Genomic DNA, 70,949 nt, shown 5'->3' with positions numbered 1-70,949 from the left:
CATCTAGACACTCTTAAAGGAACAGGTCATGTCATGAGCCAGTAGCTTATAGCATGACCTTTCTCTTTATCAAATTCAGATAGATGTGTGACTACCAACAGTCATATATACATTTTACCATGTTGAATTTATTTTAGTTACTCCACCACTTAAGAATGTCAGAAAGAAAAGGTTCCGCAAAACAACAAAAAAGGTTAGTTGCATGCTACTTCTGTGTCTACTGGGTGCATTGGAAGAGGATTATGAGTGGGGAGGAAAGGGACACAGTCAGTTGGGGATTAATTTGTTCATTCCTTTATAGGTTCAATAAAGTTTTATTGTGAGCTAAATGCCAGGCACTGTGTGGTAGCAACTGGGATTCTATAGTGCACAAAAACCAGACCTGATCATTTAGGGATCTGGATGTGTCATGAATTTGAAACTCCTGCTAATGCTTTCAGTTTTCAGTTGCAGGATCTAGTTTTAAAGAACTGAGAATTGAGAACTGTCGTTATATTCCTAACCTTACCTCAGACTTGGAGAACCTTGGACAAGCTACAGGATTATTGTGGCTTGCCTTTTTCTTTTTTTCTTTTTTTTTAAGATTTTATTTATTTATTTGACAGAGATCACAAGTAGGCAGAGAGAGAGGAGGAAGCAGGCTCCTTGCTGAGCAGAGAGCCCAATGTGGGGCTCGATCCCAGGACCCTGGGATCATGACCCGAGCCGAAGGCAGAGCCTTTAACCCACTTGAGCCACCCAGGCACCCCAGCTTTTTCTTTTTTCAATTAACTTTTAATTTTGAAATAATTGTAGGTTCATATGCAGGTGAAAGAAATAAAAGAGAGATACCGTGTGCTCTTTATCCAGTTCTCATCATCGTAACTCTTTGCAAAACTACAGTACGTTATCACAAACAGGAAATTGATATTATATGATTCACCAATCTTATTCAGATTTCTCCAGTTTTACATGTACATGTGTGTGTGTGTGTGTGTGTTCTGTGCAGTTTTATCCCATGTGTATGTTCATATATCCGCCTATAAGTCAAAATACTATGCAGTTCCATTACCACAAGGATCCCTCATCTTGCCCCTTTAAAAAAAAATTTAAAGATTTATTTACTTATTTCAGAGAGAATGAATGAATGGGAGAAGAGGCAGAGGGAGAGAATCTTCAAGCAGACTCCCCACTGAGTGTGGAGCCGGACGCAGGGCTTGATCTCATGACCCTGAAATCACAACCCGAGCTGAAACCAAGAGTCACACTCTCAACCGACTGAGCCACCTAGGCGCCCCATTGCCCTTTTATCGTCACACTCATCTCCCTCCTGCCCTACTCCCTCAGTCTCTAACCCCTGGCAATCACTGTTATGTTCTCCATCTCTTTAATGTAGTCATTTTCAGAATGTCATATAGATGGACTTATACAATGAGTAATAGTTAATACCGGCTTTTCCCCACACTAAACATTACTCCATTAAGATCCATGTAAGTCGTTGCATGTATCAATAGTTTGTTCCTGTCATTGCTGAGTAGTATTCCATCGTATGGTTGTACCACAGCTTGTTAAACTATTCACTCATTGGCGGACATCTGCGTTGTTTTCAGTTTTTTACTATTCTAAATAAAGCCACAAGCAGGTTTTCGTGTGAACATAAGTATTGGTATCCTTGGGATAAATGCCCAGGAGTGCAGTTGCTGGGTCCTGTGGTACTTGAATGTTTTGTTTTGTTTTGTGGTACTTGAATGTTTTGTTTTGTTTTGTTTTCAGAAGGGGGAGGGGCAGAGGGAGAGGGAGAATCTTTTTTTTTTCAAGAGTTATTGATTAGAGAGAGAGAACACATGCAGGTGGAGAGGAGAGGAGCAGAGGGAGAGGGAGAGACTCAAGCATGCTCCTCACTGAGCGTGGAGCCTGATGCTGGACTCAATCCCCCAACCCATGAGATCGCAACCTGAGCCAAAACCAAGAGTCAGATGCTTAACTGACTGAGCCACCCAGACGCCCCTTGAATGTTTAGTTTTCTAAGAAACTACCATATGGTTTCCAAAGTGGCTTTAACATTGTACATCCCACCAGCAGTATACTTGTGATCCAGTTACTTTACAGTCTAACCAGAATTAGGTGTTTGTCACTATTTTTTATTTTAGCCATTCTGATAGATGTGTAGTGATCTCATTGTGGTATGAATTTGCATTTCTCTGATGGCTAATGGTGTCAGACACCTTCTCATATTTTTTTTTGCCACCCATATATTTCACTTCAGTGAAATGTCTGTTCATGTCTTTTACCCATTTTCTAAATGGATTTTTTATTATTGAGTTTTAAGAGTTCTTTTAATATTCCAAATACTAGCATTTTGTCAGATATGTAGAAATTTGAAAATATGTTCTCCTATTCTGTAGTTTGTCTCTTCATCTTACCCACAGGGTCTTTCAAAGAGTAAAAGTTTTTTGTTTGGTTGAGTCCAAAGTATTAACTTTTCCTTTTAAGGATCGTCCCTTTGTGTCAAGTTTAAGTACTCTTTGCCTAGCCCAGATCCTGAAGATGTTCTCCTATTTCCTCTTTTCTAAAGTTTTACATTTTACATTTAAGCCTGCAATCCATTTTTGACCTAATTTTTGAAGACTTTTTAATAATTTATTTGAGAGAGGTAGCAATTGAAAGAGGTTGACAGGACGATGGGGGTGGGACAGAGAGAGAGAGAAGCAGACTCCCCATTGAGCAGAAGCCCTAGATCATGACCTGAGCTGAAGGCAGGTGCTTACCCGGCTGAGCCACCCAGACACCCCTAGTTCAATATTCATTTTTTTCCTTGCATCTTGCATGTCCAGTTGCTCCTGCACCATTTGTTAAAAAGTCTATCCTTCTTCCACTGTATTGCTTTTATACCTTGTCAGAATCCCTTGAGCATATTTGTATGTGTCTGTTTCTGGGTTCCCTATTCTGTTCCATTGATCTGTATGTTGATCCTTCTACTCATACCACGGTGTAGCTATATAAGTCTTGAGGTCAAGAAGATTGTTCTTTGTTTTTCATTGTCAAGATTGTTTTAGCCATTCCAGAGCCTTTACTTTTCCACATAAATTTTAGAGTATGTTTGAAGTTTAGAAAACGTTTTCTGTGTCCACAGACAATTTTGTTGGAATTTTGGTAGGAATTGCATTAACCCTATGTATAGATCAATTTGGGGGAGAATTGACAACTTTACTGAGTTGAATATCTTAGTCTATGAACACAGTTGCCTTGGCTTTTCTATTGTCAGTCAACAGCATTTTTTGAGTGCCTATTAAATGAATGTAAAACTAAGTTAATGATTTTAGAATTCTTTAAGCTTTAGTGAAGTAGAACAATCGTAATATAACTTCATTGTTTATTGTGTTTTATTTTGTAGCTCACCGATTTCAAACAAATTGAAGAAATCAGCTTTCCTGAGGTAGAACAATCATAATATAACTTTATTGTTTACCCTTAGTGTGTTTTATTTCATTGCTTATTACTTTCAAGCAAATCAAAGAAATCATAAAGGTTACTTTTAAGCCAGACTTCTCATCTCTAACTTCTACTGCCATGCACAGAGACTGAATTTGATTCACTTAAAAATGGATTCATTGTTTAATGTGTGATAACTCCTAGAGGAAAAGATACAATTTGACTAGTGACTCTGTATTCTAATCTGTTTTTTGTTCTGGTACTTACTTCAAAACCCATTTCTTGGAAGCCAGGGTTCACTTTTACCAGCAGTTGTTTGCAATTACTTATTCCCTTTCAAAGTTCTAATTTCTATTTGTGGCATGACGAATTGGTTGCTGTGGAGATAATTGTCTAAAATTGGATTTAAGGGAGAACATGTAGCTAAGACCCAGTTTTTATAGGAAGATCTTTAATAATAAAGATGTGGAGATGTGAACTCTGGGAATCTGGATCTTTAGACCAAATCACTTCTAAATAACAAATAAGGAATTGTAGTTCTTTGCCAATATGTGTCAGAGCAAATAGTTAATAAATGAGACCTAAGGGTTGTGCTTCTGAGAGAGGTCTTTAACACAGAGTTGCAGATTGAAAAAATTAAATGTCTCAAGTAATTTGTTTCGAGGGGGTGGATAAGCTTACTGTACAAAAACCTAGATGCTGGTCAAAGATTCCTTTGTAAATAACATGATTTAATGTTGAAATTTGATTGCATGCATATTAAAGAAGCCTAATTATTTGAATTCATTTGTATGTAGGAAAAGAGCATTCCTGCAAAACACAGGGTGTTAAACGACCTTACTGGTATGCCCCCTTCTCCCACTTTGGTTCAGTACATTGAATCTCCTGATGTGGAAAAGGAAGTGAAAAGACTCTTGTGTTCAGATGCTGAAGCTGTCAGTGCTCGTATCCTTTTATACTAAATCTTTTCTGTGTAGTCTCTTCCACCCCATATGCACTTGCTTACAAGCCCTTATTTCTGGTATTTGTGTGCACATTTTCATGTGTAGAACTTAAGATTTTGGAAATGTTACTTCCTAGCTAGGAACAGTAAATTCACGTGATAGAAATGTATTTACTTGTGTAACTCAGTATAAGGTACTTCTTCATACTAGAATACAGATACAAATGGCCCAAAGTTGGATTAAATTAAATAGCATTTTCAGCCAGAGAGCCTCTTCCCTTTCAATTGTGCCTACTCCTTTCTTTCTGCTTGTTCCCTAACTGATCCAACTTTCAGGATGGGAAGTCATTGCTGAAGATGAAACCAAGGAAATAGAGAGTCAGGGCTCTATCCCAGGCTTTGCACTATCCCCAGGAATGAGTGACTATAAGCAGGATCATATCTCATCAGGTATGTTTATAAAGGCAAAATAAGAACTTCGGAGAGGGCAGGTGTTGACTGTGTGAAAGGACAGTTTCCATAGACTCACAGGCCAATCACAGAAAAAGGAGGCCTTTTCCCTTCTTCCTCTTATTGGTCCCTCAGCACTTCAGGGGTTTTAGATTGGTGTTCTTTTTTTTTTTTAAGATTTTATTTATTTATTTGACAGACAGAGATCACAAGTAGGCAGAGAGGCAGGTAGAGAGAGAGGGGGAAGCAGGCTCCCTGCTGAGCAGAGAACCCGATGTGGGGTTCCATCCCAGGACCCTGGGATCATGACCTGAGCCGAAGGCAGAGGCTTTAATCCACTGAGCCACCCAGGCACCCTTAGATCAGTGTTCTAATCTCCCATCCATCCCTGGTATTCTAAATGCCTTGATCATTGAATACATGAAAGAATGTTAGTGTTTTGCATTTCCCATCATTGTTCTAGGAAGGGAATAATCTTCCTTCGGTAAAATTATTAAAGTCTTTGGTTGTCTGGTGAATTTGAGGGGAGGGAGTATAATTACAGCTAGACTGGGAGTCATTTGAAGATCCATACACTTTCATCTTCCTCTTCCTTAAAACCAGTAGGATATGGTATGCTTCGGGAGGTGTTCAGTGATTCTAGCAGTAACAGTGATGATGATGATGATGACGATGATGATGACGATGACGAGGAGGAGGATGACGACAATAAGGAGGATGAGGAGGAGGATGAGGAGGATGAGGATGAAGAGGATGACTATGATGAGGAGTACAAAATTGAGGAAGAGGATGAAGATTATTATGAAGAGGATCTGGAAAGGGAGCTACAGGCCAAGTTCTTTGCATCTGGCCAGTATGAGGCAAAGGAAGAAGCCAGTTCAATAGGTAAGTTATAGAGGAAAAACCAAAGGGGTGGGACAGAGTGGGCAGCAGTGCTGAAGATGGACTGTAAATACATGTTAGATGCAAGGCTAGGTTTGAGAAGTTATTGCTGAGCTATGTAGTGGAGTTTTAGTTGATTTTGATCTCAGTCCACTAGTTTAGGCTATGTTTAGATAAAATTTCTGTCTATCTCTGTTAGTTATGGATATTCAGAAGCAGATTCATTACATGGAGAAAAAGCTCCAAGAGATTCGTTGCAAAGCACAAAGACAGAAGAATCTCATAATGAAAGTGGAAAACCTGGCGCTCAAGGTAAATTCCTGTTGGCTGGGATAAAGATATCTTGATATCTTACTTTCGAAAACCCATTGTTGTGTTTCTATTCATGTTGTCTCTATGCAGCATTCTTATACATTTGCACACCTAAACAACCTCCTCGAAACCCCTAAGAGAATATAACCGTATTCCTTTTACCTGAGTAATTTTGATCATCTTGCATAAGCAGTTTTGGGAGACCAGGAAACTTGAGATAGTAATTACCAATACTGAACAGCTGTCATGTGAAAGGCATAACTATTTTCCATGTATCATCTCATTTCATCCTCACATTCCTGAAACACAGGCACTGTCACTAGTCCTATTTTATAGATAAGAAATTGAAAATCCAAAGAGGTTAAGTAACTTGCCAGGGACCACAGTAAGAATAAGACATAGATTGAATCCCGTTGTTTGTACCAAAATGTATTCATTGCAGTGAAAGAAAATTAACTAAATTCATATTTAAATGTTATGATGCATGCCTGAACAAGAATAAATATCTTGCTTTATTTTTGTTAATACACATTTCAACCAAAGGAAAATGTATGTTTAGGCCTTGTTTGCATCTTTTTTTTAGTGAGGGAAATTCTGAAGCATCTGGAAAATTCCTTGCCAGATTTCATTTTTTGGAGAGCTGTAGTCATCAAAATGGAGCAGTGTGACATAGAACTATACCTATTTAGAGTGTTGTCCTTTAGAATAACCAAGTGAGATGATAGATGTGGACATGCTTTGGAAGATAGAGCTGTATGGTATTATTATGATGTTGTATGAAGTACTAGTTAGGAATAGTAATATTCTGTCCTAGTGCAGGGAAGTCAGTGACTCAGCATCAAATTCCAAGCCAGCTTTTTAAATAGTTCACCATAGTCAAAGGATTTGTGCTAAAACTAGAAAAAGTTAACCTGAAGGCATTCTAACCATTTATTTTAGGGCAAGAAAAAAAAAGTGCTGTGGGTAGGGTTATAAAAGCAAATCAGATGGCTTTGTAGTTGGGGGTGCAGTTTTTTTTACTCTAAATCCTTTAAAAAGAGTATTCTTTTGTTACAACTGACAGTTTTCTTATCAAATTATTTGCCAAACTCCTTGTGTCACTTGGTTCTCTTTTCCCTTGAGACTCAGCATTTATCATTTATGCAATTTGTTTTCCAGAATCATTTACAGTCTGTGCTGGAGCAGCTTATATTACAGGAAATGCAAAGAAAAGAGCAGGTGGGTGTGTTTTCCAATCAACGAGGAAACATTTGCTACAAAGACTCCCCCACCCTACCCCCAGTGTCATTTCTGGCTGCTCCTTTCACTGGAGTAGTAATGGCCAAATCTTCTAAATGAGAGGTAGCAGGCTGGAGTAAGGTTTTTGTGAAAATTCACTCATTCAATAGATATCAAATGCCTATTAAGTGAAAAGCATAAGATGTACAAACAGTGTTGAATAAGACAGTTCTTGTCCTCGTGGAGATGACTGTCTAACATGGAAGACTGGTAGTGAAAAAATTAGCATACAAATCTAAAAGTACAAATTGTGAAGAAATGCTGTGAAGGAGAAAAAAAAAAATCCATGGTGATATTTGAATAAAAAGAGTAGTGCTTTAAACGGAATTAAATTAAAATGATTGGCCTTTCTGAGGAAGCAATATTTCCGCTTTGACCTATGGGATAAGTCCAGGTGAAGAGGGACTGGAGAGCCTCTTGGGTGGGTCCCACATGGGAATATGCCAGGTCCCACATTGGGTAAGAACTTGGCCTCTTGGAGGACTTCTGGAGTATTTAAACCAAGGAAGAGAGTGACTTAACATAAGGTTGCAGAAGTAGGCAGAGGCCATAGCGTATGGTCCCTTGCAGGCCAGAGGAAGGAGGATGGGTTTTCGTATTAAGTGCAGTGGGAAACCCATGAAGAGTTTTAAGTGGGATAGTCACATTTACACTTGATCCTAGCCAAAAGGCCAAGAAGCAATAGGAGGGTCACATTTAATTCAAATTTTTTAAAAGATCACTCTGATTATTATTGGGAGAATGGATTATGGGGGTCAGGAGTTGAAGCAGGGAGGCCACTTAGGAGGCTGTGTGGCGGTTTCTTAAGAGGTGATGACAACTTTCATCACCCCAGAAAGAAACCTATACTCATTAGCAGTCACTCCCCATTTCTTCTGGATTCTTCCCACCTGCCAAACCTAGGCAACCATGAAAGTACTTTCTGCTTATTTTATCTAAAAGGAAATAATATGTGGTCTTTTGTATCTGCTTCTTTCACTTAGCATAAGGCTTTCAAAGTTAATCCATGCCATGGCATGTATCAGTAGTTTATTCCATTTTGTGGGTGGATAATATTCCAATATTCCATGGTGTGTGTGTGTGTGTGTCCATACCATACATACCATGTTTTGTTTATCCATTCATCCATCGATGGACATTTGGGTGGTTTCCCCTTTTTAGCTATCATGAATAATGCTGTTGCAAACATTCATATATGAGAGAATGTATTTTAAAAATAGAGTTGATGGGACTTGGGTCAATTAGTGGGTGTTGAAGGAAGTGTTAAGGATGCATGCCAGACTTCTAACTTGAACAACTGTATTATTTAAAACCACAAGAGAGGGGCACCTGGATGGCTCAGTCGTTAAGCATCTGCCTTTGGCTCAGGTCATGATCCCAGGGTCCTGGGATTGAGCCCTGCATTGGGCTCCCTGCTCAGCGGGAAGCCTGCTTCTCTCTCTCCCACTCCCCCTGCTTGTGTTCCCTCTCTCGGTGTATCTCTCTCTATCAAATAATAAATAAAATCTTTTAAATAAATAAATAAAGCCACAAGAGAGTCATCAGAGTGAAAAGAAAAGAGGGTAATGTGGGAGTGAGGGTCAAGTAGCTGTACAGGAAATGTATGTTGACTTAAGCCCTAAAAAATTGAGGATAACAGTTATAAAGGAACTGGAGGTCATATGCTGATGCGCTTAACATGGGGCTGTTAAGGTAGTGACATCCCTCATCCCCATTCCCCATACCAGCAAGGTGAGGGGAATTCTTCCGTATATTCCCTTCCCCTCAGCAGATCACTTAACCAAACACTGCTTATAAACAACCATGTGAAAAATTAGTGCCAAATTGCTTTAGCACTCACCAAACATCTTTGTTTTCATCCATGTAAATAGTATTGGAGAAGTGCTATTTTCAACACAGAAATGTAGCCATAAACTCGATTCACTCATAGTCCTTTATGTTAGCTCGTTTTGTCAGTGTAGACGGGTGCCTGCCTTAAGCTAGGCTCTGCAGGGAGCTACAAAATGCTTACAACCCAATCTCTGCCTCCAGCTGGGGAAAGATCCATGAAAGGGACAGGAATTTAAAGGAATGCGGGCTCACTTTTGTCCATAGAGATTAGGGAGACTCCATGGAGAAATGGTGTTTGGCTGGAGCCTTCAAAGGTGGGTAGGGTTTTAATAAGGATATAGGGAAAGGAGGGTGTTCTGTATAGAAAGCACAGTGGCTCAGAGGTGCTCTGGACAGGCTAGAGTTGAGACTTTCGGTGTAGGATGTAATAAGCCATCAAAGTTTTCTACCTGGGGAGTAACTCAGGAAGACTTCTCTGCCAGCAGCAAGTAGATGACATTAGAGTGGAGAAAGATTATAGGAAGCTCCAAGTGATAGAAGGAATCAGAGCTTAACAATTGATTGGATTTACAGGGCAAGAAGCAGAACACAGAGGAGTCCAAAGCCTGAGTACAGGGAAAATGGTATGCCTCTAAGAGAAGACATCAGGAAGGGAATTATGGGGGGCAGAGGGTGGAGAAGTTGATGAGCTAAACTGGAAGCATGGTGTGTTGGAAGCACTTTTGAAAATGGGAGAATAGAGGCTGGCTCATGCAGAGAAATGATCACTGAAGTTGTGGGGATAGATGAGTTAGCCAGGGTGACTGTTTAGCAAGAAGTCTGAACCTGGGGTGGTGAGAGAAAGAGCCTACAAAGGGGAAAGAACTGGAATAGTCAGTGGTTGTAATCATGTCAGCATCTGGGCGTAAAGAGCCTCTAAATTACCATAGGAAGCAATTCTAGCCATTCAGTAGACGATGTGCAGCATAGAATCATTTGGTAATGTTCCATTCCTTTCATTTCACAGAATGAAAATCTACACTGGTATGGAGTGACCTAAACTGAGTAATACTCAGAAACTATCTTTGTCCCAAAGATAGTACACCTTTCTTAATGTTACTGGTCACTTTGCCATTTCAAGGAAAAAAAAAATTAAATCCTATGCCACAGACTGCTCAGGACTTCTGACTTAGAAAGAATCAAAACAAGTCGATCATCAGGCTCCCTATTGGTCAGATATCTGGCTCGGTTTCTAAGTGTCTCATAACATGGCAAGAAGCAGCAGCTAAGACATGGTTTAAGAGCCAGCATGTTCAGTGGGACAAAAGGCCATCCCGGCTGCTTTAGTTTTGGACTCTTCAAATAAGGCTACAGTGATACCTCTGTACACTCTTTCCAGAAGCACAAAGTCTTAACAGCAAGCTTATTTCATTTTTAAGCATATTCAGCGTTAAAGCTTCCTTTTATAAGTTTGGCACCAAAAAAAAAAAAAAAAAAGAAGAAGAAACCCAGCATGCAGCATTGTACATGCATTTTCGACCGTGCACCATTCTTTGGGACATTGCAAGACTAAGATAACCATATAAACACTAAGTTACAGTAGTTCTTTTGGGTGCCTACAAGTAAATTCTTGATCAAGTAATGGAACTTAAGATTTCAGATGAATTTTTCATGTTTTACCACCTCTCCTTTCAGCTCATTTCCCTAAAGGAACAACTGAAATATTTTTTGAAGTGAGAGAGCCTTCAGACTGGCACATGAACCTTGGATTCACTCTCTAGACTGCTGAAGACTGGATGAATTGTATGTGTTTCTGTCCCTTTCATTGCCTTATGTTGAGTCATTTGTATTTGTTTATCTGAACCTTTGTCTGCTAGTCAAATTTGAAGTTTAGGGTTGTGGAGAAAGGGACAGAATATAAAAAAAGTAGTAGACCTAAAAACCCAACTCAATATGGAACTTGGCTTCTCTTTACCAATTTGAGAATTGCTTCTATTGCTTCTGTTCTGTTGATGCCATCAAATGATTTAGCCATGCTTGCCAAAGACAGATAGTCTAGCCTGAAGGCCATCCAGCTGGTTTGCATATGTTTCCAGTTCCCTTCCCCTGTTAATTTTAAATATTTCCTAAAACATAGAACGAATCATTTCTACCAAAGGCTAGGACCTGCCACAGTGAATTAAGTGTCTACCTCGCAGCAGTTAACACTAGGTTGTATCCTGTCTCTGTTAAGGTAATAGGAGCTGCTTTCCTGCTCAGGGATGATTTCTTGCTGCTGCTATCTTTGTTCTGTTGCATTTTTTAGAATTGCGTCTGGTTATTATTTGCCAGCTAAGAGAATAGTTAGAGCAGACATGAAATTCTGGGCTATTATCCTTATTCTGAGCCTCTTCATCCTAACCCCTGCCAGAAGATGTTAAGAAAACTCAGATGCCTGTGAAGCCTCTGAAGAGTCCCTTAAAAACCCTGGGTGGGTTGTTTTTGTTTTTTTTTGTCTGCTGTATTGTTAAAGTTTTCTGGTCTGTGTTCTTTAAGCAATAAATGAATTTCTCATTTTAAATGGATTGCTGTCACTTTATTAAACTGCTCCCATGATGAGTGCAGTCCTACCCAAAAGGAAACTATAGAGACAGGCAATAAAACTCTACCATTAGAAAATGACAGAAGATGGTGTCCATACTGGGGCATCCTTCGAAATAGCCCCTGGGATAACTCCTAATGAACTAAGCAAGTCATCTCCTATTGACCGCATAGCCCTGGGATTTCGAGAAAGCGTATAGAGAAGTGATAAAAAAAAAATGGCAGCTCCCATATTTGCATCAAATTTCCATTACGTTGTACTGATAAACATGCAAGGTTGGAATCCTGGCTCTGCCATTCACCTTGGGCAAGTCCCTATACCTCTTAGAGCCTCTGTTATTTTCTCATCTGGAAATCAAGGATGATAATGTTTATGACCAAGAGGCATCTGAGGGTTTTCTGGAGGTAGTCCAGCTAGACCAAGTTTGGTCCCAGTTGATGGAGTCTCTAGGAAATGTACTCCCAAGTTTTCTGTGCCATTTTTAGTGCTCCCATTCCAAGTTGAAGTTAATAAGACAGGGGCAGTGAAGAGCAGGTCAATATGTATGGGCAGGCCCCATAGAAGAGGATGGAAGATGGAAGGAATGCTGAGGGCAAATGCAGGGAAGAAGTGGAACCAAGGGGGCTACACATCTTAAGGGCAAATGAAATGAGGTTAAGATTAGTAGAGAAGTTAGAGGACAGCTTAAAAACAAGGATGATATAAAAATGATTTTTTTTTCAGGGGCACCTGGGTGGCTCAGCTGGTTGGGCATCTGACTCTTGGTTTCAGCTCAGGTCATGGTCTCAGGGTCATGGGCTTGAGCCCTGCATCAGGTTCTGTGCTGGGTGTGGAGCCTACTTGGGTTCTCCCTCTCCCCATTTTCCCTGTGCTCTCACGGTCTCTCTCAAAAAAAATTTTTTTTCAGAAACCCAGGCTTTAAAAGATGAGGAGGAGAGTGGGGGAAAGGAATTGAGTATCAGAGGCAGAAGGTGTTGGGGAAGAAGCAAAGTTTGAAAAGACAGGCCTTTCCAGCTGAAGGAAGGTAGGGGACTGGAGCAGAAACAGAAAGCATCCTGGGCACATGGCTGGAGAGACTGAGGCTAGTGAGGGCGGCATATATTGCCACAGGTGGCATCTAGAGGTGAGAGAGGTAGAAGAGCCCTAGTTTAGCCTCTGTCCAATCCTACAGCCCAAGAGCCGCCATGACTGTGCTGCCAAGAGGCAGGAAGGAAGGGAAGACGACAGCCAAGGGGCAAGGAGGGCAAATCCATTCACCGGCAGTGAACTTCCATTCCCTCCATTGCCCCATCTCACTGTATCCCAGGGTAACTACTTCATCACTGCCCTCCAGTTACCCAAGGCTTACTGCTGCCCTGACTCCCCACCTCACCCCAGCACACACACGTGCGCGCGAACACACACACACAATACCTCGTGAAGTTTTCTTTTTCTACAGTCCCGTGATTCTGAATTTTGCATGTTACAGACCTGCGCTGGCCAATATGGTATCCACCAGCCACATGTGGCCTTCGAGCCCTTGACATTTAGCTAGCTTGCACTGAGATGTGCAGCGGGTTTATGTAGGGGACCTGCTCTGGGCTGGGGCCCTGCCAACCTTGCACTAGTAACACAGGCCACATAGGCAAGGCTCTACTGCAGGCTGCCCCAGGCCTTGGCAGAATGCCCTGCAGTCCTCCCAGGTCACGGGAAGATAGGCCCTCTCATGAGAAGTCACTTCAAGACCATTTCTCTCACCTCCTTATCTTGAGGGAAGCTTCTGGGAGGTTCTCCTCTGCCTCCCTCATTCGAATGAGGCATAGAACTTTCGGCCTGCCACACCACCTGCAAAGGGTACAGGGTAAAGGCCATAAAACTGCTTAGCTGCAGTGTGGAATAGGCCACTCAGCAGTAGGATGCCCCACCATTCACACTGCATGTCCTCGGGCCCCTTTTGTTTAGGTGTCATCCTGTGGGATGAGGGAGGCAGGGAAGGGATACTATTGCTGATCTTGCTTTTGCTGTCTCTGTGAGTACTAAACTGTCTGGAGCTATGTGGGTTTCTTGTTTTGTTTTTTTATTTTGTTTTTTTCTTCCAGCTGAATCTTTTCAGCCTGCTTGACAATTTCTAAGACTTAGTAAAAAAAAAAAAAAAAAAGAATACAAAGTATCTCAGTAATTGTTTTATACTGATATCCCATTGAAATGATGTTTTGGATATACTGGGTTAAATGCTAAAATTAGTTTCACCTGTTTATATTTTAAATTTGGCTACGAGAAAATTTGAGTCAATGGCTCTCATTATATTTTTATTGGACAGGGCTGTTATAGATTGGTGAGAAAAAAATTGGTGGTGGGGAAGAGGGACTCACAGGGTTTTATTTTGCCAGAAAAGAGCTTTAAAAAACAACTATTTTCATAGTTTTATTGCCATAGTTACAAGGACATTTTAACACTCCAAAAAATATATATACCCATAATAAAAGACCTTTAAATTGAATAAATATAACTCTGTGGAAACTCACTGCATTGTCCTGATTTTTCTCATATTACTTCAGCCTGGGGAAAATCCCTCAGATTGATGAGAATGGTATTTAAGTACCATTGCTGTAGAGAGCTCATTCCAGGAGGGGATAACTGGCTAATTTGTGTAGGACCTTGAGAGGCAACCAATCCAGGTAACAATAGTGGATGGGGCTAGTGCAGGTGGGTTTCTTTCTTTTCTTTTCTTTTGCCCTCTTTTCTTTTCTTTTTTCTGTTCATTCCTCCCTCCCTTCCTTTCTCCTTCTCCTTCTTCTTTTTTGGTTCAGCAGGTGTTGAACTCATCTGGTAGCCTATGTTTTGTAGTATCCCTGTGGCTTCTTGGCCCACCCTCCCTTCCCACACCCAAATAAGGGAAGGATGTGGAATACCAGAGTCAGAGTATAACCAGAAGAACCAAAGTAAACAAATACAAATTTATTCTTTTCAAAGCAGAATTCCAGGGAGAAAGGAAAAGCACCACAGTGAGTGGCAATCAAAATTAACCAGTTTGTTCCCAGCTCCGTCCCTTTGTCCCAAACTTTTCTAGACTCGTGTGCCACCCTTGCCACCTCCCCCTCCCCTGGATCCTTTCCCCAGCTTCCATTCCAGAGACTAGTTCTTGCAGCCAGCAAGCAGCAGGGCAGGGCTCCTCTCTGGCCTCAATACTGCCCTGGGGACAGCAAGGACATTCAGCAGGTCCCCCCCAAATGCAGCAGCTGTGGGAGGAGATGGAGGCTGGGAGCTGAGCCCTGGCCTTGAACCTTTCCCTCTCCCACAGCCAGTGGTGTTAAAAGAGTAAGGATCTTAAGTATTCCTTTGTTCCCAGGGCCAGATTTTGGCAGAGAGGCCTAGAGATAGAGCTGCCCTGCTGAGCAGCTAAGTCTCCACAACCCTAGGGCAGGACCCCCAGTGTCTCCCCCAGGACCGTTTATCTTAAGGCAGCTTACTTTCCTGACAAGCTGTCACCCATGTCAAAGGAACTTTAATGAGATTCTTGGCTTGAAATGGTGTCAGAGGACACAAGTCAGCCATTGAGAATGCATGCTCAAGGAATGTTCTGGCATGAAGCTGGACGTGGAGCCCAGGTCCCAAACACACCCCTCGGGCAGCACAGGTATTCCTGAAAATGAACCTGGAGGGAAAAAGATCTCCCAGCACGGGTCTCTGCCTGACCTCAGCGTGTCTCATTACCATGGCCTGCCAGCCCAGTTCCTGGAGCCCAAGAAACTCAAAACAGGTTTCTCTACAGGGATGTATTTCCAAAGTTTGGGCCTTGAAGGAAATGGGCACTTGAGAATCTTGATCTCAGCCTTGCCATCCTGGAGGAAAAGGCATGTGTCTTGCCTGGTAGGGCCCTCCTCAGGGAACCATACAACAGACAGCTTGATGTTCTGCCAGTCAGCCTTTTCTGACAAGTTCCCAGTCAACATGACCCTACTCTGCTCTCACTCGGAGCAGAGCCCCCTCAGAATGGCATTTTGGCCTCTGTCAGATTCTGTCGAGAGTCAATCATCTCTCAAACCTAACTGTTCCCTGATACTACTTGGCAACCACCCCAAACACTCACATTCCTTCATACTGATGCTGATCTCACAAGTCAGAGGTTTTCTTTAGGCTGCCTCCCTGGAAACTCCCTCTACTCCTCCTCCTGCACAAGGCCCTAAATTAATGCAGCATCACAAAAAATACCTCCAGGAGACACACTACATGACAGATGCCTCACAACATGCAACACATCTCAGTAAATCTCACCCTCATTTGGATTCATGGAGCCCAAGGATCCCTTTACCTCACCATGGGCAAATGGCCCACACAATGCTGCAGTGACTGTCACTGGACCCTTGAGTGACATACTCACCTCTGGTACACACAGGACCACACACAAAGTGTCAGCGGCCCCATTAGTGAGAATTCAACTCTTACTCTGCTGCTTCAGTCCACCTACAGCACAAATCCTACATAGCAAGATCTACATCTTCCCTACCATGCCTAGCCCACTGCAGTTGCCACAGGCCCTCAGCAGCCCAAGATCTCTTGCGTGAGTGGGGGTTATGGAAAGGGTTTTCTAGAACTTCCCTGGTAAAAGATTGTTTCATAACATCTGCCCTCCTAAGGCTTAGGCAGGATATGCCTCAAAGACGCTGAGCTCTTTGGCCTATAGCAAACTTCTTCTATCCCTTTCTTGCCCACAAACTAGGCCCCTACAAATATAACCTCCCTCCACCCCCATCCTCCCCTACCCCTGCCTTGGACAGATGCCCATGCTCTGTGTCTGATGCCTGCCTACTACCTGTTCCCATACATACAGATACCCAGTCCTCCCATCCAGAGTCTTTATGAGCACTAAGGCAGACATCTGGTTAGGTCTGATACCCCAGACCTATGGCTTAGTGCTCCCTGGCCATTCTAGAAATGAAGCAATCCTAGGCTTCTGGACCCAAGCTGATGCCCCCCTTCCCCTGCAGCAGATAAATCTAACTTCCCAACAGTTCTAACCACTGGCCCACTACTTGATTATAACAGAGCACCCCAACTACCTCACACCCTCCTGACCTTGGTGGCAGCCACTGCTTTCTTTAAGACCCTGAGCCAGACTTAGGAACTAGAAGGGGCTGGAGGGTGTTCTCTGGGTTGTAGCCTCGCAAAGGCCAACAAGAGCCCATCTGTTCCTTCTTGTCTGCATGGGATGAGTAGATGCTCTATCTTGGCAACTGAACCATTGTTTAGGGGAAACCCAGGAAAAGTCATCCAAGGCCCAGGTTTCAAGGGAACAAGATTTGGAAGGAGTGAAGAGAACAGAGTGATTCTTCCTGTTAGATTCCACTGTGGCCACAGGCTTCTGTGGCTTTGGTCTTGAGGACAGCTCACCCCAAACATGACTGGAGAGACATCCTAGGGGAGCAGCCAGGATGCATCTCTCCGTCCAGCCAGAGGCTGGGGCTAACAAAGAGCAATGCAGAACATTAATCCTTTAAGAGCTTTAGAATTTAATGTGAGTGAGGCCAGGGGGTACTGATGTACAGTAGATCTGCAGGATAGATACGTATGTATATAAACCTAGGCAAATTAAGTAAATTGCAGGGCTCTAGGTTATAAAGCTCCTTTTGTAGAAAGCTGCCTAAGTGGGCACCGACTCTGTGCAAATTTCCCAAGCCCACTCCCCCACCCACCCCCATCCCCTGCTATCTACTCTGAATGAGTTTCTGGATAAAGGGATTATGGTATCTGTAGCCTAAGAAGAGTTAGTTTACTTGGAGGATCGGGTTCAGCTTCCAGAGTTAGAAAGAACAGCTTTATGCAAAGGAAGGCCTTGCTATTGTTTGGGTGGAAAGTGGCCAGCTTCCTGATTTGCGGCCAGCGGCTCCTAGGAAGGGACCCCTGTTTCAGGTCGCCACTTGCATCTGTTTTATGATTGGCCAGGGACAATCAGCCACCTCCGCTGATTCTACCTGAAAGAAAGAAGGGTCCCAGCCTGCAAGGGTGTGGGGCAGTCTCACTCCTCCAGGCTAGTGAGTGGCTTCCCTTTCCTCACCCAAGGAGAGCAAGACCCCCTTGCCCAGCAAGCTGCTGCCCCTACTCCAGGGCTCTAAGGACAGACCCAGAAGAGCTAAGGGTGGCTTCAGCTGGATTCCCAGAGCTACTCAGCTGGTGTCTCAGGAGGCTGAGGCCTTCAGGAAGGAGGAGGATTGGGGGAAACACTAAGCTCATAAGTATGTCTTTAATGTTCCCAAAGGTACAGTGTAAGTAAGAATCTGAATGAACTCTTCCCCCACCCCCAACCTTTGAGGAACGTCAGCCAGGGCCTGAGGCAGAAGGAACTGAAGATATTCGGAGGGGAAACAACATCTAGGTAGCATCAGGATGGCCAGAGAGATGGCGTCAAACTAAAGTTATATGTCACATGCTGCCCGAACATTTTCAGGGACATTTTTTTGGGGAGGTGTCTTGGGGATACCCTTCTGCCTCCCTGAGTTGGGAAGAGAGGAGGGCTAACCCCTGGAGATTCATAATGCTGGAACCCTGGGGTCATGAGGCTTCCTTACGTCCATAATGCTATGGAGAAGGGAAAGGGGCTAATGGGCACTGCTTAGCTCTGCAAGACAGCTTCTCTGCTCCCCATCTGAATGGCCTTCAAGTGCCACTTGCATGGATGCAACAGAAACATATGTAAGGGATTGGTCTCAAACTTGAGGATTAAAGGGCACATTTCTAGAGTTGGAGGAACCATGCCTCTCCCTCCCCCAGCCCTGAAGCATCCACCTCACATATGAGCAGATCCCTGCTCCTACCCAGAGCTCAGATAACTCTGGCTGAGGAATGTGGGCCGGAAGGGTTGGGTGAAGGCTGAAGGAAGACTTGGACCAGAACCGGAGAGAACTATGGATTATAGGATGGGGATCTGGCTCCCTCAAGAGGCCAACAAGGTATTGGCAGTCACGTCAGAACTTCGCACGCTGGGGAAGGCATGGCGGAGCTTCTCCATGATGTCCTCCAAGCACAGGCTGACATCTTGGCTCTTTGACCCCACGTCATCTAAGTTGGAAAAGAGAGATTTGTGGAGAGAACTAGAGAGTCCCTGCTGAGGCCAAGGGGCTGAGGTGGGAGGCTGCCCACTGTAGGACAACCCTACAGCATTTGAGTCTTCTCAGCACAACGCCTAGCACATAGGAGGTGCTCAGTATACACGCGTGGAATAAGCAAACAAATGCATTGGTCAGTAAGCCCATGATCCATGATGCTAAGCTCAGAGCCAGGAGGGGAAACCAGTCCCAGCCCTGGCAGGACCTTGGGCAGATCTGGGACAGGATGAAGCCATGGAGGAAGGGGATGGGCAGGGCCCAGGGAACTTACCTGCAGCCTCAGTATCTGGAGTGGTCTGTCCCTTCTCCTGGGGGTGACTGCTTTCTGACTGCTGCGGAGAGGAAGCTAGGGACGAACCTGCAGAGCCATTGCCATCTGATTCGGTGGGTGGCTAGCAAGAGGGAAGGCATGACTTGAGTGGCTTTGCTTTTCTGACCTTACTTTAACAGACTCCTGAGCTTAGAAGTGGTTTTAGAGACCTCGTGCCCATTCCTTTGCCCTGGGACTTGAAGAAGTTTCTGGTAGTGTCCCAAACAGTGGCTTCCCCTTTGAAGAAACTTCTTGGAATATTCGGTTACCAGTTACCTTCTTCCTTCAACAACATAGGTCAAAGGCTCCCAGTTCTTAAAAGGATGATGCTGTACCTAAAGGTCTCTTGCTGTCATCTCAGCTATAAGGAAACCAGTTAGAACTCGGCTCTCCCTGAAAATAGAGTTGCATACCTGATCCTCAGTTCATGATATAATATATGTTAAGACCTCTAGGAATTCATCTAGAGGCTATCCCTTGGAAGGTCCAGGGGAGAGGCATGGGGTGGTATTACTTGGCACATATAGTGATAATACAGTTGGCCCTTGAAAAATGTAGGGGTTAGGGGTACTGACCTCCCCCTCTGTGCAGTCAAAAATCCACATATAATTTTGACTCCCCCAAAACTTTACTAATAACATAAGTCTTCTGATAACATAAACACTAAACAAACATATAGTCTGTATGCATTATATGCTAGATTCTTACAATAAAGTCAGCTAGAGAAAAGAAAATGTTATTAAGAAAATCATAAGAGGGTGTCTGGGTGCTCAGATGGTTGAGTGTCTGACTCTTGGTTTCGGTTCAGGTCATGATCTCGGGGTTGTAAGATCGGGCACCAAGTTGGGCTCCCTCTTAAGACTCTCTCTCCCTCTCTGTCTGCCCCTCTCCCTCTCTTTCCCTCTATTAAAAAAAAAAGAAAATCATAAGGAAGGGAAAATGCATTTACAGTACTCTACAGTAAAAAATCCACATATAGGGGCACCTGGGTGGCTCAGTCAGTGAAGCATCTGCCTTTGGCTCAGGTCACGATCCTTGGGTCCTGGGATCCAGCCCCACATCCCCACATTGGGCTCCTGCTCCGTGGGGAGTCTGCTTCTCCCTCTGTCCCTGCCCCTCCCCCCTCACACACAGGCATGCATGTGTGTGTGTGTACATGCGCTCTCTCTCTCTCAAATAAATAAAATCTTTTAAAAATCTGCATATATCTGGACCCACGCAGTCCAAACCTGTGTTGTTCAAGGGTCATCTGTAATAGGTAACGTTTACAAAGTATTCACTACAATCCTAGCATCATGCTAAATTCTTTAAATACATTATCTCATTTTCATTTGCAATTCCATGAAGTTGGGAAGTTATTATCCCCGTTTTACAGATGAGGGAACTGGGGATAAGTGAGGCCAAGTAACTTTCCTAACAACTGGCAGTCACAAATTGGCTGAGCCACATTCATACCCAGGGCTGTCTGACTCTAGAGCTACACTAGGTCACATATATGAGCTCTCCAAGAGGAAAGCAACAAATAGGAACAAAGAGCTCCCTTCCTGGCTAACATCTTTCTCTCACCCAGCACATCCAAACCTTCTCCTCTCCAGCAAACATCACAGCAGCGAAATCAAGGTTTTCGATGATTATTTGGGCTTTGTTCCCTTGATACCAGATTCCAGTGGGTTGTGGGGAAGTGAGCGCTCAGACCCGGCAAAGTGCACACCAGCCTCTTCCTTCCCCCGCCTTCCCTAATCATCGGCAATCAGTCAGTCAGTAGTCAGCCCAGTTCTCTTCAGAAAGTCATCCAATAGCCATCGCCAAGGAGGAACCAACTGTTCCTCTGCTTGCGGCACCACCCCCAGCTCCCCACGTCTCTGGAATTGGTGGGGGGATGGGCATCTCTAGTCCCTACCCCCCACCCCACCCAGGCTCACCTGCAGGAGCAGTTCCCTTAAGCGCTGCAGCTGGGACTCCAGTTGCTTATTGTGATCCTCTAGGATCTGCATGCGTGTCTCCAGGCGGCTCTTGTGCTGCCGGAGGATCCGGGCCTCAGCCAGCAGCTCCTCATTGCGGGGGTCCTGTGCTACCTCTGCAGAGCCCTCAGCCAGGGTCGGGGCCTCAGCAGCCTCCTCGTGCTGCCACTTCAAGCGCTTCAGCTCTCCCTGGAGAATCCTGCCGAGGAGAGAGGAGCCATGACCTAGGGCCCTGACAAAGTACTGACTGTCCATCTCCAAGATGTCCCCTTATACTGAGCGCAGCTGAGCGGCCCCTTTGCTGACCCAGCCCCATCCCCACCCCAGCTGTGTTCAGTTGTGAATGACCACATCCATTCTTCTCCAGCATGCATGTCATTTCCTTTGCCATCCTTGGGCCTCAGAGCAGAGAGAACTGACATTTCATCTAACAAATGTCTCAGGGCTTTGATGTGCTGCTTTGGGGATTAATTCTGACCTTCAAATTGGGCAGAAACACAGTGTGCAAATAAGTGAGGCATTAGGGCCACTGACTCACCTACTCCATTTTTAGATTTTTAGATTCCAATGGAAGCCAAACAAGAGATCATCCATCTTGCCTCTTCTCTCCACTTACCCTCCTCTTTGGCCCCCTTTTGAACACCCCTGTTGAGTCATCAAGAAACAGATTCCAAAGAGATGGTCTACTTTGAGGAACATTGTGTTTGATTTGCAACAGAATCGCTCTCTCCCCAGTGCTTCCCTGGGTCGACCCACTGCTGATCCAACGCAGTGTTTCTCAAACTATCTGTAGGTGGGGGTTCAATCACTGTGGACCAATAAGAGGTCCAAATGTCTATGGCTATGGCTAGTACACAGCTCACATCATTCATAACTTGGCACACAAGTTCAACAGCACTCCAATGGATCTATACCTGATTCCATGAAAAGTCCATTAATTAGGTGCCTGGAAGACATGGCAATGTCGAGTTGCTATACAAGTTTCTAGAAGCTGACATTCTACATCTGTATTTATCTTGTCTTGAACCGGTAGCGAACACTTGGCAGACCAGCTCTGTTCTAAGGACTTGCCACTCCAGATAGTCTGGGGGCCAGCAGCATGGGCATCCCTTGGGAGCTGGCTAAAAATGGAGAACTCAGGCCCCATGCCAGACCTGTGAATCAAAATCTGCATTTTACCCAGCTACCTAAGTGACTTGTATGCATGTTAATGTTTGAGACGCACTGGTCTGAGCAATACTTTGGGTTCTAGCAAATGCCCCCAAAGTGGCTTGGACCCTTTGACACAGGCCCCTACTAACACCTGTACTTTGTGGAGATTAATGTCATTCTTGTAATCTTCACCTTCTCCCTTGCAGTCTTCAAATACTCCATGCAATGTCACCCTTCTCTTGTTTTATTACTTTCAGTGAGTGATAAGTACCTCTTTCCATTTTCAACACTGAAAGTTCCTCGAGGGCAGAGACATGCATTCTCTCTTCTGTATTCTCTGTGTTTGCACTCTCTACTTGCATCTACTGGGTACTTGAAAATATTTGGATTGGGTTGAAAGGATTCAAATAATGATTAGAATAGCTAGCATTTATTGAACCTTTACAATAAGCCAGGTACTGGCTAGCCCATTTATATGCCTGAGTTCATTTGAAATTCACAAATGATGCTAGGAGGTAGGATCCTAGGGACCCTATTACCATCATTCTTATTCTGTAGATGAGGAAATGGAGGATCACCAAATAGAAGTCGCTTGTTCAAGGCCACACAGGTGGGATATGGAAGTGTCAAGACTTGAAATTAAACTGTTTGACTCTCCAACCCACACAGATCTGTGCCATCACCACACCCACCGGTTCTCATCCTCCAAGTGTGCCAGGATCTTCTCTAGCTCCCCCTTGCTTTCTGTGGCCATGCTGCCTGGGGTCTGCTGTCCAAGGCCAGGCTCCCGGTCTGTAATGGGGCTGGAGTGCCGCAGCAGGTATTGGTCCTCATCTCTGTGTGGGTGTGGGGACAGAAAAGGAGGTGGCTAGGCAGTGAACCAAAAAACATCTCAGGGCATGACTTCTCAGCTCCCAGCTCAGGCCCCAGGAGACATAGGCTGGAAGATTCACTTCTAAGTCACAGAGAGAGGGAAAGTCTATATATTCAGGTTTAAGAGGGATGAAAGTGTTTAAAGGTGGCAGAGGTCATGGTTGAGGGTAGAGGAGTCAGTGTTTTCAGGATGCTGGGGCTTCTGGGTTCTACCTAAGCAATGAGCCAGTCACTTCCCAGTCTGTGCTGTTCCCTGACTGCTTCATCCTTAGCTTCCTCACCCCCTGAGGGTACTCACTGCCTAAGTTCCCATCAGGGCCGGCTTGAGCCATTAGGCAGTAGCTCCTAAGCCCTCTAAGCTTGCCAGAGACCTCTCTAGGGATAAGGGTCCCTTCTCTGAGCTATAGCACCAGGGAATCTCTCTGGTCATACTTCAGTCCAGTCCGCAGTGTCTCCCTGGGGTGTGGCACTGGACAGGGCTTTGAGCAGAAGATAATGGCTCATTTCTGCGACTTTAGATGAGGGCACATTCTTCTACCTTCAGAGTTAGGCATGGAAGGACAGGCTCTTGCAAGAGGAAGGGACATGGGCAGATGGCAGCTCAGTGGATAGAGGGCTTCTATTACTAAACACTGTGCCCAGAAAGCAGCCTTCCTTCCTTGGGGCCTCAAGGATCCTAACAACCACACGTCCTTCCCCTTGAGGATACATCCTTCCCAAACAGTAGAAGAGGGATCCAAAGGAGAACTATTCCTGGCAAATAAGCAGCTGTGAATACTTACATGCTGTCATCTGGGGACAGGCTGTCATTAAAGAAGGAACAATTCTGACTTTCCATCTCAGCAAGCCTGAGAAGAAGGGCAGGAACAGAAAGGAACGCAGGATGTGGGGCCTGCTTTCATCTCAAGGACTCAAATCCCACAGCAGGATCATCAGCTTCAGGGGCTGCCCCAACCACCCCTGAGTGTGGGGCCTCGCTGGCTGCCACATATCCCACCATGCACACCCCCCTGGTCTTGACTCCATTCTCTTTGCCCTCACTGAAGACCCCCTCCCCCTTAGACTCTTTAAAATCTCCCTCCCCCAAACCTGGCAGTACCTGCTGGCAAAATGCTCAATGCGGGAGTGTGTGTCAGCATGTGGCAACATTGGGGAAGAAGCCAGCCTAGAAGAAAGCCGTGGACTCAGAGGACCAAGGAATGGGCAGCGGAGCTGTCTGTTTCCTTGTCACCACCCTCTCTGAGCACCACCCCCAACACCGAACTAGGCAGATGGGTAAGAGTTGATGGGAACTGGACACAGAGACTGGATTCTAATCTATTTCTCAGGCCAGCTCCCTAGTCAGGCCCAAGCTGACTTTCTCTGTTGCTAGTCGGGTTTGCTTTGAACACCCCTCTAGCCCATCCAGGGGGCTTGACCCCTATACAGGGCATCCCATCCCATCCCAGCTCAGCAGGGCCCCCAGCCGCCCACCCCCCCAGCCCCTGGTACTCACGTCTCACTGTAATCAGCCTCCAGTACCGACTGCACAGGTAAATAACCTCGCTGAGGGTGTTTGCTGAAATAATGCTTTGAGCGGAATTTGTTCTTTAAGGTTGTGGCAAAGTCCCTCATGTTCTCGCTGGATGTGGTCTAGGGGGATATAGGGCAGAGGGACTCATCCCAATGGCTTTGGGATGCTGGGGAAGTGGGGAGGCCCCCCTAGAGCAGGGAACATGACGGGTCATCTACTCTTACTCAGGTCTACCACACCCCACTCCCAGAGAAAGACCGAAAAGGATATACTGCCAAACTGCGAACACCGGTTGCCTCTGAGAAGTTAGACTGGAGAGTTGGGGGTGAGGCTGAGAGAGGGGGACTTTCGTTTTCGACTTTATACACCTCTACAGAATTTGAATCTTTTATAGTAAGCATAAATTTGTTAATTTCTAAAATATCTTGATATAATTCCTGGGGGTGTAGAAGATGAGGAGGAGGTAGAGGATTATCAGTCTGCCATCTCAAGCTAGGTTTCTCTGTATGATTATTTTGAAATGATAATAAAATAAAAATAAAGGGCAAGCCCCCTGCTCCCACTGGGTCACACACGTTCCTGTGATAACAGACTCTGGAAAAGAGATGACGATGTGGAGAGATGGATTATGGGAAACCATGTTGAAAGATGGGGACTTTGAGAGCATCCGTGGGGCAGAAAGGGATAAAAGAGTTTGGGGAGTAGAGCCCACTCAGGGAGCTAACTTTGGAGCTATGGGTCCAGAACATAGCAGAGAAGAAATTTTGTGTGTGGAGTCAGGAATGCTGACCAACCTGGGCTCAGGTGGCTATGAAGGGCACAGTTTCCAATGAAAACCAAGTGGAATTTGGGGACCCGGGTAAAGAATATACTCTTTTTTTTTTTTTAAACCTCCAAGAGACTAAGTAATTATTTTGAGCACAAACTTTGGAATTGATGAGCAGGGATGGAAGAAATGACAAAGTAGCAGGTAAAGACCAGGTAATGGGAACAATGCAGGAAGCTAGCTAGGCAGGTAAGCAATGGAAGGAAGGCCAGTTGCCTGGAACTGCCTTGCTCTCTCTATTTTTTCCCGAGACTTTGCTCAGCATGAAAATAGTAAATGCTATTTAAATGGCCATGAGTGTCCTGGGATGCTATAGCCAGGAATCCCCCAAACTGGTGAATCACCAGGACTGTTGGGAGAATGTTCCTCAAAGGAGAGCGGAATATATTTAGCCCATGCTTCGCCAAGTGGATCAAGGACCTAGAACCTGATTGCTGCCTCCCCCTCCTGCTCCACCCAGAGGCTCCGTACCGGGGTGTAATACTCCATGATGGGGTAGTGAAGCTTGTTGCCTTTGCTGGCCCTTCCTGTCAAGAAGCATGTCTGGCAGATGTCCACGTTAAATTGTTTCAGACTCCGGTACCTTGGGGAGATGAGAGGTGGTTAGGACAGAGAATCCAACGTACCCTAGTGACCTCCCCATTTCCCTAACTTCCAGATATATGCACACACTTTAGACGTAGGCAAGGCATGGTGTCATAATGGGCTCAACCTCCCACACATAACAGTGGCTGCGTCCTCACTAGATGACTAGCTGTATTCTAAAGACCATAAGCCTCCATGAAATCTACATGCTCAGAGTCCCAGGAAGTGTGGGAAACAGCACTGCCTTACCATCTTTTTTCAAAAAGGAGGCAGTGGGCAGGGATAAAGAGCTCATGATATCAAATAGCTTTTTCTAAAAAAAGATTATATTTATTTATTTGAGAAAGAGAGAGAGAGCCAGCACAAGCAGGGGGTGGGGCAGAGGGAGAGGGAGAAATAGGCTTTCCACTGAGCAGGGACCCTGATGTGGGGCTCGATTCCAGGACCCCGAGATCATGACCTGAGCCAAAAGCAGATGCTTAACCAACTGAGCCACCCAGGCACCCCTCAAATAGCTTTCTAAAAGAAGAAGTCTCTGAAGGGTCCTGTCTCACGGGTATCACCACCTACGTTGGAAAAGTTACACTTCCAGGATGAAGGATCTTATTCTACCAGCCCTGGGAAAGTTGGCTAAGTTATTTCCAAAACTTGTTTATAATAACAACTCAGGGTGCCTGGGTGGCTCAGTCGGTTAAGTGTCTGACTTTCGATTTTAGCTCAGGTCAGGATCTTGGGGTTGTGAGATTGAGCCCCGTGTCAGGCTGACTCTGGGCATAGAGCCTGCTTAAGGATTCTCTCTCTCCCTCTCCCTCTGCCTGCCCCCCACCACTGCTCATGTTCTCTCTCTGTCTAAAAAAAAAAATAATAATTAATAAATATAATAATAATCCTATTATTACTGAATATTGACTAGCCCTTCAGATCCAGGTCCAAAGCCTGGCTGAACTGCTCAGACCGAGTAATACAGAAAGGTGAAATGCCTAGACTTAGAGAAGTCAGAGGATCCAAAATCTAGTCCCGGATCTACACTCACCAACTGTGTGAACTTGGGCAAGTAACACACCACCTGCATGCCTCATTTGCTTATAAAAATCAGCTTGTAAAGAGAATGCTTTCATGCTTTCAAAAGTTGAAAACTTGAGCATTTTATGATGAAAGCCAAATTCAGGGTAGTGGGAGGAGAAGGGGAATATAACTAGGGAAACTTTAAATGTATTGTGATCACACTTTCTTTCTTCAGCTTGTTGGTGGGTGCATACCGCAGTGTAACAAATACCCCAGAGGTAGCAAATACTCAGAACTCATCACATCCTGATTATTTTTCTCCTGATTATTTTTCTATTATCTACACTCTTGAGGTTCAGTCTAGCACTAGCATATCTGCAATGTGGAAATGCTGTCAATAGTATACAACCAGAGGCATCTGGGTGGCTCAGTCAGTTAAACATTTGCCTTCAGCTCACATCATGATCCCAGGGTGCTGGGATTGAGCCCCACGTCAGGCTCATTGCTCAGCAGGGAGTCTGCTTCTCCCTCTCCCACTCCCTCTCCTTGTACTCGCTCTCTCTCTCTCTCTCTGACAAATAAATAAAGTCTTTTAAAAAAACTAATATACAACCATGCATCTTTTCTCAACCTCTTGTGGGTAGCTAGACATCAGCCACAGTGGGAGGATTTATGCCATGGAAATTAGCAAATACTAAAAATCAGCTTTGGGTTTCTGTTTGTTTTTCTTGCTTTCTGGGGAGTCCACTGTGAACCATTTGCCAGCATACCATTTGTATAGAGGTGTTCTTCTTATACGTCAGGATGCCAGGGCTTCCAGGTTCTACTTAACATTCCCTGGGACACAATGAACAAATGACTTCCCTCTCAGTGCTGTTTCCCCATCCCACCCCCTTTCACTTTTCTGTACATCTTTTTGTAGGTCTGGAATACTTCATAAGACAGATGAAAACAAAAGAAGTATTTCACCATTTCCGATTTTTTAAGATGTCAAACATTCTGCAGTGGAAAGGATTACAACAATATAGAATGGCGTGTCATGGATGAGCTGTAATTATATAATTATGGAATATGTTGTTTCATAATCTATGATTCTATATGTAATGTGGCCTCTTTATTATTATCAGTCCACAGGTGTTGCCTTCCCTACCTGAAGCCCTTGATGGGGCACTGCCTACAGATAGAGCATTTGGTCTGATGCTTCACTTGCTCAGCAATGGTGACCCGATGCAGAACAGCCAGCCACACCATGGATTGGGGCTCCAAGTTGACCCACTCTAGGAACTGTGAAGCTTCAATGACTGGCTTCCCAGTGCTCTAGGGAAACAAGAAACCCAATGACAATGACTGAGGCCCTTGTCCCCACAATGGCAGCCCACAGAGGGGCAGGAGAACCAGCAAGACCTGGGTTAGCCCATGGCCTTTTCTACAGAGGTGTCCACCTTCTGCCTTGTCCTAGTTGAGCTAGCAAGCCCCCCAGAAGCAGGACTCTGACCTTAAAAGTCCAGAGAACCCTCTTCTTTGTTGTTCCATCTGAACAAACTCCTTTACATTTGAGTAGTTCATCTCATATCAGAAGCCTCGCTCTTAGTTCTCCCTCCCTACTTTCCACCCTCCCTCTCATCAACCCTCCCCAGTTCCATACTCACAAAACGGAAGCAACTACGGACACTGGGCTCCACATTGCTGCCCCCAAAGGCTGCCACTTCCCCCAGCTGACGGGGCACCTGAATGGCCTCATAGAGCAGGACACCGAGGTGGCGCTGGTCACACTGGCTGCCTGAGTTGGCTACTTGGCTGAAGAGGTCTGTTGGCCGTACCGTAAGTCATGGCCAACCCCGAAGCAGGAATGGCAAGAGAATGGTGTAAGGAGAAGGAGCAGAAAAGAAAGACAGGAAAAGAGCACATTGACTTAGCTAATGACTTTCAAAACTGGAATACTTAAAGGTCCCTCCCTGACCTCCTAGAAGACCCATGAGTTCTAAAATGAGCATTCTCTGAGTTCAGAGAGAAAAGGAGAGACAGATGCAGAGAGAGAGAGAGAGAACATCATAAACAGAGGGAGAGATATAGACAGAGAGCAGGGTGCATTTGAGACCTATGCCAGATACAGATATGACACTGCTGGGAAAACAGATTCTCAAGAAGCAAGATGGAGGGGTGTGGGACTTAAGGGTGCCTGAACATGAGTCCCCTCCTGTTTGTGTAGCTCATGGAGCCTGACACTGCAGTAAGCTCTCAATTCTCCACACAAATGGAAAGAAACACTGGCATGAATAATCCCCAAAGAGGAGATGATCATCTAAGAATTACCTCTAAGTGATTGTGGAATAGACTATGGTATTTATATTTGAATATGGGCTATATCTGCCCTGTGAGAACTACTCCCGCCCGATCCCAACCTTAGAAAAGCTCCTTCAAAGGTTCTTGTCTGTCTCATACATGATGTATGGCTTAGAAAATACTCTGAAGTAGAAGGCAGATAGCCTGAGTTTTAGTTCTGGATCCATGACTGACTAGCTTGGAGGACCTTGAGTAAGTCAGAAACCTCTCTCTGCTGCAGTTCCCTTGCTTGTAAATCCAGGAGAAATAATCACTGTCCAGTCTTTCTCAGAGGAATGTTGGGAGAAATCAATAATGTCATTGCTATGAATTTGCTTTGCTTTGTCTCCTTCCCTGCAAAGCTTTCCCAGACCCCTGTCATCTCTCTTCTGTGATCTGATATAGCACATACCCTTTGCCACTCAGATTATTCTAATTAGCCCTTTCGATAATGCTTTCTGTGGACTTCCATCTCCTCCTCTGGACTGTCAACAACTTGAGGCAAGGATCATGTCTAATAGAACCTTGTGCTTACCGCACTTAGTACAGAAAAGCACAAAATGCTGTAGTGAAGACGGGGGATAGAGGGGAAGAAGAAAAGTACTAGAAACCAAAGAGGTTACAAACTGCAGACACATATACTATTTACCTCCCAATAATAATCCTGATGGGGATTAGCGTGCCCACCCATGAAATCACATGGGAAGTCTCCAGTAGAATGTGTGACAATTGACCTTCAGACTGGGAGAGGGCTAAGCCCAATAGGCCACAAGGGAAGGGCACCAGAAAGTCGGGCTCTTGGATACCCCAGTATGCCCACTCAGAACTTGGTCAAGTAATTACATTGGATCAGATGAAGCCAACCCCCTTGGAGTGACACTGGAAGTAACAGCAGGCCTTATACCCATCTTAACCTTCAGCTGTCATGCATTCTTTGCAATAGCCTGGACCACCATTATAATGTAGCCTGAGTCATGTTCTGCTGAGTCCTAAGACCTACCTTCTGCTTATTTCCACCCTTCCTCCAGCCACTACACCTCTCCCTCTGCCCCACTCCACTCCAGACTGTGGAGGTATACTCACACTGTAATTTTTCCTTCACTTCCGTGCCACACAGGCATGCAATGCCAGTCTTGAAAGACAATGCCCGCATCTTTCCACTGCGACCACTAGGTTAAAGAGAAGAGACTGAGAACACGAATACACAGAACAAGTTAATGTCTTGGCATTAATTTCCCTCACAGAGCTGATCCCACTAGGGCTCTGTGCCAACCATGTCCCACGCTGAGCTAAGTCCAAGTCCACTGTGGGAACAACCCCTTCTCACCATGCCCACCTCCAATGGTCCCATTGGATTCCATCTTGGAGGCTTCCAGGGATAGCAGCCCTTACCTATCAAAAACATTGAGGAGCCAGTTGAGGCTCATGTCCACACAGAGTGGCACGTTGACCAGGATGCCTCTTTCCTCCTCTAGCCGTTCATATAAGGCTGTGAGGCAGTGAATGACCTCTACCACGTCCATGACATGCTCACTGGCCTGCAGATCATGCTCATTGAAAATCTCCAGGGCTGTGGTTAAAGTTACCAGGTCCACTGGGGAGGAAAAGAAATGGGGAAAGGATAGCCAAGAGCAGAACTTCCAAGTCTAATCAAGAAGTTAACACACCAGCATCACCAAATTTGACTCGATCTCCAGACCCACCATTTGTAAGTAGATACAAGATTGCCCTTCACCGAGACCCTTATCCCAAAGAGGGGGATGGCAGCAAAAGGCTCCCTAAATTAACCCAAAATGTGTATATACTCCTATGTTCTTTGACATCAGTTTCAAATAGAATTCATGTTTTTTTCCCCATGATCCTTTAGTCTTTCAAAGTTAAATTTTTAAAATTTTGTATTTTTCTTATTCTATTTTTAAAATTTTTCCTCTTTCCTATTTTAATGTTTTTAACTATTTTATCGTATCAATGCATTTTTAAAATCTTTTAAAATTTTCATTGTTGTAGTCATATTTTATCCCTTCATTGTATTTAACCTTATTTTTTGTATACATATAGTTTTTTTTTTCCTTTAAAATTTTGGGATACAATTTCTTCTAATCAAAATATACCCTAAATCTAGCACATGGCTTTGTTCTAGTCACCAGCCTGACATCAGTTTCAAGAAGATGGTAGGATGTGAGGAAATTCACCTCCTTTGCTATATTAACTCCTAAGGGGCCAAATCCCATTTTAAGTTTCTCTGCCTTCACACACATTTCACTAGCAAATAGGTTTGTCTGTGAACCTTGTTCTGAGGATCGAGATACCAGTTATGAAGGCTCAGGTATGCCCGGGTAAATAGACTTTCTCATTACCCCCAAAGCTGGAATCAGCCTAGCCAGACATGCCTGGGCTAGGAATATTGAACGGATTGTGTCCCTGGGAAAGGCCAGAGAGCACATTTTATCTACAACCACGTTTCCCAGTAATGACTGGCACTTGCTTCAATAGCTCCGCCATGTTCAGTAACTCCAAGAGGGCAAGATGGCTCCAAAGCTTGGGCTGGGATACTTTCTGTCACAAAACAGTTGCTTGACTCTCCATGTTGGGCACAGAAAGGACAAGGATGATGATGATCATGGATTACTTTGGAAACAAGTCTGGGGTCTGGGGACAATGGAAGGTGCCTGGAAAAAGCAGGTACCCACAGCCAGCATCTCTCAGCCTTTGGAGAATTCCCACCAAGTCAGTCAGCACCCTGGGGCTGAGACGGGATAAAACTGGAAAACAGCCAAACAGATGAGGAAGAGTGGGAGTGGGGTGAAGGGCACGGAGATGTGCAATGGGAAACTTACAACGCAGTGCTTTCTGGACTCTACGTAGCTTCATGGCAGTGCGGTAAGCTGAGAATTTAATGTTGTTCAGATCGGCTGCAAAGAATGGAAAGAGCCACACTCAGATCAAGGAAATGCAAATTAAAACCACAACAAGATACCAAATCACACCCACCAGCTTGGCACAAAATAAAAGTCTAATAATAGCAGGTGTCAAAAAAGACATGGATAAATGAGTAAGGCTGGTGGAAGCATAAACTGATACAATCACCTCAGAAAACAACTTGGCATTACATAGTAAAATTGAACATTCATGTAGCCTACAGCCCAGCTGGCTGTGTATCCTAGAGCAGTGATTTTCAAACATTTATTGACCAAGATGCATGGTAAGACATGCATTCATTGGACATCATGGTCCAATATTACACCCATGTGTGCATGTATAAATAACTGAATCAAACATTTCAGGAAGCAATATCTTGCTCGATTTGATAGAGTAAAAACATAACAAATTACTAGTAAATATGACTCTTGCTAAGGATCTGTTGGGCTTTCAAATTTCCTAGTCTATTTACAATGCACTGAAATGCTGTTAGACCTATAGACTGAAAAACATGCACAGAACGTGTGTACAAGAGCTCCTTAGCAGCACTGTCCTTAATGAGTTGCAAATGATAAACAACTCAAAAGTCTATCAACAGTAGACTGGATGAAGAAACTGTGGTGTATACATATAATGGAACACTCTACAGCAGGGAGAATGAATGAACCATATTCACATGCATCAACACGGATAATATCTGCAACCTAATGGTGACTCTCTCTTAATAGCCAACACTAAGGTGCACGAAAGTCACACTAATCATAGTCTGGACAGTGTCTTTCAAAGCAGATCTGATTCACATCTCTGAGCAAAATTCCCTAATGTGATAGTAAAATGGTCCAGGAGGAATGTAGAGCCTCCAGTTGAAGGGGGCTACAGAGGGGAAAGGAAGGAAGGCTGCTGGAGAAATGAAAAGGCACTCACTTCCACCCCCGCCTGCTTGCTGAATGGAATTCCCTTCTGTTCTTATAGGGAAATGGCAGCTGTATAGATCTCCACCCTACACAGGAACCCCGAATTCTTACCCAGGGTTTGGTATAACTCCGTCATCTTGGGATGGTCCCAGCAAGTGGTCTGAGCTTGGTGGCTACAAACAGAGGCATCAATAATACCAGGGTCCAAGCCACCCCCCACAACCCCCCCCCCACATGTGTGTGTCACTTGGTGATAGGTTAAATGCAAGGAGCTGCCGGATCCCAGGGTGACCCATGATGATCCCAAAGCACAAGTATTCACCTTTAGCCAGGTAGAATCTTGAGCTCTTGAGATGAGTAGGAGGAAAACCCGGACAGGATGGAGGAATCCCAACAGATAAGGAGGGATAGGGAGAAAAAAAGACAGGCAAGGGAGGGGTTGTGGGCAGGTGAATGACCCACTTCTAATTCAGATGGTCACTCACTTGATGTAGTAGGGAACTTTATTGGGTGAAATTGCTCTTTCCCAGGGAACCTGCACAGAGGCTGGTAGAAGAGAAGAGAAAGAGAGAAAGAAGTTGGCCGCTTATGCTCTTTAGATCCCCAGGGACTCCCCTGCACTCTCCTCCTGAGTGGGTGGTAAAGCCCAAAAGGGGAGGCCTGACGCCCTGCCAGCTCTTAACAGCCCCTGAAGGTGCAGCAAAAACTGATGAACGCACTCTCTCCCTGATGTTAGGCCAAGGAAAGAAGAAATTGTCACCGACACCCTCATGTTTCAGAGAGGCGGCAAGGGCCTGAACAGGAATACCCGGCCTCAGCCACCCTGACGATCTCTTCCCTGAGAAGCCTGCAATTTCTACCCATTCTGTGCTGCTGTGGATACTAAGTGGACCCTCAAAGCCCTTGACCTCTTTCACGAGGTCAAGCTTCTTGGTACTGCGGTGCAATGGGGAATGCTACTGCCCGTTTCCCTCTGGCGAAGAATTCTGGAAAAGGATGCCTTTCTCTGCTCCATGGCTGTATCTTCCAGATGGAAGGAGGGTTTCGTGACCTGGCCAACCTCCTCACTACAGTTTCCCTTTGTATAAGAGCCCACTGGAGGTAGAGCTGCATGCCAGTGATTATAAGAGCAAGAGTTCTAACCGCCATTCATATTTATTGAGTTCCCACTATGAGCCAGAGACTGTGCTAAGTGCTTTGCGCGCATAGCTGATTTTCATATCTGTATATTCTCACCATCTCCACTGCTGCCATCTGACCTGGGTCACCATAATCCCTCACCTGGATGATTATCATATGCTTCCTAACAGGTCTTCCTGCTCCCGCTTTTGCCCCCCAACACCCTGACTGTCGGATCATGTCATCTTTCTGCCCAAACCCCTCCAAAGTCTCCCAATGCCATTTCGAGTATAATTCCAAGGTCTGACCATGCCCTACAAGGGTACTCTGTGCCCTGGTCTCCTGCTACCCTTCTGATCTCCCACTTCCTCCTCTCTGTAATACTTCTACACCAGCCTTCCTCCTGTTCCTCAGGCATGTCCCTGCCTTAAGGTCCTAGAAGTTGCTATTCCCTCTGCCTGGTGTGCTCTTCCCTCCCTCAGATATCCACGGGGCTCATGCCCTTGTGTCCCTGAGGTTTCTACTCAATTGTGCTACTCTCAGTGATATCTTTCTGGACTATCCTATTTGAATTTGCAATGCCTCCCTCATCGAGTACAGCACTGCCTTTTCATGCTTTCTCTGCTTTACTTTCTTCCACAGCACTTGTCACCAGCACTTGTCAACAAGTAAGTGCAATATATATATACTGCACTTACTTGTTTACATTTCGGCTTTCCTTACTAGTGGATAAGCTCTACAAGTCTAAAGACTTGTGTCTGTTTCGTTCACTGAGGTAGCACCAATGCCTGAAACACTATGAGGGCCCACATTAGGTCTTCAATAAATGTTGAAAAAATGAAGGTATTTAACTTCCATAACCCTATGAGTTACGTAATATTTTGTCCTCTTTTTACATATCAGGAAAATTGATGGTCAGAAAGGTTAAAATGTTTGTTTTTTTCAAGCTTGCCCAGCTATTAAGTCAAGGAGCAGTGACTTGGACTTGGCCTCTCTGACCTAAGAGCCTGTCTTTTCAACCGCTCTACTAGGCTGCTTTATCCTTATAGCTTCTTGGATGCCAGGATATCCTGGGCTCCTACCAGGCCCTGAAGGGATGAGAGTAGACTCTCTTGGAAGGTAGCTGAGGTTCTGCTAAGTGAAGTCTAGTTTGTCTCACGTACAGGAGAGGAAGTGCTGTGACCCAGGCCCAAAGTCCCGGTGGGCATCCTGGAGCTGTTTAAGCCTCTCACCAATTGACACCTATGGAAAGAGGCAGAGAGTAAGTGAGTTCATTCCAGAGATTTAGTGTAGGATTTCCAGGCACCTCTGGAAATCTTTGTGAAGTCCTTTACAGGCTAGCTCCTCCCATGGTCACTATCTTCTGGCCCTTCCACATCACTCCCAAGGGTCAGAGAAGAGCATCCTTAATTCCAGGCCATAGTCACTCCTCATCTGCCCCTGTCCACCTGAATGCCTGCATTTAGACAGGCCCCTCTCAGATCTTCATTTCAATTACTCCCTGCAGCTTAGAGGTTGAGAAGTCTGTTCCCTGGCCCGAAACTCTCTACAATTCTTTTCCCATGTAGGTCCCACTTTAATGCCCTTTCACTTTCTTTTGGCCTGAAGAATATTTCCCCCAAACCTAGTTACATCAAAGCTCTTCCCTATGGCTCACTCCAGGCTTCTCTTCTACCTGTAGTTGTTTCCAGCGGACATTGATCTGCTCCAGGGCTCGGGAATTCTCCATTGACAAGTGTACATCAGAAATGGCAAGTTGGTGGGCCAGATCATTCACCAATTTCACTCCATCTTTCATGGGGGAGAATTCTTCTTTGAACAGCTATAGAACCAGAACCCAAGTCCCACAGCAATCAGAGAGTGGGAAAGAGGAACCATTAGTCATTCACCACAAGTCCTCCCTCTTCACCCACAAATTTTTGTTTCAACAGCACGACCCAGGTGCTTGCTATTAGGCCATTTGGACTCAGGTGTGGGCGGCCACTGTCCTTATCCTCTTCCTTTCCAACTCTCAGAAAACAGCAGGGAAAGAGAAGACAGTGGAAGGACAGAGGAGAGACTCCAGCTAAACCAGCCCCCAAATCCAGCACATAAACTGGGAAAGATTCAGTTGCAGTCTGGTCCACCTTTCTGTAGGTGAAGTGAAGCTTCAGTAGCAGGGACTGGGAGGAGTGTTAGGTCTCAGGGTGGACCATAGTCAGGCTACAGGCCTGCATACCTTAAGAGCCTGAATGTGCTCAGGGAGTGAATCAATGAAGAGATCCCCAATGGGCTCCCATGTGGCTCGGACTCCCTCAGCCTGTGTCAGAGTATTGCTTAATTCCTCCATTGCTCCTTGGATCTCCAACAGCTGCTCCAGAGTGCGCTCAATGTGGCGGTGCTGGTCTACACAGCGGGCTGTCAGCTTCTCCCATAGTTCACTGGCTACTGTTGCTTGCTTCCACACAAAGCGGCTAAGGTTCTGAATCCGTTGTCTGGGAGAGGTATCTGTAAGAGCAAGGAGGAAGCCGGGTCAGGCCAACCTGGCAGGGGCAGCCCAGGGAAAGACAGAGACAAAGATAGACCTTTGTAAAATGTGTGTGTTTATGCGTGTGTGTGTGTGTGTGTGTGTGTGTGTATACTTAGCACTGCGTGATTTATCACATGTGTTGATTCATGGATCCCCCACCACAGTCAAGAGACCATGTTGTTACTTTCCCCCTACTATGAGGATTTCCTCATATTCTCAGAAAACGGGCAAGGTAGATTATGAGTAAAATATTTTAAGAGGTGCAGCGAGGCAAATCATCCAGAGTTCTATTCACATGACTCTAGAACGTTATTTTGTGTTAGTGTCTGCTGCCCACTTCCATCCAAACCAGTGAGGCATTTTATGCCCAGGAGAGGTTAGCATAACTCGCCCAGCTTTTCCATCTAGGCATCTAAATTGGAGGCTTCTTCCTCCCTCAGATTTCCCCTCAGGAGGATATTTAGACCCCCAAAACTCCAGGCTTGTCCTATCTGAGGCCCCCTGGTCAGTAAATTGACTACTAGCCTCCTATTGAGGGGCTGGAAGTAAACAGAGCTAGTCAAAGCTTTAACAAAGGACTCAGTTAAAAAAGGGCTCTTCCAGGCCATTCATAGCCAGTATTGAGAAGCTGAGGACTCTTCCTGGAGAAGAGGGCCTGCTGGGCTACCACTCATACCCAATCACCATGAATCTCCCACTGCTACCTTAATTAAACCTAGACCTAGAGTGGCCTACTCTACCGAGGAAAGGGACCAGAAGGCACAATAATTTTTTTCCTGAAGTGTCATCACCTAACTTTTTAGATTTTAGAAAGATTTTTTTATTGTTAGCACATCACCTCATGTCTATGTTGGAATGAAGCAGTACGTTTTTGAAGGACATACTACTACTACTTTCATTCACTAAGTCAGCTCAATGGGTTCGAGTCCTTTGTGTTTTTTTCCTTTTTATGTCTCATTAGAAGGCCATAGATGATGCTCCACAGAGCCACATACAGCTTTGGGCCACACATTGGTCTCTCCCACTCCAGCTTCTGTTCTCTTTGCTTTTTCCTGCAATGTGAATCTTGCTCCTTCCCAACTTTGGACCCCTAAGAGAAAATTATCCTCCTAGATAACAGCTGAGAAAATGAGTTTGGGGAAGGCAGGAGGGTGTTTAGAAGTTCATTGCTAAGAAGGCAAAAGAGGGGAAGACCACCCACCTTTGCTCTCAGAACGAGGATCCTCTAATTCCTCAAATGGGTGCTGGGACAGGAAGGCCTGAGCTGACTCCAGCACAGAGTAGATATAGGGGCCCCGAGACTTGACATCTTCCATAAAGGCCTATGAAGTTTAGCAACATGGTCAACAGGGAAGTAAAATTTTTCCATTGCTTTAAATTCCATTCTGTAATTGATGACCTTTCTTCTCTTCAGTGCAACTTGATCCTTTAGCATTATCATGTATCTTCGGGCTACCCAGACAGAAAGAGGTGCAGTCCTCCGTGTAGGCAGAAAATGACTCTGACACTGAGAGGTCTCTTTAGAATGACATGGGTCTGTATATGCCGCAAGGTAGAGAGAAATATGGAGATTTGGGGTTGGGAATCTTGGTTCTCTGGAAGACCCAGAAAGTTCCCGATGAGGGGCTTAGAGAAATCAAAACCAGATATGTAGGATTTACATTATAATTTTAATTAATTTTTTGGTTGAAATATAGAGAAGAGTATACAAATCAAAAGTGGACAGCTTGAGGAATTTCCATAAAGTGATTCTATATCTGAAATCAGTACTGAACTCCGTCAAGAACAGAACTCCATCAGCATCCTAGAAGGCACATTTCGGTGGCCCCTTCTGGTCACTATCTCATTCTTCCCCTTTAGGTAACCATTGTCCTGACTTGTAATACCACTGATTAGTTTTGCTCATTTTGAACTTTATGTAAATGGTATTATACAGTATGTACTCTTTTTGTATCTGGCTTTTTCTCACTAAACATACTGCTTTTAAGAGTCATCCATGCTGTGCCATGGGGTTAAAGTTTATTTTCTTGCTGTACTGTATTCCATTCTGCATCCACCTTTCAAATTGAGATAAATTGACATGTATGATTATATAAATTTAAGGTATACAACATATTGATTTGATACATTTATATTGCAGTGTGATTGCCATTGTCACCTTAGCTACACCTCTGCTCTATCACATAAGTATTTCTTCTAGTGCATCCTGTATTCATTTTTAAGAAATAACTGTTGGGGTGCCTGGGTGGCTCAGTGGGTTAAGCCTCTGCCTTCAGCTCAGGTCATGATCTCAGGGTCCTGGGATTGAGGCCCATATTGTGCTCTCCTCGCAGCAGGGAGCCTGCTTACCCCTTTCTCTCTGCCTACTTGTGTTCTCTCTCTCTGTCAAATAAGTAAACAAAATCTTCAAAAAAAGAAAAAGGAAGAAATATTGCTAGTTTCTGATTACAATAGGTAATATATGTCACCAAAATCTTAGAAATTTCAGAAAAGTATGAAGAAGAAAATTAGAAAGAACTCTAATTTCATCACCTAGCCTTAACCATTGTGAATTTTTTATATAGTTCCTTCTTATGTTTTTGTATGTGTGTATACATGCACACACATCTATATAAATTTTTGTACAATTGAGATCCACCTTTATATAGCTTCGTATCCTATGTTTTTTTTTCACTTAACATTGTATTATGTTCATTTTCCCATGTGCCCACTAAAAATCGGGCAGGATTTGAAAGAAGGCCAATTTCTGATGAAAGGGCTGGGGAGAAAAGGTTTGATTTACTCTGGTAGAGTCCAAAACAGTAAACTGGATCCAGCCTCTTGTTACTTCAGGTGTCTAAGCACAGGCTAGGGGCCCATTTGTCAGAATCCTGCAAAAAATATCCCTTCCCAGCTGAAAGGCTAGACACCACAGCCTCCATAACTCAAACCTACCGCATGTGTCTCCTTCTCCTGTTGCACCAGGGCCACATCCCCTTGCAAGGGCAGCTGAGCTGACAATTCCTCATCTTTTTGGCTGAGCCAGTCGATAATCTCTTGGAGAGGGAGCTGAAGCTTTCCACTGTGGTCCGAGAAGGCCTCAAGGCGAGCACTATACACAAGGCATAAGACCAGTGATTTTTAATCTTTTTTTTTAAATGGCAAAACACTTTTCCCAAATGTTTATGTGGAGCTTTAATACATAAAACAGATTAAAGAGGAGCTGCTCTGGTTGAAGTGGGAGGAGGCCCAGAGTCCTCCCTTCTCCTCACCCACAGAAGTTCCCAAGGCACCTTCACATGGGAGTACAGTACTAAAAACCAGTGGGGAGGTCCATGGGTGGGGAGCATCAGTGCGGACGTCAGTTAATTCAGTTGTGTGCCCAGCATCAGGCTGGGGAGGAAACTGAGCAAAGGCATTAGTGGGGACAGCTGTCTGGTTGCTGTCTTGCTCTGGAGGAACTCAAATCATGCTAAATTACTCATCAACAGAGGCTTCTCAGACCCTAACCTCTGAGTAGAAAAGGATATAGTAAGTAGAAAGGTTTAGTCAGGCAACTGAATGTGGGCACTCGCATGTATGAGGACGCACACAAATTTATGCAACCCAAGGGTTCTAAAAGATGACAGCACCATAGGCTAGAGAGTTGACACATGGAAGGAGAAAAATGCGCACACTATAATCATCTCAGTATGCCTCCCTCCCCAAATGAAACTTGAGTTGAGGACCAAGTGGTAGGAGGCTGGAGGCCAGCCTAGGTACAGCCATCAAGCTCATTCCCCTTATCTGACAATAATAACTATTCATTGCCTCCTTACCACTTGGGCTAAGGCCTTACCTAAATGATCGCTTCCACTAATTCTCAGAGAAGCAACCTTGCAAAGTAAGTAACCTCCCGTTGCCTAGGAAGGTTAAGTAATTTGCCCAAGGTCACACAGTTAAATCATAAGTAGAGCTATGATTTGAACTCAGATTCATTTACCCCAGAGCCTGCATTCTTTCAGCTTCTCTATGCTGCCTCATTCCAAAGCCTAACAACAGGCAGGAGTTTGGGTTTTGATAATAGGGAGTGGAGAGGAAATGTGTGGGGGTAAGTTACGTAGAGGGGTAAAGAAAAGAGGAACAACCAATATAGGAATGGCTTTCATGCTCTTACTGATTTGCCTGATTTGCCCTGGTCTGGGGAGGAATAGATGGGCTGATAACCAATGGATGGGAGTAGAAGGTATAAAAGGACTGGGAAGAGAGCAGATAAGATCTACCAAGCTGGACAGCAAACACGAGATGAAGAGGGAGTAATCATATCATTCATTTATACATCAGTGCTTTTAAGTCCAGAAAGCATTTTTGTATCTTATAAGAATCCTCACAACAGGGGTGCCTGGGTGGCTCAGTGGATTAAAGCCTCTGCCTTCGGCTCAGGTCATGATCCCAGGATTCTGGGATTGAGCCATGCATTGGGCTCTCTGCCTAGCAGGGAGCCTGCTTCCCCCTCTCTCTGCTTGCCTGCCTACTGGTGATCTCTGTCTGTCTTTAAAAAAAAAAAAAAAAAGAAAGAATCCTTACAACAACACTGTGAGGTAGTTAGGACAGTTCCTTCACTCATTTATTTTTCTTAAAAAATAAAATAAAAGTGAAATCCCCATAACCCAAACCATGTATCCAAGGTGACAGAGCTACTTAAAACTGAGGCTCGAATCCAAGTCTCCTGACTTCTGACCCAGGGTCCTTTCCAAAGACCAGAGAAGGAAAAGAAGTGGGTGATGAGGCTGACGAGAGGGGGACACACAGGCTGAGAAGAGAACGGTAAGTTGCAGCAGCAGTAAAAGTAGCCCAACACTGTCCCAGCCAATTGCCTTAGTCTCCTCTTTCTAGGGGCCAGGCCTTACCGGAGGTTGTGAGACTTCTTTTTTATTTCATTCCAACACAGATTCATGGCTGGTGGTTCTAGAGATCCAGCGGCACCAACAGACCCGTTGAAGAGCTTTGGGCTTAGGCAGGAAACCCCAGCACCATCCTGAGGAGGCGCAGGGGTGGTAGCAGCAGCTCTAACCTGGACAGAAACACAGACATTCTGTGATCCCCGGAGTGTGCCACACCCTGGTCTGCACCAAGCCAAGGATGGGACAAATGTGAATAAGGGGAGAGAACGGCTTGTCCCAGGGTGTGTTTGGGGGGGCGGGGGGCAGGGTGAGATAAAGGAAGCCTCCGTGGCTCTGCTCTTCGCAAGGTCCTCTCTTGGCACAGGTTAGTCACTTTGAACTGCTGACTACTATCATTATTACTCTTATTACTGTAAATTCTGCCAAGACTACTTACTGCCTGGATGGGATTCTGGAAGTACTTGCTTTAGACAAGAGCTGCTCAGAATTGCCCAATCATTGGCAACCACAGCATTCAGGGTAAGCCATAGGCTCATGCTTCAGTGTCCCACAGTTTAGCTAACCTTCCAGAAAAGAAAGCTGAGGGGCTGCCTCAGAGATTCAGGGAGAGAGAATAGATCAGCCAGAGAGAGCCATTGATAACAGATGTCCTACTTTGCAAATGAATCTAGGTTTTGGTGTCCCCTCTCCCTCTTCCCCCACCTGCATTTTCTACCAGTCAGAAAGCCTAGAAATCATCCTAAAGAGAACTGTTCATCTACAATGGGAAAGAGCTAAAGCCACATTTTTGATCCTGATCTCCAAAGGACCCTGACCAGAGTCAGCAGGTAAGGGGACCAGCCGTGAAGCCTGCCGAAGGCTCGCCCTTGAGCCCTCAAGCTCAGAGCCCATCATTTGCTCGCCCTGAAGGGTCTTAAAAAGTTTGGGGAAATGAGGTTGTGTCAAATGGCCCTTAAGAACTTAGCTACCTCTAGCACAGTGCCAGGACTGCCCAGCCAGGGGCAGAGGGAGGTAGAGGGAAGGAGAGTATGGAGGAGGAAATCTCAGCCTGTGCCACTCAATCCCAGCCTGGGGAAACCCACCTGCCCGCCCGCCTATCTACCTGCTTGCCTTCTGTAGAAAGAACATGGTTCCGATGAGGCCTGAGATTTTCTAGTCTCCCTTTCCCCCCAAATGGTAGTGTCTTCCCACACAAGACTCTCCAGGCAATCTAGGAAACCAATCACCCCATTAAAACCCCAGCTCACAGCCACATACTGAAAGGGAAGTGAGGGAGCAATGCAGCTCAAGGGCAAAGTTCTGAATTTAGTCCCCCTGTGTCCCCATGAGCTGACCCTACCTGTGCTGCCTGAAGACTTGGTTGCAGGACTCGGCAGCTCCATGATTATCCCTCAGCTTGCAGAATCAGTGCCTGGTGAGCCGCAGGCAGAGTCTGACAGGCTCTAAGCAGGCTCCCTCAGGGGAGGCCTGCAGAGCTGAGCCAGGTCAGGAGGCGGGAGCTATCACCCTGTTTGTTTACTGACCCCCCAGGAATCTGGAGGGGGCGGCTATGTCAGGGCTCAGCGGGTGAATCAGAGCTTTGTCCCTGGGGAATTTCAGCTCACTCCCGCCTGGGCCCGCCACACCGGGGCCAGGAGGGCCCTCCCAGGCTGGCAAAGACAGCGGGAGTGGGACTGGGCATTCCATGGTGCTGAGGAGGGGCGTAAAGAGGGGAGTTTCTCTTGATCTGTTTTCCCTTTCCACAGCAGCATGAAGGGACTCACTGCCTACAGCCCCTGCCTCCCACCTCCCCATTCCCCACACCCATCCCTTCCCCCCCCCCCCCCCCCCCCCCCCCCCCCCCCCGCCAGAGAGAGGAAAGGATCAGACCACTTTGGTGACAAACCTCTGGTAAGCTACTTCCCCAAAGCCTAGCAGGAGGATGGGCTTGTCTTTAAGGAAGTGTGCCCAGAGGCAGCGAGGAATGGGTGTGGCACACCTGGGGACAGAGCCAAGGGAAGTCAGGATCAGGAATTTGGACAGCAGAAGATTCATCCAAGCCCACTGCGGAAACAAGGGGGTGCTCTGCCCTGCCTTTGGGAGGTAGAGGGGAATGGAGGGATAGTCATTTTCCACCTCCCCAGATTCTCACTGCACTTTAAGGCTAGGGGGAAATAGATGGGTCTTGGGGCCTCCCCTTGGACCTCTGCTGGGGAGGGAGAGGGAAAAATGGAACCCAGCAGCTCTGTGCAGGGATCCAGTGCGAGGGAGGCCCCTGTGCCCTGCTTGTACTGCCCTGGGCCACTGGCCTCAGGGGCAGGGCCCCTTCTGGAAGTGGCCCCTCTTCTCTTTCTCCAGCAGACTTGCCTGGGGGAAAGGTTAACATTCCCGAGCTAGGCCCCCACCACTCAGCACTGAGGGAAAACACTTTGCTTTTACCAAAAAGGGTTCTGTTCCCATCCTCATTTATCTCCCACAGAGTCTTCTGGGCTTTCCACAGTTCCACATTGTTTCCATGCTGAGGCCCACCTACAGGAATAGTTGGAGCAGCTGCCTGACCCTTCCTGAGGGTCCAGGGTGGAGCCATTCTGGGTGGAACCGGGATGGCAGGGGATGGCAGGCCAAGAGCAGGGAGGGGCTCTAGTTCTGGGTCACAGCTCTGTTGATGCTGGGATAACCGGGCTCAAGCCAGTCTCACTGAGTCCCCTAGATGGGGAATGCCCCCAGAGCTCAAAATGGCTCCTCGTGACCCAGCTACAACCAAGTGTTCCTGTTTCTGAGAGAAGTTCCCATGATGAACGGGGCTCCACCCATGTTAGGCTTCCATTCCCTTCAGATTTCTTCATTTCCCAAATCCCCATTTGGCCCCCCCTACTATATCTCATCACCTTGTTCTCCCTTCCTTGTTCCCCCTTATATTCACAAGTCCCTCTAGTAGAGCCAGGCACACAATAGGCAAATAAGAAATGACATTTTTCGTTCCCTACCACTGGCCTTCTACTTCTGGCTTTTGTGGCCAAGATGTTTGCTTCTCACTGCAATCCCCAAAGGGCTCTCTCCTAATCTCTTGAAACTTTAAGACAAAGTCAGAGCCATTGGGAAGGAAAAGAAGAAACTGGACAGTGGTAGAGGAGAGGGGTTGGTCTCAGCTTTCTCAATTACAAAATGAAGCCCTCAGGTCCCTCTGCCGAGGTGGTGAATCTTGGAGGGGGGGGCATGATGTGCAGGGCAAGCATTTTGGAAGGGCCCAGTCTTCTCAATCCCTTGACCCTATGTCAGTCCCGCTCTGGGGAAGGGGTAGGTACACTGGGAGATGCTAAGTTGACACTGGCTTGAGAATATGTTAGAGGTGGCAATTTCTCTCTGGTTAAATGTGGGGGCATGGCTCAAGAAGACCTGGCTGTTATGTCTTTCCAAAATTTTCCTTCATGGTTCTCGGCAAAATGGACTCCTCAGCATCCATATTCTCTATCCCTAAGACCATTCTCCTTCCCTTCTTCCTCCCTGTATACTCTGCTGCTGTCTGCACCCTCAATAGTGACTCAGCATTACAGTCCATCTGTGAGATACTAGGAGACATAGTACTTTTTCACACCCTCATGGCCTCTCAACCCCAAAGCACAGTAGGACAAGCCAAAATATGTTTATGCTTCCCCCTTGCCCAGTTAACTTCCCATGGACCTTCCTCATTGTCAGGAAAGGGGGCTATTTTCTTGGGATTACTGCCTCTCATACATCCTCTGCCCACCCACCAACATACATAGGCAGGAACACACAGCACCACCCTTTCACTCCTAGGCAGAAGAGAGGAAAGGAGAGACAGGTATGAAGGTCAAGAGACTGTTAGCGGGGCTGAGCCAGGAACTGTAAGACTAAAGACTTGAGAGGAAGAGCCAACTGAAGAAAAGAGAATATTTTGTAGGTGCAGAATGTAAAGTATGCCATAAAGAAGCTAAGGTAAAGAAAGGTCCTGCCTTGTCCTAGGTCACACTCTGAAGGGTCACTCTTCTGGGACCTCCCTTGGGAGGTTAACATGGAACCAGTCCCCCTCAGTCATGGGGGCCCAGCCCAGCCCAACACATTTCCTTGCCCTGTGCCCCTATAAAAGACTTTATGTGTGACAAGGGATGAGCCAGAAGGAGGTCCCTTGCCCACCCCTGGGTTTCAGGTATATAGAGAGTGCCCTAGAGCCTTAGGAAGCATGGACACCCACAAGAACACACACAGATCCTGTGTCCACCCTTTCTCCGCAGGACTTTGTCTTGCTATCAGCCTCTTACCTGAGGCTGGGGGCAGGTGCTTCGGAGGCTGCTGTTGTGATGGAACTGGTCAGCTGCTCGCCATTCATGACATCGTGGGAGGGTATAAGGGCATCCCTGCATGACCATAGGTTGCATCAGAACCAAGGCTCATGGGGGGTGAGAATGGGCAGTGCACCAACCGTTGACCATAAGCACCTGGAAAAGCAACAAGGAGAGATTCAGAGTTGAGACCTAGAAAAGGCCTACAAACTCAACACATACCCAATGGTGCCTTGACCAGTTATGTAAATCAGTATTCAAAGCTTACTGGTCTGCCCAGTAGTTTTTCCCAAGCTGCCATGTACCATAAGAGACTTTAATTATTGACCAAAGAAGTATGTGTTTATCTATTGTGCTTTGTGCACAATAGATGATTTGCTGTCTGAGATCTCACAGCCTCGAGAAGAGGGTGGGGGAGATTGGGATGAGGGGAGGCAGTCATATAAGCCCATAACTATAATAAAATGCTTATGTAAAAAGTGCTATAGGGGCGCCTGGGTGGTTCAGTGGGTTAAAGCCTCTGCCTTCGGCTCAGGTCATGATCCCAGGGTCCTGGGATCGAGCCCCACATCGGGCTCTCTGCTCAGCTGGGAGCCTGCTTCCTCCTTTCTCTCTCTCTGCCTGCCTCTCTGCCTACTTGTGATCTCTGTCTGTCAAATAAATAAATAAAAATCTTTAAAAAAAAAAAAGTGCTATAATCGAGATTTGACCAGAAGGCTTGGGGAGCACAGACAGGGGAATGACTAACTCTGAGAATGTGCGAAGATTTCAGAGAGAAGGCATTTGAGCCAAGTCTCAAAGGACAAGTAGATGTTTGCCTATGCAGAGAAGGGGAAAAAGGGAGAAGGGTGTTCCATCAGTGGAACCCACCTATGCAAAAATGGATGTCACCAAAAAAAGCATAGCATGTTCAGAGCACAATAAGTTCCATTTGGCTAGAGTTTAGGAGGCACAGAGATGAAAAAGACATGGTGCCTGCCCCTGAGGAGTTCACATATAGAAAGAATAGACATGGGAAAAATCAAGCCATAAACTGCTACTCGCATTAATAATAGAAGTATTTATGGGATGGAGTGAAGGGATAGATGAGGTTAGTTCTATCTGGTCATGTCAAGAAAAGTCTCCCTAGATGAAATACACTTAAGGTGAGCAATGAAAGAGAAATCAAGATTATCATTAGGCAGGAGAGAAAAGACAAAGTAATAATAATAATAATAATAATAATAATAATAATTCCAAACAGCACAAAATGAAATGTATGGTGTGGGAAGCAGCAGATGAGGCTGGTCATGCCCAGATTGGGTCATGCCTTGAATGATAAGTGGAAAATTCTGGGCTTTATCTTGTAGGCAATAGGGAGGCACTGAAGATTTAAGCAGGGGAATGACTCGAGCAGAGTTGCATTTTAGAAAGAACCCTCTGCCTGCCTTGCGGAGTAATTCTCCCTAGGGAAGAACCCATTGAGAAGACCTTCTAATGGGCAAGCACTGCAACAGTGAGGAGGGAGCAGAGAGCAGGGATTATGAAATACTTACCAAAGAGGTAAAGTACATTGAGCTCGGTGATCAATTGAATGTGAAGGGTGAAGGAGATGGAGGAGTGAAAACGTTTCTAATTTGGGACCTGGGTTGATAATGTTGCCAACGGCAAGAGAGGGAAGACAGGAGAAGGAGCAAATTTGGTGTGGTTGGGGGTGAGGACAGTGTTCCATAATAAGCCATGCTTGGGCAGTGTTCCATGATAAGCTATGCTTGAGACACATTCAGCTTTAGATGAGCTGAGAAAAGGAAGACATGAGTGAAAAAGTTAGATGTGCAAATCAGTTGACAGTTTGAGAATGGGTAACAAAGACAATGTTTGCAAATGCTAAAAGTGATAGCTTTAAATGTTGGGCTGGCAAACCTTGATCCAAAGAGTAGGGAGTGAGCATCTTTGATCCCTGATGTTGATGATTAAAGAGCCACCATTTTAGTCTCTATTTCGGTGGTTCCCAACATTTTAGGTATAAGGGCCTCTTAAGATTAAAAGAATAAAAGAATTTCACTTCACCCACTCTTACCTACAATAGTAGCTGTACTTTTAGTACTTACAGAGTGAGAAAAAACATTAATACATTTAAAGATCTATGGACTTCTTGCATTGAGAGTCCTTCCCCCCTCCTCAGGGGTCCTTGGTCTGAGACTAGGGACTGTTACAGATCATAAAGATGAAAGAGTTTATGGTCTGAAGGACAGTTTATGAGTTTCAAGAGATTACACAGCTACATAGCTGCTCATGCCCAAAGACATTCTCCAAAAAATGGTTGAAAAGATGGTTCCCTTCTTATCTGACACCAACATAAAATAATTAGTAACTCAGATAAGAAATGAAGTATTACTCTAGATGTGTTATAAGCATGAAGGCTACAAAAGGTTTGCCTTCAGAACTTTTTTATGTTAACGTGTTTATTTTTGCTGACTACACAAGTAATGCATGTTCTTTATAGGAAAACTGGAAAATCCAAAAAAATCACAAGGATGAAAATTAAAATAACCTATAATACTACTACCTAGAAATAGCTACTACTAATAAGTGTGAAGACTTGCACTAGTTTTTCTATGAAAAAAACTATATCCATACATCTCCAGTTGTCATCCTATGATACAGATCACATTGTGCTTTTTTCATTGGCCATTTATATCATGGCCATTTTAGAATGTCACTAACTATTCCTCTAAAACATGATTTCTAATGGCTGCAAAGGTGACAGAGCACTATGCTTGAGGCCATTGGCTTTGGTATTATACAGACATAGATTAAGACCCACACTACTCACCCTGTGGCCTGGGATGAGTTAACCTCTCTGAGCTTCAGTGTCCTCATCAGCAAAAGGGAGATGACAATGATATTGCCTTCACAGAATTATTTAAATTAATAATGTATCTAAATAACTTGGTACAGTGTCTGGCAATAGTACACTGCTAAATAAGTGTTAGCTGTAAACATGTTGTATACTATTTAGGTGAATGGATATACCATAATTTTAACAAGTAGATGTACGTCACACTGCCATGAACAGCCTTATGCATATCTGTGATTCTTTTCTTATGATAATTTCCTAGAAGGGAGAATTCCCGGACCAAAGGGTATGAACCAATTTCAGGCTCATGATGCGTATTTCTAAATTGCCTTAGAAGAAATAGATCACTTTATACTAACACCAGCAATGTATGAGAGTGCCAGTTTCCCAGCACACTTGCCAATAGTGAGTATTCTTATTTTTAAAATATCTTTGCCGGGGCGCTTGGGTGGCTCAGTGCGTTAAGCCACTGCCTTTGGCTCGAGTCATGATCTCAGGGTCCTAGAATCGAGTCCCGCATTGGGATTTCTGCACAGCGGGGAGCCTGCTTCCCCCTCTCTCTCTGCCTGCCTCTCTGCCTACTTGGAATCTCTCTCTGTCAAATAAATAAATAAAATCTTTTTAAAAAATAAAATAAAATATCTTTCCTATTTTTATAAGAGAAGATGGCATCTTGAAAAGTTCTCTGTATTTCCTTAATTGCTAATGATGCTTAACCTTTGCCCAACATTTATGGTGACCAGTTGTGTTTCTTCTTTCATGAACTATCTCTTTGTCTCTTCTGAGGTTCACCTCTCTACAAACTAACTTCCTTCCTTCTAATTCCTCTACTGACCTGATGTCCGGTTGATGCTTCACAAAACAAAAATAAAACAAACACAGACAGAGAATTCAGATCTTCTAATCCCAGTGAAGGAAGAGAAGGCCTAAACTCTTTCTGGTCCTACCTTGACTATTCTCTGCTGTTTTCAGACTTTGCCACTGACTGTGACTCAAGTCATTCCACCTCTCTAGACCTTGGTTTGTAACCCTGTAAAACATTAACGTGTAAGACTTGTCAAACATCAAAATACTAGCATTCCCCGTGTTTGTAGAGCACGTTTTGTAGCCGGCTGTGCTGTCGTTCTCGATTCTCAGTGCTACCTGGTCAGGTTGGCCCAGCCAGAATTATGATCTTATTTGAGAGATGAAGATGCTGAGACACAAGTGAGCCTGGGTCTCCTGACTCCTGGTCAGTGCTCTTTGTTCTACAAAAAGATTCTTCCTTCTGCCTCTCAGTTTACCTCCATGATGTCTCACATTTCCACCTGTATATACTGATTCTCTTTCTGTTCCTCCTTTTAATTTGCAGAGGTTGGGAGGAATTGGAGATGAATCTTAGTCCCCAGATGGCCAAGTGTAGGAAATAAGACATATTTTTAAAAAGTATAACTTAAGGGGAAAAAAATGATTCAGACCTTATGTGGGACACAGAAACCGTACCATGAGAGGTCACGGATGAGGAAGCATGTGCCTTAAATTGGAGGGATTTAGGATATATTTATGGATGAGATCCTTTTGAGCTGAGGTGAGAGAGAAGATATGTACACATGGAGTAATGCGAAGGATGCTTTGGGGGTAGAGCTAAATTTTCTGTGCTCTCCCCTAAGGATCCTGCTAGATACCAACCTGTGGCTTTTTGCTACTAGGAACACTCTTCCTGGTTTTCAAAGCCACAGACAGGCCCTTCCAGAAAGACTCAGCAGGGGAAACGTTATTTCTCTTGGGCAGAGAGAAAAGTTTTAAAAACATTTGGGAAATACCAGGATTCTAACATGAAAGCAAAATTGTGGCTATTGGAGGACAAGGTTTATGTCTGATATTTATTTCTATCCCACATATTTTTTTAAGATGGTGCCACGTACACAGCAAGCACTCGGTGAATGTTTCCTGACTTGATTTATGGAATTGAACTCTAATTAGGTCAGTGTACAGGTCCTCAACTTTGTAGGTACAAATCCAGAAGGGATGAAGAAAAACACTTTGGATACACGTATTTATCTGCATTTGTGTGAAGTGATGTATACAGAATGTTAGCATTTGAAGCAAGTCTTGAAGCGGCAAACGAAATTGCAAACAACTTAAATTTTCATTAGTAGAGGACTAGTTAAATAAATACTGATATATCCATACAATGGAACTCTATACAGTGGTTAAAAACACAAGTAATAGGGCGCCTGGGTGGCTCAGTGGGTTAAGCCTCTGCCTTCGGCTCAGGTCATGATCTCAGGGTCCTGGGATCGAGCCCCGCATCAGGGTCCCTGCTCAGCGGAGAGCCTGCTTCTCCCCCGCCCCTGCCTGCCTCTCTGCCTCCTTGTGATCTCTGTCTGTCAAATAAATAAATAAATAAATAAATAAATAAATAAATAAATAATTCTTTAAAAAATAAACACAAGTAATAACACTTTATGTGACAATATGGAATAACCTCTCAGGGCATAATTTTAAGTAAAAAGAAAAGAAGAAAAAATAAGGTAGTTAGTTCACATTTGTGTAAAACCAAAAAGAAAGTATGTGGTATTGATGCAAAAAATTTACATGCGATAAAATAAAAGCATACAAAAGAGTCTGTTAATATTGATTGCCTTTGGATAAGGGAGCCAATTGGCTACCAGACAGAGGTGGGAGAATTCCCTCCATTCTTTCGGGATTTTCTCTCTTTTTATGTTTTTTAAAGGTTTTTAATTATTTGACAGAGAGATAGCACAAGCAGGCAGAGCGGCAGGCAGAGGGAGAGGGAGAAGCAGGCTCTCCGCCGAACAGGGAGCCTGACATGGGGCTCGATCCCAGGACCCCGAGATCATGACCTGAGCTGAAAGCAGCCACTTAACTGACTGAGCCACCCAGGCACCCCTGGATTTTCTCTCTTTTTAAACATGAGAAATACGATATACTTACAAAGAGTGCATAAGGCAGATGTGTAAAATATACTAAAATATCATAAAGCAAATTCTCATATAGTCACTGCTTGGGTTGAAATACAGAATAATTACCCACACCCACAAAAGCCCTGGGCCACCTACAAGAGATGTAGTTTGTACTGAACATCCTTTTGTACCCTGTCAATATATTAGCTACTTAACAGCCACTTCCTCCCTCCCTTCCCATTCCTCACCAACATGCCATGGACGTCTTCAATTGTTTTCTGTAAAGATTAGTGTAGTGGCTTTTCCACAGCCAGATAAATAAGAACAGTTAAAACTCATTGTACCCCATGTTTTATATCACTAACTAATCAGTCTATAGAATCAACTCATTTAATCTTTGCGACAACCCCATGAAGTGGTTGCTACTGTCTTCATTGGGCAGAGGAACAGAGGCAGTAAGTAAATGGTTCAAAGTGATACTGTGAATTATGGGGTGAGGAGCTGGGATTTGTATCTGAGGCAAAAGTGTCCCAGAGCACAAGTTCTTCACTGTGAACACTATTCTGCCTTTGGAACTTCTAGAACCCAGGCCCTGAGGCATTGTAGTCATGGACCGCTAGCAAGCAGAGATTTTTTTTTTTTTTTTTTTTGGCTATGGACCACCAGGTGGGAGCCCAAGCACTTAACTAGGCTGTTCCTCACCCAGACACAAGCAATTAAGAGGATGCAGTGAGTCTGGGATTTGGGGGATCACCCAGCTGGTAAACCCTACACAGCTTTTCAGTGACTTTCCTAGGACATCCGAGAAGTAAAATTCTGGTCAACTCTCCTAGTCTGACCTCTGAGCTCCTCCTGTGCCTTAGAACTCAGTAGATATTTTTTTAAATGAACAAATAAAGTCTTTCCCCCTAGGAACTAGAGAAGTCTAGGCATCTATCCTACAGAAATACTTGCAGAAATGGGTGAGGGTATCTGCTGCAGTATTGTTTGCAATCACAAAACTCAAGTGGTCATTACCAGGGGACTGGTTAAGTGGGCTATTGTCAGAGAGGTGGCACAGTGTGACAGGTAAGGGTGTGGGCTCTGAGCCAGGACACACAGATTTGCATCCTGCCTCCACTACTCATCAGCACAGATTTAGACAAGCCCCTTGACCTTACCGTGCACCAGTCCCTGCATCTGTAAACCCGGGATAAGGAAAAGACCTACCTCATAGCCTGGTTGCAAGGAGTTCATTCATGCTTTCTGACATCTAGTAAGTACTCACATCTTACCTATTACTACAGCCACTCATGAAATGAAATATTATGTAGCTGTTAAAAAGAGGTAGATCCAGCACCTGGTAGGTTAAGCGTCTGCCTTCGGCTCAGGTCATGATCCCAGGGTCCTGGGATTGAGCCCCACGTCGGGCTCCCTGCTCAGGGGGGAGTCTGCTTCTCCCTCTCCCTCTGCGTCTCCTGCTTGTGTTCTCTCTCTCTCTCAAATGAATAAATAAAATCTTTTAAAAAGAGAGAGAGAGATCTAGATATACTGATGTGAACAGATATTGAAGATACATATTTTAGATAAAAGAAAATAAGTTCAGAGTCATATGTCTGAGAGAGCACCAATTATGCAAAAAGCTTTTGAAAAACATCTACATGAGCATATGCATAGAAAGAAAGTCTGCAAGGAGACACAAAACTGCTCAGCAACAGTATTTCTGGAGAGGTTGTATGAGGGGGACTCTCCCTTTGGCTTTATATACCTTGCGTATGTATACATACACACAAACATATGTATACATAGATACATACACATACATTTATATGTATTTTATACCAAGTGTTTATTATTCTTGGGAGAAAAATAAATAAATAGGGAAGACTTTTAAATCACGAGAGGTTTGGCAAAGAACACAGCAGTGGGAAGAAGACCCCCTTCCCATGTGCTATAGATTCCTCTCTCTAATCCGAGGTAACAATGAATGATGGCACCCTCTCTCACAGCATTGCCTTTCCACCTGACAGCATGGCACCAAGAGAGAAGACACACATCTCACTGGTACCGAACCTTGTTATGTGTTCCTAAAATAATTCTTGCAATGTAGCCAAAAACTGAGGTTCTGCTTCAAATGCTCTCACTTAATGAATAAATCATGGAGACTCGGAGTGTCAAACTGGAAGGAGCCTTAGAGATTATCTAGACCAACCCCCTCATTTATTTTTTTTAAGATTTTATTTCTTTATTTGACAAAGAGATAAAGCCAGAGAGCACAAGCAGGGGGAGAATGGCAGAAGGAGAGTGAGAAGCAGGCTCCTCGCTGGGTGGGGAACTGGATGCAGGGCTCAAACCCACTGATGACGGGGCTCAATCTCAGACGTCTGGGATCATGACCTCAGCTGAAGGCAGATGCTCAGCCGGCTGAGGCACCCAAGCGCCCCCAAACCCCTCATTTGCAAACAGAAAGAATGAAATGTATTCCTGAGAACACATAGTTGTCAAGGAATTTCAAGATGAAGTGTATTCTCCAGTGAAAAGAATCAGAGATCCATCCCCATGGGGAGCATTTTATTCTAAGCCCAATTAATGCAATACATCTGAAACCTTTAAACACTGCTGGTGGGAGTATAAGTTAGTCAACCAATTTGGAGAGCAATTTGACAATATCTCCCAAAGGTGAATATTTTCATACCCTGTGATGGGACAATTCCTTTCTAGATATATACCCAATAGCAACAGTCACATAAGAATATCTACAAAAGAATGATAAGGATAGCTCGAGCTGTGAGCTAAAAACCGGAAACAGCCTAAATGTCCATAAACAGCAGAATGGATGAATAAATTATGACATATTCATTAAGTGGAATGTTATACAGTAGTGAAAAAAATAAGTGACCTAGAGTCACATGTCCCAACACGGATGATTCACAAAGGTAACACTGTGAATATAACACAAATGTAACCATGCAAAGAAATGGTATCTGCTGTTTAAAGACACCTACGTATGTAGCAAAAGTATAAATAAGTGCATGAGACTCATAAGTACCAAATGCAGGACACAGTGGTTACTTCAGAGGGAGGTGGTGTGGGGAGGAGGAAGTTTTAACCATAGAAGGACAGACAGAGGGTTTCAATTCTACTTGTGATGTTTTCTTCTTAGGCTGGGTGGTGGGCATTCTGATTCTTGTTACATTATTCTTTGTATCTTTTTGGCATAGACAAAATTTTCACAGCACATTGGTTGAAAGAATGCAACAAATCCCATGCTGAAAAGAATCCACACTTTTCAGATGTAACAAAATACTAAAAGAAATGTGTAAGATACCCATGTTGCCCTCCAAATGACAAGATTATCCCTTCAACCTGTTCCATTTTCCTGGGACTAGTTTCATAGGAGGGAACCTGCTGTAGAAGCTGCCCTAGAGACTGAGAATCAGGAGATGAGGGTTCCACACTCTCAGATACTCATTAGCTTTGCCTAAGAGACCAATTTGATGCATCTATTAGTTTCTCTCTCATTGAAAAAGGCAGAATTGGACTAGATTATCTTATTAAGTTTTTTCCACGTGACAAATTCTCCCAGCTTCTTTGTTTGTTTGTTTGGCTTTGTCTTTTTGAGCAGCAATTCCCAAAACTGTGTCTGCAAGATTCTGAAGGGCTTTCCATGTAGAAGAGCGTTCCTTGGTCAAATCCGTTTGCGAGCTGCTGCGTTAAACAAAATTAAACGGATTTATTTATGGCAGTCCGGCTCAGAGCCTTTTTGTTATGCTTATATACACTGTGACTCTCTTAGGAGGAGAATTCGGTCTTGAAGCGTTTTCCAAAAAAAAATTATTGGACCACAGAACGCACCCCCACACCACCACCACCACCACCACCACTCCTTATTTTAAAACAGAATCTATTAACATTCTCTCAGAACAGCATTCTGTGAGACATCAGTGTGGTAAGTGCTGTCCTAGAAGGGATTTGTCTCACTTGCTATTTCAGTTGCGGATGTGTGTTTAGAATCCCTTATAAGGGAGGAATGTCGTCGCATGGTATAGCTCGCATAGAGTGGGTTTCTCCTGATTGTCCCTGGCAAGTTTGGAAGGATATCTGCTTGGGCTTCGTGAGGGAGAGCCCCTCCTATCTGGCACTGGGGCAGATAAAACCTCAGAAACTTCTGGGGAATCTATACTTAGAAGTGCTACATCCCAGATACACTCTCTAATTCTGGCTCTTGGGCTTTTGCTAAGTTTGCTGCTTCGAGCCATACTTCCTCCTCTGGGTGGTTTTGGAACTGAAGGGTGCTCTGGTGCAGAGCTCCAGAGAGACTTGGCAAGAGAGCAGAATGACTGGGGAAACAACTTTCCATGTATCTTCTTCCCCCCAGCAAGAGTTTGTAGGAAGCCAGACTGCAAGGAAGAGGTGGACCCACCCAGGAAAAGAGGGGCTCTGTCTTCTTTGGGGGACAGAATACTTATCACTTTGACTCACAGCACCTCCTTTTCAGGGAGGGTTTCCTTAGAAGGCTCCCAAGTTCTCTGGAACCATCTCCCCACCCAAATCCCAGAGGGAGGGAAAAAAAATCTCCTGAGGTTGGTGGTTCCCACAGGGCCTTTTAAAAGGTGATTTACCTGAGGGCCTTTAATCTAGAAACAAGGATTCCTTTTGGAAAAGTCAGGAACTCAGGTGAACTAGACCTAGAGCTTTCTAAAGACTTTCGGTTCTCTTGAACGATCAAAAAGAGAATGTAAGAGAAAAGTGTGTTCTCTTCCATTCGGCATGCACCATGCTCTTGATGGAAACAGGCAGTGGCTACTTCACCCCAGTCCAGCCCAGCCACCTGCTTGAACCCAAAACCCAGAAGGCCTGGCCCTGTCTGCTTACCACAGGCAGGAGAAACCTTAGCTACCCACACAGTCTCAGGCACACTTACCAGGCTGGGGCGTTGGGCCTGGTGCCAGGAAAGGTAAGGAGCCCAGAAGGAAGAGGGTGTTTGACTTCAGGAGAGGTGAGCCCCACTGCAAGCACGCCAAGCTATGCTCTCAAGAGTGGAGAGGTACCTCCTGATCGTGGTGGGGTGTGGGGGGGAACCAAGGGAAGAAGCGAAGGGGAAAATGCCACAGAGAAGATGAATTGAACCAGGAAGTAAGGGCGGAGATTAGGATGTGCCTTCAACACCCAGCTGCCAAGGCAGAGCCCAGTTTAGTTTACTCCAGGGAGGCACTCCTGTGTCCTGTCTGCCGACTAGACATTCATTTGCTCAGGAAACCTGCTCTGAGGTCCCAGGGTTCCTCCCTCCTCCCTTTTCAGTCTGGGCCTTCCACACCCCTTCCCTTCCCTCCCACCAGGAAATCCACCCTTGGACAAAAAGCATGTCATTGAGAACAAACAAAATGAACAAACAAGCCAGCAAACAAGGAAAGAAATGATAGCCCTCTCCTCTCTAAGAAGCAAACTGTGGACCTTCCTTTTATTCATTAGTTGCTCAAATTGGCTTGAGTTTCTGTTGTTCCTGGGCACCTTCTTTTCTCCCCCCAACCCCCACCCCCAATCCAAGCAGCAGCTACTTCATTGTGGGCATTTTTTTTAATGCAAGTTTTCCCCCAAAGGCGCATGCAGGCAGCAGGCAAGGAGATACACACACGCACACACACACACACACACACACACACACACACACACACACAGTATTTCTGGAGCTTCCCTTCCCTCAGTCATTTCCCCTCACCCTGCCGAAAAAGGGCGAGGCTGGGGAATCGTTGCTCCGTGGCCTACCTTCTGATTCCGGCAGGTCTGAGGAGCAGGCTGCAACTGGGAGCTGGGAGGCTGGCGCCCGGCTGCCTCTGTGAATCAGCAAAGAAGTCCCTGAGACAGGGATGCCGACAGCTGCTGTATGCACACTCTCCCTCCGTCTCTCCCACCTTCCTGCCCTCTTCTCTTTCTCTCTCCTCCTCCTCCCCTCTCCGAGCCGCTGTGTGTTGCTATGCAATCACATTGGGACTCACAATTTCGCTCCGACCTCGGGCAAAGATACCCTTGACTGGGCAAAGGCAAAAAGAGCAAGGACAGTTTTGTAAAACTACCAGAGCCTTCGCGGCTCTCTTCAGAGATTTCAATTCATTAGAAGCAGAGGAGGAAAGCGGAAGAGGCTGAGAGGCAGAGGGGGAGACAGGGAGAGGGGGAGAGGCTTCCACTGGGGAGGAGGAGACAAAAGAGGCCTGGAGATCAATACAAGCAGCTGAGTGAGGAGCCTGGGCCCCAACTTCCACAAATCTAGCCCAGAGCCAAAGCCAACTTTGGAGCCAGCCGCTGGCAGGGTCCCTCAGTAACCAGTCCAGGATTCGGCTTCTGTGTTGGAGATTGAAACACTGTGCTCTAGAATTGTCACTGGTACCCAAGGTACAGTCTTGGGCCAGGGTGGACCTCCAGCCACCCCAAAGTTCTCTGCTCACCCCTGTTAGAGCTACGTGGAGAAAAACACCTCCATGATGAGGGAAAACAAGGGGACCCTGAATGACTGGAGAAAATATATTTCCTCCATGCCTCTCTTCAGCAACTATCCCAGTCATTCTCCCTCCTTCTGTCCATACCAGCCCCTTACTCCTCGATCACCCCTGTTGAAGAGAAGAGGGTATAAGGCCCAAATGCCCTGAAAGAAGCTGGAAAATCCACTAAAGGGACAGAGGATACTATAGCCCTTTACAGAGTGCCTGGCACCTAGTAGGTTACTTAGTATTTGTTAAATGAGTAAATTGGATGGATGGATGGATTGAATAGCAGTCAAAAAGTCACCATCACCAGGGGTGCCTGGGTGGCTCAGTTGTTAAGTGTCTGTCCTGGGCTCAGGTCATGATCCTGGGGTTCTGGGATGGAGCCCTATGTTAGGCTCCCTGCTCCACGAGGGGCTTGCTTCTCCCCTTCCCCCTGCTTGTGTGCTCATTCGCGCACAAGCTTGCTCTCTCTCTCTCTCTCTCTCTCAAATAAATAAATAAACTTTTTTTTTAAAAAAAGCCACGATCCCCATCCTCCTACACAAACATACTCATATGTAGAGCTCTAGCAGCTCCAGGCCAGGGCAAAGGACAAGAGAAACATTCTTCTTTCCTCCTTCCACTTCTGAGAACAGGTTACATGAAAGAGAGAAAGACTGGTTTGGTGGCGGGGGTGGGGGGGTGTTGCTTAACTTCAGTGATTTGCATCTAAAAGTTCTATAAGCTCTGATTGCACTGGAATGTAGATCAGAGCACACATTCATACCCTGGCGCAAAGGACCTATGTCTAGTGTTTACAAAGTGTCTACAGGGACTGAGAATTATTATTGTTGTTATTGAAAATCCTCAGCTAGGAAATAATTAGTGTATAAGCTATGTGTGTGTTTTCTTTTGAGATGAGATTTTTAAAAAACTTCAGCTGCTGGTTTCAGTACAAGTTTAACGAATCTCTATAAAACAAGCAAACAAAATGGGAACCAAATGCCCCCCTTCGTCCACCCCCCCATAGGATTTCATTGCTGTGTGAGCGGTCCCTTGTGCTTGGCCAAAGCAGTAGCAGCCAGGCCCCCATGCAGGCGCAGAAAGGGCCTTTTATTTCTGAAGGAACTTTTGGAAAGACATCCGGCTTCTCAATCTACACACCCTCAACGGAACATTTCTTACTACCCAACCTAGCCCGGGACTGGCCCTGAGTTCCAGCCCCAGTCTCAGCCATGGCAGCTTGCTGGGCTTCTCAACACCATCCAGACCTAGGGTCCCAGGAGTCCTTTACAAGTGACTTGGAATGCCCTGGAAAGGAGAGTTGGCTCGAAGAAAGCCCAGAGGGAACACTCTCAGAAATTATTTGGGCTTGCACAGATGCAGAATGACTACAACAGTCATACACCAAATCCATGGGGATCTGACTCACTACTCAGCCAGGCACTAGCTCACCAGTAGGCCAAACAAAACCAGAGTCTGGGTCTAGAAGGAGGAAGGAGAGTGAGCTCGTGGTACTTGCTCCCACTTTGACTGCAAGCGGCCTTATCCAGATCACAAGGGGCCCTTGGAATAATCCTTTTCTTTTTCTACCTCAAGAGAAATCATTCAGGCTGCAGACACAAAAGGACAGTACTGCCCCTGTAAAAATAAGCCCGCAGAGTTTGTTTTAAGGGGTATAAGAAAAGGCTTCCCCAAATCTCTTCCCCACTGACCTCATCATGATGGAAAATCCTCCCCTCCTTATTTCTCTGTTTATGGCACCAATGGCTCCTGTGAAAATGGGATTGTTACCCATGAGACAAAAAACATTAGGCCATTATCAGCTAGCTATTAGATTATACTAGTAATGATAATAATGGTTAACGTTATTGAGCATATACTATAAGCTAGGCACTGTTTGAAGTGCTTTGCACACATTATTTGCTCATTTTATCCTCACAACACACTTAAAATAGCTTTTCTTACCCCCCCCCAACTTTATAGATAAAGCATTGTGACATAGTAAGGTTAAATGACTTGTCCAAGGTTACACGTCTAATGTGTTATGGAGGTTAAGACTTATCCTAGATCTGTCTGAACAATGTCCACCTGATGAACCACAGCTTCCATTAATCTAGTAGCAGCCAGGCATAGGTAGGTCACTGAGACAAATGTGAGTAGGGCACAAGAGTTCTCCAGATAGTTTTTCCATCCTTTGTGCCTTTCTCAAGCTATTTCCTCTACTCAAACTCTCTCACTTCCTTTGGTTACAGACATAGGGACCATAGAGGCCAGAGTTCTCTCTCTCTGAAGAATTCCAAGTGAGGAGAACCCACTAAAGAAATTGGTTAAGGAGCACCTGGGTGGATCAGTTGGTTGAGTGTCTGCCTGTTGGTTTCGGCTCAGGTCTGATCTCAGAGTCCTGGAATCGAGCCCCATGTCAAGCTCCACGCTTGGCGTGGAATCTGCTTTTCCCTCTCTCTCTCTGTTCTTCCCCCTGCTCGCACTCACTCGCTCTCTCTCTCTCTCTCATAAATAAAATCTTATTGAAAAAAGAAAGAGGGGTGCCTGTGTGGCTCAGTCAGTTAAGCATCTACCTTCAGCTCAGGTCATGATCTTGGGATCCTGGGATCAAGCCCCATATCAGGCTCTCTGCTCAGGGGAGTCTGCTTCTCCCTCTCCCTCTGCCACTCCCCCTGCTTGTGCTTTCTCACTCTTTCTTTCCCTCTCCCTGACAAATAAATAAAAAATTTTTTTAAAGAAAGAAATACTCCATGCATGGTTAAGACCATGCATGGAGTATTAAAAGGAAAAGACAAATGACCTTGAGATGGGATGGAGTTCTCCGGTTTGCCATGGTTCCCACATAGCCTACAGTACTTCTCTACTTCCCTGTATTTGGTCACCTTGCTTAGCGCTCCTGTATTTGGTAAACTTGCTTAGTTTCTGTGGGCTTTTCACTATGTGCCATCTCACAGGCTACCAAAGGTACATACTTTACCGTTGTTGGTCTCCTGAGGCATCTGGAGAAGAGTTGTGTGTTTCATTTCCTGGAGGGTGATAGGAGAGACAGAGTTTCTAGTTGTATGGCAGAAGAGGTAAGATCTTTCCTTACTAACTAGAAAGATAAGTCCACTCTGACATTTAAGCCCCAAGGAGACTCTTTCTCACCCAGGGGACATCTGAACAAATCAGAGCAAGCACATATGCTAGTTTATTTCCCTGAGGAGGGCAGAGAAAAAAAAATCAAAGTAGTTTGGGCCATAAGCAGGACTCTGCTAGGTGGACAAGGATAGGTCGGGCATTTCTCGATAGGTTGAGAGAAAGCGTGTACCAAGGCACAAAGCTCAAAGAACTTGGCTTGCTAAGGGACCACAAGTACTAGTTAACTATTGCTAAGTTAAGATAGGGATATGGGTTGGAAATGGGAGGTGGCAGGAGATGAAGCTACGGAAGCACACGAGAAGGTGCTAGAATACCATGCTAAGGATCACACAAGATAATTTTCAAAAGCAAGCAGCACAACCAGATTTATGTTTTAGAAATATTATTCTAGGGGCACCTGAGTCGCTCAGTTGTTAAGCGTCTGCCTTCGGCTCAGGTCATGATCCTAGGGTCCTGGGATGGAGACCTGTCTCGCTGTCCCCTTCTCTCTGTGTCAAAAAATAAATAAAATCTTTTTTTTAAGATTTTTTTTATTTTTCTGACAGAGAAACAGCAAGAGGGGGAACACAATCAGGGGGAGTGGGAGAGGGAGAAGCAGGCTTCCTGGCAAGTAGGGAGCCCGACGCAGGGCTCAATTCCAGGACCGTGGGATCATAACCTGAGCTGAAGGCAGATGCTTAATGACTAAGCCATCCAGGCACTCCAAAAATAAATAAAATCTTTAAAAAAATATTATTCTGGGGTGTCTGGGTGGCTCAGTGGGTTAAAGCCTCTGCCTTCGGCTCGGGTCATGATCCCAGGGTCCTGGGATCAAGCCCCACATTGGGCTCTCTGCTCAGCGGGGAGCCTGCTTCCCCCTCTCTCTGTCTCTCTACCTGCTTGTGATCTCTCTCTCTCTCTCTGTCAAATAAATAAATAAAATCTTTAAAAAAAATAAAAAATAAAATAAATATTATTCTGATGGCATTTATTTCAACAGGATGGTAAGTGCAATGAAGGATGAATTGGAGGATGCAGTTGCAGGTATCCGTCTGCTGGGGGCCTGAAGCAGAGCAGCTGGCGTGAGGATGAAACAGTACCCTCTCAGGGCATCTGAGTGGCTGAGTTGGTTAAGCATCTGCCCTCAGCTCAGGTCATGATTCCAGGGGCCTGGGATGGAGTACCACAGTGAGTTTCCCTCCTCAGCGGACAACCTGCTTCTCCCTCTCTCTCTCTCCCTCTGCCTCTCTACCTGCTTGTGCTTTCACATGCTCTCTCTGTCAAATAAATAAAATCTTAAAAAAAAAAAAAACCAGTACCCTCTTCTAGTGGATCTTCGTCATATGATCCTCTCCTTTTATCATCTCTTCCTAGCCTTACTACTTGCTAATAGTCGTAAGAGAAATAAACTGTGAATAGCTTTTTCGTCCTTTGGTGGGGGATTGAAGGGGGAGAAAATAGTCTAGGTTATCCCTACTGTCGTTCCACAACCTTATTCATTGGCTCCCTGACCACATTCACCAAAACTACTTCAAATTGTTTCTCCCCAACCCGAGCCCACCTACTTCAGCAAATAATCTCCATTCTTCCTTTACTGAGAAGGTAGAAGCTACTCCTACAAATTCTTTTCTATCTCAGAACCTCAGAATTTCTTCCAGTTTTCTTCCCCTTCTATCATCCCCAGACAAAGCAAACCCCCATTTCCCCCTTCCTTAAAGTCAATAACCTCTGCTCATGATCTCACAACATTCACTTCCTATCTCCTCTGGGACTTTTTCCATAAATTTTTTTTCTTTTGTTTTCATCTTCAGTCTTTTCCTTGCCCCTGACACTTTCCCTGCTGTCTAAAAACATGTGAGGAGTAGGAATTTTGCTGACTTCTATGAGCTGAGAAGTGAGAAGAATGCTTCCCTACTAGAGAAAGGACCCCTCACACCTACCCCCCACCACCACACACACAACCGTGTCAAGACTGTTTTTTTTAAGATTTTATTTATTTATTTGACAGAGAGAGAGATCACAAGTAGGCAGAGAGGCAAGCAGAGAGGGGGGAGGGGGAAGCAGGCTCCCCGCTGAGCAGAGAGCCTGACGTGGGGCTCGATCCCAGGACCCTGAGATCATGAACTGAGCCGAAGGCAGAGGTTTTAACCCACTGAGCCACCCAGGTGCCCCGTCAAGACTGTTTTTACAAACAAGTTGGAGAGGATTTAGAGGGAAGTAAAATCATGAGGGCAAAGAATTCCCAGGTTTTAGCTCAGGCTGGGAAGTAAAAAGCAGCATTAAGAAAATGCAGAAGAGGGGCGCCTAGGTGGCTCAGCCATTAAGCATCTGCCTTCAGCTCAGGTCATGATCCCAGGGTCCTGGGATCAAGACTCGGGGCTCCCTGCTCAACAGGGAGCTTACTTCTCCCTCTCCCTCTCCCCCTGCTTGTGTTCCCTCTCTCGTTGTCTCTCTCTCTGTGTCAAATAAATAAATAAAATCTTTAAAAAAGGAAGAAAATTCAGAAGATAACAATAATATCCTCTGGGAAGCCTGGACGGTTCAGTTCATTGAGCATCCGACTCTTGATTTGGGCTCAGGTCATCTTCTCAGGATCATGAGACTGTGTCCCCTGTCAGGCTCTGCACGGCCATGGAGCCTGCTTAAGAATCTCTCTCCCCGAACAGTGTGGAGATTCCTTAAGGAATTAAAAATAGAGCTTCCCTATGACCCTGCAATTTCACTACTGGGTATTTACCCCAAAGATACAGATATAGTGAAAAGAAGGGCCATCTGTACCCCAATATTTATAGCAGCAATGCCACAGTCACCAAACTGTGGAAAGAACCAAGATGCCCTTCAACGGACAAATGGATAAGGAAGATGTGGTCCATATACACTCTGAAGTATTATGCCTCCATCAGAAAGGATGAATACCCAACTTTTGTAGCAACATGGATGGGACTGGAAGAGATTATGCTGAGTGAAATAAGTCAAGCAGAGAGAGTCAATTATCATATGGTTTCACTTATTTGTGGAGCATAACAAATAACATGGAGGACACAGGGAGATGGAGAGGAGAAGGGAGTTGAGGGAAATTGGAAGGGGAGGTGAACCATGAGAGACTATGGACTCTGAAAAACAACCTGAGGGTTTTGAAGGGGCGGGGGGTGGGAGGTTGGGGGAGCCAGGTGGTGGATATTAGGGAGGGCACGGATTGCATGGAGCACTGGGTGTGGTGCAAAAACAATGAATTCTGTTACGCTGAAAAGAAATTAAAAAAAAAAAAAAGAATCTCTCTCCCTGACTCCTTCTGCCCCTCCCTCCCCCAAAATAAAGAAGAAGAATAAACATCTGTCAGTTATTCATTGAGTGGTTTTTACCACTTTATTTGATTTATCTAGCAAAAATTGCTTCTAACGAATGGGGGATTTCATGCAACAAAACCAAAAGGGTTAAGTAGAGGGACAGATGAAGGCGAAATTCCTCAGAAGTTGGGATGTGAGAATGAGTCAGACAGTGGGAGGAGGGGTTTCATCAAGTGTGTATGACATAGACAAGGAAGCAGGAAATGAGGAGATAAGTTGGAGGAACCCATTAGGAGTGTCGGGGCACACGGCTGAAAAGGGATTTTGTCATTGGGGTTGACAAGGACTAAAGCAAAGGCATGACCAGACGGAGAACTGAAGTCTCAGTGTTGTCCCAGTCGATGTTCTGAGCATCCTCTGCAGCTTTTGTTGAATGTCTCAAAATGCAGAACTCATCTTACACACTTGGTTACCTTCCATCCTCTTTTACTGTTCTTAAAGCTTTTGCTTAAATCAGAGCCAGCAGCTGGGATGTTATATAACCAAATATTATGTTCTGTTTGTTTTCAAATATATTCTATTTAGGCCAAAACCATTTCAGTTACAGTTAAAGTGGAAAGAACACTGAATCAGGGGTCAGAAGACAAAGGTTCTAATCCCAATTTTGCTACTGTATTGCTATTAACCTCATGGGCTTTTTTTTTTTTTTAACTCTTCCAGATAGAGGACAGTATCTGCCCTATTCGCAGGTTAGGTTAGGTTGTGAATCAAACAGGATAATGAACAGGAACATATATTGAATATATTGAAATTGTGAAGTGTTGTTCAAATATAAAAGATTGTTATTTCCATTGCTTCAAGGTCCTAGTGGTTTTCTGATCTGCAGAAGACATGAAGACCCAAGAATCTGATATTACACTGTATGTTAACTAACTGGAATTAAATAAAAACTAAAAAAGAAGAAGAAGAAGAAGAAGACATCAAGACCCAGGGTGGATTATAGCAAAGGAAGCAGGGCCAGGGATGTAATTAGCTCCTGTTTCCATGATAGATCAGATATTACGGTGCTTTAAGAGGGCATACCAACAAGGCAGTCAGAGTCTTTATTAATCATCCCTCACATTATCAATCTTCCCATCCACCTGGCCAGAATGCTAGACACATGCGCACGTACGAGCAACATTTACATATGAGACTCCAGATATACAGTGCAAAACGAACTACTGGTTTTCTAGGCTAAACGGAACAGCTACCGATTTCTACTTTGATTATGTTGAAGTTGCTGAGGCAAGATAGGCATCTCTTGCTTGGAACTTGCATTGAGAGTGGAAGGGAACTAACATTTTTTGAGTTCATACTCTGGGCCAAACACAGTGTAAGACACTTGCCATGTGTTACCTCCTGTGATTCTCCCAACCACTTGGTGTGGTAGGGATTTGTGTTCCCAAATCTTCGAACAAGGAAACTACAGCTCAGCAATGTTAAGTAACTTGTTCAAGTGTATTAAACTGATAAGAAACGCAAGCTGGGATTCTATCCCAACCCCAGCTATCTCCAACACTGATGCTCTTCCAACTTCTCTCCTTCCAGACGGGGCCTCAATATTAAAAGTAGGGCACATCCGGGGCACCTGGGTGGCTCAGTGGGTTAAAGCCTCTGCTTTCGCCTCAAGTCATGATCCCAGGATCCTGGGATTGAACCCCGCATCGGGCTCTCTGCTCAGCGGGGAACCTGCTTCCTCCTCTCTCTCTGCCTGTCTCTCTGCCTACTTGTGATCTCTGTCTGTCAAATAAATAAATAAAAATCTTTTAAAAAAAAAAAGTAGGGCACATCCTAGAAATCACTTCTCAGTGCATTCAGAAGCTTATAGCAGCATAACATCTGGCCAGTACCTTGGTCACCAACAGGTAGAGGCCCCTTTTGGGGATACTCTGAAATACTTTTAAATTTAATTTGCTTTGGAATCTAAAGTAAGCCTGGGCCTAAAAGACAAGACCATCAATCTTTGACATCTGCTAGTGTGCTCCCTACAGCACACAGAAGAAAGGCAAGATACTTGCCTGGCAGAGGCAAAATTAAAAGTTCCAGGTGAGAATCTGTCAGTGATAAAAGGATGCCTCACACAGTGTTTTTCAGCCAATAACCAGTCAAACTCTAGCCTCCCCTCAGCTTTAGTCTTAAATTCAATCTTACAGAAGTGGGTAGAATCCGTAGGTACCAACTTGGTATGATTTAAGGAGGACTGAAATGCTATTACTAATCAAAATGACTTCCCACACTGGACCTGCCTCAAGGCCTACGGTTCCCTCTTAATCACTTCTTTCAGGTTAAGTCATCTCTCCAAATATAACTGATCTCTTCAGTCACTATACATTATCCTCATTAGTTTATCACTTTCATTCTAATCAACAGACAGGCAGGAGACACAGGGCAAACGGCTTTGAAGGGGAAGGCAGAGGGGAAGATTCTGTGTGACAGTTGACGGGCAGCTAGAGTCTATCAAGGCCAAATCAAGATATTTAGAAACCCAAAGCACCAAAGAGATCATGTTATAAACCCCACACACCCATATATAACTCAAAATAAAAATAATACCAACCTGTAAAAGAAGTGTAAGGTAGTTCAACAAAAATCTGATCTTTCCCATAATTATTACTGTAATTCTTTTTTATTGACATATGATTCACTCTTGAAGAGTATGCAATTTAGGGATGCCTGGGGGGGCTCAGTCGTTAAGCCTCTGCCTTTGGCTCAGGTCATGATCCCAGGATTCTGGGGTCAAGCCCCCGCATTGGGCTCCTTGCTCAGTGGGGAGCCTGCCTCTCCCTCTCCCTCTGTGGGCTCGCGCGCTCTCTCTCTCTTTCAAGTAAATAAATGTGGGGGGGAAAACCAGTATACAATTTAATGACTCCTAGTATATTTGAAGTTGTGCAGCCATCACCACAAGCAAGTTGAGAACAATTTCATCACTACCCACCCCTGCCAAAACCCCATATCAGTCACTCCCAGCTCCCTCTCAGCCCTAGACAACCACTAATCTACTTCCCGTCTGTGTAGGTTTTCCTATTCTGTACATTTATATAAATGGAATCATACGGTATGTGGTCTTTTGTGTCTGGCTTCTTTGACTTGGCCTAACATTACCAAGGTTCTCACATGTTGTGTAGCACGTATCAGTACTTCATTCCAATTTATGGCTGAATGCTATTCCACTACATGGATAGACCACATTTTAGTTAATCCATTCCTCATTTGGTAGACATTTGGGTTGTTTCCACTTTGGGGTTATTAGGTTATTAGCTTATTAGTTTATTAGGGCTATTAGGTTATTAGCCATTAGGGGATTGAGACCCCCCCACCTCACATCGAGCCCCACATTGGGCTCCCTGCTCAGGAGGAAACCTGCTTCTCCCTCTCTCACTCCCCTGCTTGTGTCCTCTCTTGTGCTCTGAATATTTGTGTACAAGTTTTTGTACACACATATGTTCTCAGTTTTTCCAAGTATAGGAACTGCTAGGTTATATGGAATTGCTGGCTTACATGGCAAACTCTATATTTAATTTTTTTTTATTATTTGAGAGAGAAGGGGAGAACACCAGTGAGGGGAGAGGCGGAGGGAGATGGAGAAGCAGACTCCACACTGACTCTGGGATCGACCCCAGGACCCTGGAATCATGACCTGAGCCGAAGGCAGACGCTTAACCAACAGAGCCACCCAGGCGCCCCCAAATAACCAATTATTTAAAAAAAATCTTTAATGCCTCTATTTAGCTGGTTTCCTAAGCATATGCTTGTTCTGCCCATTATGAGGCCATCTGGGACGGAGAACAGTTTGAATTGATTTGGATCCTGGAGTTGGGGGACACATAAGGGAGGGCCTGTCCTGTAAAACGTTTCCAACACCAAACCAAGATACAAAGATGACTAAGCCATGCTCCTTCTCTAATAGGGGAGGCAGACATATTCTCAAACAAAGTAGAATGAGAGATGTGTTCTAAGGCAATGGGAGTACAGAGGGGCGTTGGGGCAAGCCCAATGTAGTCCTCCCCAAAGTACACTGCTGAGCAGCCCCAAATGTCACCCAAGCAGCCCAGCTCTCCAGCCCTCCACAGTCCTAGCATGAGGTCAGAGTCTTCTTGGAAACAGCTATTAGAGAAGGCTAAACAAGGCTCTTAGAGATATACTGCGCTGGGCCCGAGAGGTGTATTTGTCACTTTCTCATTTCCATGACTATTCATACTTACTACCCACTGGCTGACTCTTTCAGACTTGGCCTCATTACTTTTAGTCTTCTGTCAATCTGTAGGACTACACTGAAGAATGGCTGTAAAGTGCATTATGAATAATAATCTCCCACTACCACCTTCTTACCAATAACATGCAAATCCTACCCCAGCAGTCCCTCACTGCCCCCTCGTCAATCTGCTATTTCACCTGAATTGTTCCCATTACACACCTCTTTGCAGTACACCCCCCAACTTCAGGAGATAATGCTCACAAGCAGTTATGCCTTCAGAGGGCTTCTGCAGTCTTACAAGTACTTTGATTCGGGGTTTTGCTTTGGAAATAGAAAGCAAGCCCGAGAGACTGCTCCTATTCCATAACGGTGTTGCTGAGGCACAGAGAGATGAAATGGCCCAATACTTGTTTTTAAATCATGTGATCATACTTGAGGTTCTGGGTGTTCTCCCTGTCTTACCATCACCTCTACTCATTAGAAAGCTGCAGCTATTAAGGTTGTGAGTTTGGGGTACCTACTCCCCAAGTCTTAAGCCTTCCTCAAGCCAGGCAGCCTGGCTAAGGTAACCAGGCTGCCTGATCAGAGCTAACTCATATTCAACAGCCCAGAGAAGGTAATTTCACTTTTGAACTGCTCTCTACTTTTCTGAAGTAGGACTCAATTGTGCTTGAAAAATGTCAAGCACAACCTAATTGCTCTTAGCCATCTGTCTAAACCCTGCTTGTAGCAATGGGCCAGGGAGCTGTAAAAACACATGATTCTGCCCGAGGGAGGCCTTGAGGAAGCCCTTTGGAAAAGAGAGACCTCCAGTCATTTATTTAGTTATTCAAATATTTATTGAGCACTTACTAATTTTAATACTTCACCTTAGTCATAGTGTTGGGGTCCCCAGCACGGTTGTTGGAGGTCAGCTGCCAGGGTTCAGATCCTGACTCCAAGGCCTGCTTATAGAATTTAGTGTCCCTCTTGATAAAATGAAAATAATGAAATTACTCATGACATAGGGTAGATACGAGGATGAGATGAGAGCTCTGTGTGCAGTGCCTCACACCTGGGCTGGTGCACTGAATATATTCAATAAATGTTAGCTAGTATTGCTTAGCTAGTGCAGAACCACAGCAAACCTGTCAAGGATCAACAGATGTGAATAAAATTTTATAGGTCTTCAGCCAGTTTCATGGGCCCATTGCTGGACCTGCTCTGGGGAAGACGCCTGTACTGAGATGAGTGATGGGAAAGGGGCCATGATTGGGGGAGGGACACCGGAAATGACACTTGGATGCCAGAGAGCTGTTCTTACACCTACTGAAGTTTCTGAAGAATGTCAGCACCAGAGAGGAAATGAGCGCATGTCAGTAACATTCTGTTCTAAGGTAAAGGATTCCCTCTAATGCAGCCAGGCCCCTACCAGTCCTGTTTTCCATCACATGACGAAGAGCACAATGCAGACATAGGGCAGGTGATTTTTAGGAAATCTCCAGACCCTGACAAGTCATTCCAACTTTCTTCCCATAGCATTTTCCCCTAGGCGAGTCCTGCAAGTTGGGGTACCCTACATGTCCCTAAGAAAAGGCAAAACTGTGGCCGAGAGAAAATCTAATGGATGAGCTAGCAGAAGAGAGGATGGATTTCAGACCACTTTGCTCAGGTAGAGGGTCTTTGGCTGGGGCAAGCCTCAAAAGGAACTAGGGAGGGTGGAGAGTGGAGGTGAGAATAGTGCTTTGACCAGGCTAATGGCTGTCAGGCAGGAATCTTTACTCCCATTCCTGGCTTCATGTGTACCAAGCATCTACTCTGTGCGCAGTAGTGCGAAGATTTGTTAAGAGACACCAAGGTAGTGAGGCGCCTGGGTGGCTCAGTTGTTAAGTGTCTGCCTTTGGCTCAGGTCATGGATTGAGCCCCGCATCAAGAACCCCCGCAGTGAGTCCCGCATTGAGTGCCCCCACCTCGCATTGAGCCCCCCACCTTACATCGAGCCCCTCCACCTCGCATGGAGCCCCACATCGTGCTCCCTGCTCAGCTGGAAGCCTGCTTCTCCCACTCCCACTCCCCCTGCTTGTGTCCTCTCTCCCGCTGTCTCTCTCTCTGTCAAATGAATAAATAAAATCTTATAAGAAAGAAAGACACCAAGGTAGCAATGAATGAGCTTCCTGCTTCCAAAGTGCGATTAAACTTAAGTGGGAAACATATTCTACGTTTTCTGCCTGTACCTT

General features: G+C 45.0%; 2 protein-coding genes across 2 annotated transcripts in view; one reads left to right on the top strand and one right to left on the bottom strand.

The window, feature by feature from the left end:
• The window catches only part of LOC111159231 (TATA-box binding protein associated factor 7 like), an 18,020-nt gene extending 7,198 nt beyond the window's left edge, over nt 1-10,822 (top strand). The window contains exons 6-13 of the mRNA XM_022521670.1: nt 138-193; nt 3,374-3,415; nt 4,284-4,356; nt 4,691-4,804; nt 5,411-5,689; nt 5,886-5,998; nt 7,157-7,216; nt 10,781-10,822. Of these exons, the coding sequence (XP_022377378.1) occupies nt 138-193; nt 3,374-3,415; nt 4,284-4,356; nt 4,691-4,804; nt 5,411-5,689; nt 5,886-5,998; nt 7,157-7,216; nt 10,781-10,822 (779 nt within the window). The remainder of the gene's footprint in view (nt 1-137; nt 194-3,373; nt 3,416-4,283; nt 4,357-4,690; nt 4,805-5,410; nt 5,690-5,885; nt 5,999-7,156; nt 7,217-10,780) is intronic.
• Nucleotides 10,823-17,023: 6,201 nt separating this feature from the next.
• On the bottom strand, nt 17,024-45,994 carry LOC111159212 (dystrophin related protein 2). Its single transcript, XM_022521654.1, has 24 exons — nt 45,878-45,994; nt 45,838; nt 43,597-43,691; nt 41,625-41,788; nt 39,691-39,847; nt 37,958-38,078; nt 36,466-36,734; nt 35,923-36,069; nt 35,411-35,489; nt 33,614-33,674; nt 33,240-33,301; nt 32,133-32,207; nt 30,688-30,889; nt 30,379-30,464; nt 28,623-28,780; nt 28,124-28,290; nt 25,855-25,966; nt 24,540-24,676; nt 24,144-24,209; nt 23,827-23,892; nt 22,864-23,007; nt 20,981-21,218; nt 19,020-19,140; nt 17,024-18,701 (listed from the first exon to the last, which is right to left on the bottom strand). Exons 1-24 carry the CDS (start codon nt 45,992-45,994, stop codon nt 18,577-18,579), a joined length of 2,970 nt encoding a protein of 989 aa, XP_022377362.1. The 3' UTR covers nt 17,024-18,576.
• Between the last annotated feature and the right edge of the window lie 24,955 nt (nt 45,995-70,949).

This window comes from Enhydra lutris, unplaced genomic scaffold (genome assembly GCF_002288905.1).
Source record: "Enhydra lutris kenyoni isolate GAN:26980312 unplaced genomic scaffold, ASM228890v2 scaffoldscaffold67, whole genome shotgun sequence".
Lineage (NCBI taxonomy): Eukaryota > Metazoa > Chordata > Mammalia > Carnivora > Mustelidae > Enhydra > Enhydra lutris.
The sequence above is the reverse complement of the archived record's forward strand: the minus strand, read 5'-3'. Positions and strand labels throughout refer to the sequence as shown.

What these genes read in the sequence shown, in the direction of transcription:
- LOC111159212 (XM_022521654.1), bottom strand. Translation starts at nt 45,994, where the DNA reads ATGCAACCTATGGTCATGCAGGGATGCCCTTATACCCTCCCACGATGT. An exon ending in CTCCTCAATGTTTTTGATAG is followed by an intron (nt 30,465 to 30,687) that starts GTAAGGGCTGCT and finishes TCTTTAACCTAG; the next exon opens with TGGTCGCAGTGGAAAGATGC. An exon ending in AGTGAAGGAAAAATTACAGT is followed by an intron (nt 28,781 to 30,378) that starts GTGAGTATACCT and finishes TACGGCCAACAG; the next exon opens with ACCTCTTCAGCCAAGTAGCC.